General features: G+C 37.3%; 1 protein-coding gene across 1 annotated transcript; it reads left to right on the forward strand.

The window, feature by feature from the left end:
- The first annotated feature begins 32824 nt into the window (after positions 1-32824).
- LOC135153714 (uncharacterized) lies at positions 32825-34192 on the forward strand. Its single transcript, XM_064097819.1, has one exon. The coding sequence runs from the start codon at positions 32825-32827 to the stop codon at positions 34190-34192; it is 1368 nt and encodes a 455-aa protein (XP_063953889.1).
- Positions 34193-72089: the final 37897 nt, after the last annotated feature.

Here is a 72089-nt window from a genome sequence, read left to right on the forward strand (position 1 = left end):
GAGTTATATCAATTTTTAGTGAATGGCGGCCATCTTGGATGCCAACTTAAAAATAACCACTTTCCCGGATGCGGATTTTGGTAGATTTTTAGTATGTTATTCCTGAGGTCAAATAGTACAAAATACCGTTGAAAAATTATTTGTTGCAATTTGTTCCGGGTCAAACCATATATTGACCCGTCTAATGCTTATGTAACGTTATAAAGGTGTCAAAAAACGATGATTAAATACTGAAACATATATTTCCAATACTTGTAGGGTTTCACAAGCTAAATAATTGTTAAAAGATGCATTTTCATAATCTGGAAAAGACTTGCTTCCCTTGTTTAGGGTACTTTTCGAAACCCCATGGTCGTGCCTGGTATCCACTCATCAATGGAAGTGGTCCCCCTGAATTCGTATCTAACCCCCCCCCCCCCATTCCTGGGGAAAGTAAAACATAATACCCTTTACATCGTGTGCTAGAGGCGTATCGTTTGTGTAGAAGGAGTGAACAAAAGAAACAAAAGAAACCCGCATGCAAACGTATTGCATACGCTGTGTACATATGAGAAATTGGTTCGGCTAGAGAGTTGATCTGACCTATGGAACAAACTGCCAGTCATCCACCAATAATCCACATTAAATGCAATATCGATTCGATGGACTGTAATGATCTATATCTAAGCCTTAATTTAGTAAGTTTTTCCTCACTCAATATGTACTCGATTTGTTTGAAAAAACACTTTCTTATCCATGTCATATTCTATTTTAGGTCCTGCATTTCGAATATCTCCAGCCATCAGTCGTAATACATGCATGTATGGCGCGCGGGTGTCGCGGGAAAGAATTCGCATCTGTAGGGCATGTAACCCCCCTGTAGCACAAATCTTAGCATTGATTGTAGAGCAGTTTTCTACGTTTGATTCTATTGACTATAATGTACAATCAATCTTAAAAATCAAGTGTATGATTGAGCGTCAACTTTTGTGTTAGGCGACCCTAATATTAGCGTCCGTGATGATTGCGAAAGGTGGCAATTAATTAATCATCACCGCGGGCGGCGGAGCAGAGGATATATCCTTTGTTCATAGGGTGCATCAATAATTGTCCCCCACCGCAAAATATTATCTTCTGATCCGCCGCCCATGATCATTACTATTATTGCTACCATAATCATCAATTTTGTCGTAATAAAATATTCTGTTGATCAATAATCACGATTATTATTACCATCATTATCTCAACATTATAATTATTATCATCACCATTCTTGTCATTGCCATCATCGTTGGGATTACAATAATTATAATCATCACCATCATTACCTTTATTTTCGATATCATCATCACGATCATGTCTTCTTTTTTTATTCACACACCATTATGTTTATAAATAAAAAAAAAAAAATGCTATCGTCATCATCATTACCACCACTTTCATCCTCATCCTCCTTATCTCGCTTCATTATCACACCATCATTATTACCATCACCATTAAAATCATCCTCGATCATCATTCCATTTTCACGAACGCTGACAAATTGTAGTAGTTCCGTGATTGGACAATGTGTTTGGGAGGATTCATTGGGGTCAAGAAAGCACAATTAGAGATCATCAGAGATCATTGCGTAACTTCAGTTGAAACGGATTCTTCCTATTGTTAGTTGTTAATTGTAATTTTCAAACCTTCTTTGTTCGCAAAACGTGCGAGACGGTGTAATTAATCGAACCCATTCAAGTCGCTCCAGGGCGTTCACGTCAAAGCTTCAAAGGGATGTTAAGAGTTATCTTTCCAAAAACGAAGTAGCTCAAGTGCATTGGGGTCTTAAAAACAATAAAACAAAGTCTTGACCTATACAAACTAGAACCAGCTCATGTCATCATGGAGGCTGATGTATGCCTCTCCCAAGTAATTAAAGTATCTAAATGGTGTATATCTATCTTGGATACCACTTACATGGCGCAGTAACATTTCCCTTATGGCGACCGTACGGCGAGTCGAAAACAGCCGTTTAACTCTTACTATGCCATGCCCAATACCCCTCTAGTGCCAGGGATATTCGAGGGAATCCTAAATTGACCGAAACGTAAGCAGAGACCGATTTTAAAACGGTCATAACTCTTTACCCGAACGTTGTATAATGAAACCTTCTACATAAGAAATGATGCATGGTTCATGGACTTTATGATCATATTATGACCTTTCATATTTGCAATCGGAAAAATTGAGAAAAGATGAAATATTTTACATCGTTTTTTTCAATAAGTAAAACCTAGAAAATTATGATTTCATGAACATTTCAAAGAGTAAATAACCTGAGTAATTGAAGAGATACCAACAAATTAAGAAGATAAAATGAAAGTTCAATGTTTACCCTTTCAAATGACGTATCTATTGATGAAATTGAACAAACAGAAATATGAAAAATAATGCTCTCTTTAATGAAATACTATTTTGCTATTCAAGTTATTTCCTCTGAAATGTGAGAGGGTTTATACACACGAAATTGAAACCGCCCTTTCCAAAAAAGGGCATTGTCGTCGATCAAGTGACCAATCACAGCACAGCTGCGATCCCCACGCAAACACACACAATAATACAGACATGTATCTTTACAGTGCAGCCAACCGTACCCTTACATTCATGTAATCTTCAAAACAAGACCCTGTAATTTTTCAGAATGCGCGGTATTCCGAAACAACCGCTATGGGGGAAACAAAATTATTAGCGCAGTGTGAATTTTATGTCATTTCAATTCTTGTCAATATTGTCGTAATGAAAAACATGTTTTAGAAAAATCGTAACCTGGATACGATTTGTGGTGTGCGATACACACAACTATATACTGTTTTGGATAATGTAGGCGATTTATATCCAGTGTCGGCAAAAAACATTTGCGACCCACTCAACTATCGTTCTAAAGCATGAATCAGTGTAAAGTTTAGTCATATTTTGTCAGGGTCGATTCGTCGTACATACTATACGGGCTTTCGTACTGTAACAAAGTTATTGCCAGTCAGAAGGAGACAAAATATAGAAAACTAAAGATGATATATTGAAAGTGCATGACATTCACAGAATTTTGTAAATAAAAGATCATGAAAAGTGCGTTTACTCGCTTGATTCGCTCACTCCCTTTTTCTCTTTTTTTTCCTTCCTTACACACATCATACTTTTGATTTCGCCCTTGCCACATTGACAATATACATTTTGCTAATGATCAAAATAATATTTAGGTTTATTTCCGTAAATTTGATGTTTTTTCCACCGAACTTGGTACGTAATTTGGTGTCGTTAGATTTAGAAAACCGGCTTACAACCCTGTATGCGACGAAAAGGAGCAAAGGAGGAACATGAATAATCATTTTTTTGTCGTAGAAGCTTTCAGATTTCATCATGAGAATACTTTATATATATAATGTGACTCCCACGTTGATACAAACTGTCAAATGTGCATGCTTCATTTTTGTAGGCACTAGCGCCTCTCCATCACACTCTTTCCCCTTCTGCAGATCTGAACCTGACAGTTAAAAACAAAACGCATACTTTCTTTCTTGAGTATTATACTTCTTCCAGCAATAAAACAAAGGTCATCATTGAAATAAAATAAAAATCTTGCTTACTTTTGCACTGGCATAGTTGACAAACGTATTTTCCTTAGGTGACATCAGATCATGTCGACAATATTGAACGATTCATATTTTTGCGAGAAGTTTGAAGATGATATTAATAAGCGTAACAATATCAATCATTCTTTTTTATAATGGTATGGGCTATAAAAACACAAACGAACATGAACCATTATTTACCTGATCTTAAGTTTATGAAGAGAGAGTTTTGGCTGCAGGAGAAATGCAATTGATATGATTACAATAATTTTTATGACATAATATATAAATATAATATTCATGACTGTTTTCACAAAATATTACTAAACTTTGACATTCAACAACTTTGTTATTTGTTATCCGATTTTGATGAAATTTTCGGTGTTTTGCTTTCAGTGAATTCTGCTTTGTATATAAAACTATAAATACTTTCAGTCCGGACCATCCCTTTTATACTAAGAAGAAGGTGAAAGAGAAGAATAATGATAATAATAATTATAATAACAATAACAATAATGATAATAATGATTATGATAATAGTAATACTAATAATGATAATATTAATAACAATAATAGATGAATAAATAAATAATGAGTGTGTAATTTTTCAGAATGCGCGGTATTCCGAAACAACCGCTATGGGGGAAACAAAATTATTAGCGCAGTGTGAATTTTATGTCATTTCAATTCTTGTCAATATTGTCGTAATGAAAAACATGTTTTAGAGTAACCTGGATACGATTTGTGGTGTGCGATACACACAACTATATACTGTTTTGGATAATGTAGGCGATTTATATCCAGTGTCGGCAAAAAACATTTGCGACCCACTCAACTATCGTTCTAAAGCATGAATCAGTGTAAAGTTTAGTCATATTTTGTCAGGGTCGATTCGTCGTACATACTATACGGGCTTTCGTACTGTAACAAAGTTATTGCCAGTCAGAAGGAGACAAAATATAGAAAACTAAAGATGATATATTGAAATATAGATAAAGAGGGATCGGACAGATTCAATACTAACAGGTTTGGGGTGTAAAATCCCACAAAATAATATGGGCGTTCTTGGCAAAGTACACAGAACTAAGAAAAAATGTTTATTTTTCGTGAATCAAGAAGAGGAAATGCAGATCAGTTGCAAACTAAAAATTCAATACAAATTTTCAAAAAGAAAATAGGCCTATTTGTTCTGTAATGTGAGGTCAGGTGGAAATGTTTATGTTGATTTTTAGCCCTTTTTGTGGTGACCAAGGTTGAATACAAAATTAAATGTATTTATTACAAAACATAATTCTAGCATAATATTCATACGTTATCATTATTACGTAACTAACTGATCTCACATCTCTCTCTCTCTATCTCTCATTCCATCTATATCCATCTCTCGTAATCTCTGGACTCTCTCTCCTTTCTTTTTCATATCGTGTTTTTTTTTCACTTTTATTTTACTTTTATATCTTTGCATAGATTTTGTGCTTTAATGATAAACGATAATTATAATGAAAGTAACAAAACTACTACTACTACTACCACTACTACTATGAAACTACAATTACTTTTTACAGCAGTACAAAAACTGGGTGTCCTGGTCGGTCAAATGAATCGCTTAAAATATTATGAACGTTGATATTTGTGAACACTCATTTTAAAACTTTCTAAAAAATGTTAATGTTGAGCCGTTTTGAAGTAATAGACCCCCCCCCCGGCTTCCAGGGTAACCAAAATTAAGATAAATATAATGAATAATTACGCAATTAGAATTTTGTGATTACAGTCATTATAAGACTGGTATTTTGACAATTTACACACTGTAATCTGGGCCAACTATGCATCTCGTACATGCCAAGGAATGGACAATACATGCCGGATATTCTTTTTCGTGTGGATAATATAATGCAATATAAATATGAAAATATAATGGCAATTTTAGACAAGAAAAGGGCCCCATTGCATATTATGTCTTTGAATAATTATTTTCAAACTTTAGGCTTCATTCATTCCACAAGCGAGCAAAGTAGCCACCTGTCTGATAACGACTGCATTTTTATTGTTCATGCCACCAAGTCATGAACAATAGATGCCCAGACTCCCTTTCATGAGGAATGTCTAATCCGCACTCCTTCCTGACCTATTATCGAGGAGAGCAATTTAGCACAGGATGTTAATAGAAATCGGGCCACGCGTGCGTCTTTTGATTTGACAATTGAATACTTTCAAAGGTTCCGATACGCACAATAGCTTTTCTCTCCGTTGAGATCAAGATTAAGATTCCTCTGTCTCTTTCCCCAACACCTTCCATTGACTTATTGCCATTAAAGTACATAATTTTTATTCAAATATTTGTTTCGACTTTAAGACATTTAGCATCGACAATATACGTCAAATTTCCTGTAATCTAAATGATGATGATGATGATGATGATAGGGATGATGGTAAAGATGGCATGGATAATGTCGAGAATGAGAACAAGAAATCACGGGGAAAACAGTACACCTCCACCACCACGACCACCAGCACAAACACTGGCATCGTTACTTCCACTTATCAAAAGCATAAAAAAAAACAAATAGTTTAAAATAATTTAATTATCTTGTAGCTGGAGCCTATTTTGCATATTTAGAAATAAAGGATAAAGATAAGATTTAAGATTGAAGAAATGTACATGTATAGGCTATATATTGACAAATCAAAAATACAGGAAATTGAAAAATAAAAGAGGGAACATAAATAACGAAGCAATATACCCATTATCTTTTTGCTGGCAAAAAGGGAGAAACAAAAGAAAGCGGAACATCGGAAGAAATTATGCATTGATTGATATAAATTATTTCTCGCTAATAAAACAAATAAGGAAGAATAAAAAAAACGCATTACGGAAAATGCATGACATTCACAGAATTTTGTTAATAAAAGATCATGAAAAGTGCGTTTACTCGCTTGATTCGCTCACTCACATTTTTCTTTTTTTTTTAATCTTCCTTATACCCATCATATTTTTTTATTTCACCCTTTTCACATTGACAACATATATTTTGTTGATGCTCAAAATGATATTAAGGTTTCTTTCCGTAACCGATGCAAATTTGATGTTTATTTTTCCACCAAACTTGGTACGTAATTTGGTGTTGTTATCAAATTTGCTTGATCCATTTTTTTTCATTTAGTAGTATATGATATCAGATTTGACATAAGAGCTCAGCGTGTAGGGGAATTTACCCATCATCTTGTTGCTGGCATAAAGGGAGAAACAAAAGAAAGCGGATCATCGGAAGAAATGATACATTGATTAATATAAAATATATCTCGCTAATAAAACAAATGAGGAAGAATGGAAAAAAACGCATTGCGGAAAGTGCATGACATTCACAGAATTTTGTAAATAAAAGATCATGAAAAGTGCGTTTACTCGCTTGATTCGCTCACTCCCTTTTTCTCTTTTTTTTCCTTCCTTACACACATCATACTTTTGATTTCGCCCTTGCCACATTGACAATATACATTTTGCTAATGATCAAAATAATATTTAGGTTTATTTCCGTAAATTTGATGTTTTTTCCACCGAACTTGGTACGTAATTTGGTGTCGTTAGATTTAGAAAACCGGCTTACAACCCTGTATGCGACGAAAAGGAGCAAAGGAGGAACATGAATAATCATTTTTTTGTCGTAGAAGCTTTCAGATTTCATCATGAGAATACTTTATATATATAATGTGACTCCCACGTTGATACAAACTGTCAAATGTGCATGCTTCATTTTTGTAGGCACTAGCGCCTCTCCATCACACTCTTTCCCCTTCTGCAGATCTGAACCTGACAGTTAAAAACAAAACGCATACTTTCTTTCTTGAGTATTATACTTCTTCCAGCAATAAAACAAAGGTCATCATTGAAATAAAATAAAAATCTTGCTTACTTTTGCACTGGCATAGTTGACAAACGTATTTTCCTTAGGTGACATCAGATCATGTCGACAATATTGAACGATTCATATTTTTGCGAGAAGTTTGAAGATGATATTAATAAGCGTAACAATATCAATCATTCTTTTTTATAATGGTATGGGCTATAAAAACACAAACGAACATGAACCATTATTTACCTGATCTTAAGTTTATGAAGAGAGAGTTTTGGCTGCAGGAGAAATGCAATTGATATGATTACAATAATTTTTATGACATAATATATAAATATAATATTCATGACTGTTTTCACAAAATATTACTAAACTTTGACATTCAACAACTTTGTTATTTGTTATCCGATTTTGATGAAATTTTCGGTGTTTTGCTTTCAGTGAATTCTGCTTTGTATATAAAACTATAAATACTTTCAGTCCGGACCATCCCTTTTATACTAAGAAGAAGGTGAAAGAGAAGAATAATGATAATAATAATTATAATAACAATAACAATAATGATAATAATGATTATGATAATAGTAATACTAATAATGATAATATTAATAACAATAATAGATGAATAAATAAATAATGAGTGTGATGATTGCAGTGCGCAGACGAGAGTTGGAAATGACAGGCTTCTTTAATCATATATTTATAACGAGAACAATTTTGTGACAATGCTAAAAACAATGTATAAGACCTTTCCCCCGCACCCCCCCCCCCCCCACAAAAAAAATCTCCCCCAAACCGTGCACATTTGCAGGCAGAAAAAAGCCTTGACACAAGAATACTACCATACTGGCCTGCAAAAGACCCGATCGATAGCTCATGAATATTCATGTAACAATAGCGAATGGGCGAGTAGTGTTGGGTGAGGAACATCGTACCGCTCGGTCATTGGTCAATTCCGAGCTGAATGTCTTCGCACATTCGCCTTTGCTCTGCCCATAGAAGTACGTGTATTGCTACACACAACCGTTATATCACACGTGTCAATAGGGGAAATCTTGATTCAGATCGCAGCAATATCCGAAATCAACTCTTGAAAATAATGATGCAAAAATACAATTTTACTCAAAAAATGTCTATGTAAACCACTATTTTTTATATGATAAAATGAATTGTGAATTCCTGGCCAGTATAACAACATAAAAAACAGAAAATATGGTGTTGATTTTCTGGCTGTAAAATTGGTTTAAAAAAAAAAGTTCTCCGGGCACGTATACGTGCCAATGGCATTAGAGGGCTAAGGGCACGTATAGCTGCCAACGGCATTTAAAGAGTTAAACGTGTTTGTACCAGCTACGCATAGTTTGTTTGAACATAAATGAATAAAAAGGCTGTTTTAGACTCTCCGTACGTAGATGAAAGGACAGAAAGCGCAATGTGAGGAAGAACCACCGGAGAAAGATGCAACATTCAAAATTAGGTATGCCATTACTTGCATTGATATTGTCATAGATCTCGCCCATGAGTCCACTCCGCAGAGAACGAATAGCAAAGGAGATTGAGAACTAAACATGACTGGGATTGGGTGAGGATTTTAACAAGTTGTATGCATAAATTATACGAATGCTAGTACCCATGAGCACTGGCGGATCAAGGGGGTGAATTATCGGATAGTCTAATAGCACTTGGTCTACTTATTAGTTCGTCCAACTTCACGTGGTCTAAACCCATTTCGTCTACAACCAGTTCGTCTAATATCCAATTCGTCTAATTCCCACTTGGTCTAATTTTCATTTCTTCTAATTTTCATATGGTCTAATGACCGTTTGGTCTAATTTCTACTTGGTCTAATATCAAATTGGTCTAATGACCACTTGGTCTAATAGCCAAATGGTCTAATGACCACTTGGGCTAATCATCACTTGGTCATAATTTTCATTTGGTCTAATTCACACTTGGTCTATTAAATGTCCATTTATTCTTATATAACACCATTCATTATTATTTATTTGATCTAGAATTAACAAATATGGTAATGGATAAATAAATGAAAATCACCGTATTTTCAGAATTTGGTGATGTAAATATACGTCACTCTACGTATTCCAATATCGAGGGGCGCACGTGTGAAAAAATTCACCAGAAAATTGAAAACAATTAAGTCACCAAACTATACAAATTAGACCAAGTGGTATGTAGACGAAACGAATTTTGAGACTATCTGGAAATTAAACAAACTGGAAATAAGACCAAGTGGCATGTAGACGAAATGAATGTTGAGACTATCTGGAAATTAAACAAACTGGAAATTAGACAAACTGGAAATTAGCAGAAGTGGAAATTTAACCAACTAAATAATGGACCAAGTGAGGATTAGACCAACTGCACATTAGACCAACTGCAATATAGACCAAATGAATAATGGACCAAGTGACGATTAGCCATACTGGGCATTAGACCAATTGGCTATTAGACCAAGTGGTCATTAGAGCAAAAGAGAATTGGACTAAGTGGGTTTAGCCTGAATGTTGTTAGCCCATCTGATGATTAGACCAAGTGATAACAGAATAAATAGACCAACCGTCAGTAAACTATCCAGGGGGGGGGGGGGGTGCACAGCCGGCCCGTGCCCCCCCCCCCCTTCTGAGAAGCAAAATAAAAATTGTAATGTAAAAATGCAAGTCAATGTTCATATTTAATCACTAATTTCAGATCAATACTTTTGATCAAGTCATTTCATGATATTAAGAAAAGTTATTACAAATATTGAATAATGAACATGGCTTATCCAAGTTTCCATCATTCTCATAATTTTGCGTTCCTAATACCCCAGTCGTATTTGCTCTACGGCGGGCGTACGGACAGTCGAAAACAGCTGTTTTATCCATTTTTATTCAGACCACGTATCTGTAGCTATTACAAAAAAAATGTTAAAATTGCTGTTTTCGACTCTCCGTACGGCCGCCGCACAGTGGGCCAGGAAAGAGCAAAAGTGCGCCAAAACTGGTTTTGGGTCATGAAACAAATTTTTTTTTTCATGTTCTAAGCAAAGATAAGAACCTGTAGAATGTCTCCGTACAATATTTCTCAATGAAATTGATTATTAGTTGCCCATTTTATTTAATATTACCGGAAAATGACCCTTTAATAATAATAATATAGGGTATTTATATTGCGCACATATCCACCTTGTTAGGTGCTCAAGGCGCTCCTATATTACCCGGCTAAGCTAGGCGTTCATAGCGCACACAGCTTTTTAAGGAATTACTTCCTACCGGTACCCATTTACCTCACCTGGGTTGAGTGCAGCACACTGTGGATCAGTTTCTTGCTGAAGGAAATTACGCCATGCCTGGGATTCGAACCCACGACCCTCTGTTTCAAAGTCCGAAGACTAATCCACTGGGCCACAACGCTCCACAACGCTCCACAACGCTCCGCTCCTTTACGGCTACCGCATGTGTAATTGACACGTTTTTAGAACTTTCATTGTTTTAACAAAACGGATTGCTTAATTTATCTATAATTCACGGTACTTTTTGATGAATGATTGTTTTAGGTGATCGGAAATTTTCAAAATAAAATGATAACCCCTTCAGAGGAAATTTTTGACGAAACCATTTGACAATGGGGGGAGGGTTTTAGCAATTTTTTTTTCATGAGCATTTCTTTTACAAATTGCTGCCGATTGCTGCGCTGTAAATACCATGACGGTCTTTGTTATAGTTCATGCTTTACACTGATACCAAATTTAGCTGCATATACGTGCATTTTCTGGAGATATAACCAATTTCCAACCACATGTTCGCCGTATTTATCACAAAAATTGTTCCAAGTTAGTGTCCCATTATGCGCGTGCCGAACGTTGCGGGTGACATTAGACAAACTCCCCGTCGCGTGCTGGGAGATAGAAAGAGAGAGAGAGGGGGGGATGTCTTGCTCAAGTGTAAGGCTCTTGTGACTGGTATCTGCCTAAAATATTTTCGTTAAGCCTACGTAAAGACAAGCTTTCATTTCCACTTCCAATAATAATAATACATGTAACACAACTTCATTTTGATGTCAACCTGTTCCATCCCGTGTTCCATATCTGATATGCTATCATCCTGAGAAGATTAATTCTTAAGGTAAGATTCCCGGATAAGATTATTAATTTTTTTTTCGTTAATAAACCAAGTAGGGGCTACTGTATATCGCTATAACACACATGACTAGGGATGTGATAGGTCTCACGCAGTTTTCTGCCAAAATATGAGAATGTGTATAGGAAAGAGATGGGATATATGTGGGCTCTATACATGTATAAGTTGCATTATCATTATTATAATATTTATCCCCCAAAAGGGTTTGTAACTTCACATACACTCATGAATTCGTTTATCTCTTGGCTCATTCTAAATTTGGTATAAGTTATTGTTAGTATCGATCAAGAAGGAAGTGTATATTATCATTTCAAGGATTGTTTGGTTTGTGACTCTCATTGACTTTATATACATGTATTCCACAGACTAATAGTAACAGGTGACATTGTGATTAGTAGCAAGTTTTTAAGAGTACAACAATCACAGCCTCTTCCCCCTGATGTTCAAAGTATGCTAAAAGATCCTCTAACCAAAGACACAATAGTTGGTAAGATGGCAGAGAGAGACTCTGATTCGGAATAACTTTGTATACGCCGTTATTGGTGAAATAGGTAGACCTTGTAGGGCCTTGTACTGATTAACCTGCAGAGGACCCGGCCTCTATTATTTATCATTGGAATATTTTTTTTAAAGATTTCACTGTCCACTTCTGGTATCAATCCATTTTAATTCATGTAGGTGTGGTTAATCATTGTACCCAGGGAATGAAAATACTCCTTTGCATTTTTTTTTTTCAATTTCACTTTGAATTTTACAATTCAGGATTCATGGTAGGGCGCCCTCTTTAAGCGATACTCAAGTCACCAATTGAATTGTTTGTATACCCCGAGCACAGACTGTTCTTGTTTGTTTGCCTGTTTGTGTGTTTGCTGTTTGATAATATGCTTAATTATTGCTGAAATTTCTCTAAAACTAGTTTCTGAAAATTTGAAACTTATTGTAGAATTAGAAACATGTAATTTCTTCTCAAATGTTAACAGCCAATCAGAAAACAGTATTTTAACGACGTCATCAATATTTGAAAATATTTTTATTGAATTCTACGGGTGAAATTACCCCTATCTACCAAATTTAATCGTACAAATGTGTGAATAATAGGTTTTGGCGCACTTTGGGTTCATTCTGGCCCACTGTGCGCCGTAGAGCAAATATGACCGAGGTAAGCTAGGGGACGTTACAGGGGTTCACCCCCCTGCTTTGATTAAATCTTTTGCTGGTATTTTTTTTTGGGTTATGAAAAGACCTAATTTGGGGGTGAAAACCTCTGTCAATTTTTTATTCAACTCGAACTCCACCTTTCAAAAATCCTGCGTACGCTACTGCAAAATGTAGAGCTATTGGTAGGTAGAGTAAAGAGAATTTTGTTTCGTGGTAAAGCTCTGCCTCAAAACTACCATGTATTGTGTATGCTTGCGCGCACATGGTATCCGATTGATATTGTTTAAGTGGGCGGGTATACATGTACAGCAAGAACGATACGGAGTTGTTACTAAACTTTTCTGAGGACTAATTCGGAGGAATCACGTACCAGTGACAATGCGGCCGTATTTGTCAGCGCTTTTTGGAATTATTATTAGGCGTGGCTTTAATCATATATGAGCGAACAGAGCTCTGCAAGCTGATTCAGTGGGTCCAGCGCAAAGGTCCAGCGCCTGTAGACGTTGTGCGCGGTCGCCGCGGCTGATCGAATACTTCGAGGGATTGCATTTTACTTCCAGGCGCGGCGCTAGTACCCGAAACACAAACTATTTCCCTTTTTACATCTTTGTCAGGAATTGACGGGAATTATATACATATTTTGGAAGCTCTCATCATCAGGTACTAAGCATGAATTAGCGATTTGCCAGAGCAAAATTTTTGCGTCCAGGTTCTTGTCCCTTTGAATATTTGTCACGCCTTCCAACCAATTCATTAGGCTGGGTTCACATAGAAGTATACTATTCGGGTATACGTGCACGTTTTCGAGGGCACGCGAATAGCTTGAATCGAACAATAGGATTTCCTAATACCGGGTCACATGAGAGGACACTATACGAAAATGCCGTATAGCTGCGTATAGTATAGTATAGTGGGAATCGTACTTGTTCGATTTTCGTGCAGCGTATACAGACGTGGCAGGTGGTGTTATGAATTTCCCTATAATATTCACTGTGTGCGTTGGTTAAATGAGGTAAGTTCAAATGAAATGATTTCTTGGTACTCATTTTATTGGAATTTCTTAGCACATGCCGTCATATTTAAGTTATCCAGCACTTCAGAGTTTATCTCATGCACATGCTTTATGATTTATGTGGGCTCTGCATTTTACGTTCTGTCTTTTTTTACCTTGAAATGACTGAAGATACAAGGTAGTACCCGAAACAAAAACTATTTCCCTTTCCATCTTTGTCAGGAATTGACGGGAATTATATACATATTTTGGAAGCTCTCATCATCAGGTACTAAGCATGAATTAGCGATTTGCCAGAGCAAAATTTTTGCGTCCAGGTTCTTGTCCCTTTGAATATTTGTCACGCCTTCCAACCAATTCATTAGGCTGGGTTCACATAGAAGTATACTATTCGGGTATACGGTGCACGTTTTCGAGGGCACGCGAATAGCTTGAATCGAACAATAGGATTTCCTAATACCGGGTCACATGAGAGGACACTATACGAAAATGCCGTATAGCTGCGTATAGTATAGTATAGTGGGAATCGTACTTGTTCGATTTTCGTGCAGCGTATACAGACGTGGCAGGTGGTGTTCTGAATTCCCCTATAATATTCACTGTGTGCGTTGGTTAAATGAGGTAAGTTCAAATGAAATGATTTCTTGGTACTCATTTTATTGGAATTTCTTAGCACATGCCGTCATATTTAAGTTATCCAGCACTTCAGAGTTTATCTCATGCACATGCTTTATGATTTATGTGGGCTCTGCATTTTACGTTCTGTCTTTTTTTACCTTGAAATGACTGAAGATACAAGGTAGTACCCGAAACAAAAACTATTTCCCTTTCCATCTTTGTCAGGACTTGACGGGAATTATATACATATTTTGGAAGCTCTCATCATCAGGTACTAAGCATGAATTAGCGATTTGCCAGAGCAAAATTTTTGCGTCCAGGTTCTTGTCCCTTTGAATATTTGTCACGCCTTCCAACCAATTCATTAGGCTGGGTTCACATAGAAGTATACTATTCGGGTATACGGTGCACGTTTTCGAGGGCACGCGAATAGCTTGAATCGAACAATAGGATTTCCTAATACCGGGTCACATGAGAGGACACTATACGAAAATGCCGTATAGCTGCGTATAGTATAGTATAGTGGGAATCGTACTTGTTCGATTTTCGTGCAGCGTATACAGACGTGGCAGGTGGTGTTATGAATTTCCCTATAATATTCACTGTGTGCGTTGGTTAAATGAGGTAAGTTCAAATGAAATGATTTCTTGGTACTCATTTTATTGGAATTTCTTAGCACATGCCGTCATATTTAAGTTATCCAGCACTTCAGAGTTTATCTCATGCACATGCTTTATGATTTATGTGGGCTCTGCATTTTACGTTCTGTCTTTTTTTACCTTGAAATGACTGAAGATACAAGGTAGTACCCGAAACAAAAACTATTTCCCTTTCCATCTTTGTCAGGAATTGACGGGAATTATATACATATTTTGGAAGCTCTCATCATCAGGTACTAAGCATGAATTAGCGATTTGCCAGAGCAAAATTTTTGCGTCCAGGTTCTTGTCCCTTTGAATATTTGTCACGCCTTCCAACCAATTCATTAGGCTGGGTTCACATAGAAGTATACTATTCGGGTATACGGTGCACGTTTTCGAGGGCACGCGAATAGCTTGAATCGAACAATAGGATTTCCTAATACCGGGTCACATGAGAGGACACTATACGAAAATGCCGTATAGCTGCGTATAGTATAGTATAGTGGGAATCGTACTTGTTCGATTTTCGTGCAGCGTATACAGACGTGGCAGGTGGTGTTATGAATTTCCCTATAATATTCACTGTGTGCGTTGGTTAAATGAGGTAAGTTCAAATGAAATGATTTCTTGGTACTCATTTTATTGGAATTTCTTAGCACATGCCGTCATATTTAAGTTATCCAGCACTTCAGAGTTTATCTCATGCACATGCTTTATGATTTATGTGGGCTCTGCATTTTACGTTCTGTCTTTTTTGACCTTGAAATGACTGAAGATACAAGGTCAAAAAGGTCCGCAGCGAATGCTACTTGAGCTATGTTGTTGTGTATCACTGAGTCATGTTTAATTAATTACTTAATTATTCTTATAATAAGTCGATAATAATGTGGAAATAGATTTCATTCAATAAAATATTGTTTATAAAATGATTTATTTATTATTTCACTTTTGCTATGATTTCACAGAGCTGGGATGGGGGAGTAGAATCAAGCTCCCCCTAAAAATAACGTCATCAAAGCAAAAATATGAATGATTGATAAAATAAATTAGGCTGATACAGGTTTGAAATCTTAAAATATAAATTTGGAAACATAACTACAGTATTTCCAATAACATTCCTCCCCCCCCCCCCTCCCCCATAAATGAAATTTTAGTTTTTAGTGTGTAAAATCATATGGCTCAAGTAAGCCCATCTCGACGGACTGGCTGAACTAACCCCATTAAAAAAAATCATTACAAGTTGTATTAAATAGAAGTTGAATAATTTGCAGAGGTGACTTCTCTGCTTGAAGTTAGTCTAAAACAAGCTTATTTTCGAATCTTAGTAAGTTATGTAGAAAAAATATGATTTTTTTTTTCAGAAATTAACTTCAGCTAGGAAAAAAAATTGTTTTGTCATACTTATAAGTCCTGGGCCCCGTTGCATAAAACTTTTGCCAGATTTTTTTAATAGCAAAAATCAGGGAATTATTTTGGACTCAATTAGAAACTCTGTATTTTATTTCGCCAGAGTTTTTCTGTGGCCAAAAAAAAAGTAGGACACGCGTGCTACTATTATGTGACCCGCCATGCCCGTATAGCGTATAGCGAATAGCGAATAGAGAATACCGTATACTTCTATGTGAACCCAGCCTTACGGCACACTTCGTCATTCATTATACTAGTAGTTGCACCCTCAAGTTCTCACGGCAAACGATAGAGGTAAGGAACTCCTCTACACGCGCCAATAAATTCCTCTTGGCTTGCCAGCCCAATGCCCGCGAACAATAGAGGTGCCAAAACGCGGCTGCACGGGCTCGTTATGTCACTCCGCGATGGTCAGAGGAGTGCTATATTGATATGCAAATTCAACCTCATTAATTTCATGGCGTGCAAGCCCGTGCGTGAAAAGTAATGAGAGCGTGCACACGCGTTTGCACACCCCTCCCGGATATTGACGTCTCGCCTAAATAAAAGAAGACAAAAAAATCTATATATAGATAATGACCAATTTAAAAAAAAAAGTATTAGGTGGACACTTGCAACTATTAGTTTTCAAGTCTTGTGAAATTTTTAAAACCAAATTTGTGATGACTAGGTACCTGGTTTGGGAGTGGAGCATAATTTTGTACCCTTGCATCTAGCCAGAACACCACAGCTCCCCCGAGGAAGCCTTCACTAGGCCGAGCACCACAAGCCTTCACTAGACAGATCACCACAACTCCCCGAGAAAGCCTTCACTATGCAGACCACCACAACTCTCCCGAGGAAGCCTTCACTAGGCAGAGCACCACTTCTTCATCGAGGAAGTCTTCACTAGGCAGAACACCACAACTCCCCCGAGGAAGCCTTCACTAGGCAGACCACCACAAGCCTTCGCTAGGCAGAGTACCACTACTCCCCCGAAGCAGCCTTCACTAGGCAGAGAACCACAACTACCCAGTGGAAACCTTCACTAATCACTAGGCAGAAAACCACAACTCATCTGAGGAAACCCTCGCTAGGCAGAGAACCGCAACTCCTCTGAGGAAACCCTCGGTAGGCAGAGAACCACAACTACCCCGTGGAAACCCTCGCTAGGTAGAGAACCACAACTCCGAGGAGTAAACCCACGCTAGGCAGAGAACCACGACTCCTCGGAGGCAGCCTTCACTAGGCAGAGCATCGACACCCCCCCCCCCCCCCGAGGTAGCAAATCATACCTGGCTGATATTGCCATCGTCCTTGTTCACTACCGCTGCCACAGATCACGGCGCCCTATTGGGTGCTCTCCGTTCTGGCCATACTCTAACCCATGCCGTCGCATCCACTGAGTTCAGCATTCTCTAGCACATGAGCAGTGCCAATTCATCCACTGTTCCTCCACTGAGAGTAGCCAGGGATATGCTGAGGTTGTTTCTCAGCTCTCTGAGGGAGCCATCACACCTCTTGCCTCCCTAAAATTACAGACTGAGATGTTGGGCCAAGCCTGGGCATCTTTTTCGGGGCTAGGGTTTGGGCTAAAGCTGCCTCATATCCTGCCTGGTACTCCTGTTCATCACAAGCCGAGCCTCCCAAATTTTTGGGGCTTAACTTACGACTTGCACTCTATTTTATGGGCCCTTACCTGAAGTTTTGGCTAGTTCTGTTGGAAGGTATTGGACTTTCATCTCCCAAGGTTTCAACCTGTGGTACCTGGACCTGCTTATGGCCCCCATCCAACTACCAGGCTTTAACTCACATGATTTGGGCCTTCCTGCATTTCTGAGAAATAACAGCCACCAGCTCGACTCTCGGGCACAGATCAGAGCCGGCTTTTTACTCCCAAGCGTTACTACCTCCCTACTTTGTTCTATAGTTGGGTTTTGTGTAGCAAACAGAAAAATCAAAAACTTCTCTCTCTGCTTGGCTAGGGAGTTATACCTCAGTCACATTTTCCCAACGGCGGCCATACTGCCAGTCAAATAAAGAGGTTTTATTCATTTTTGTCTCACCTGCATTGCAGAATGAGACTATAGGCGCCGCTTTTCCGACGGCGGCGGCGGCGGCGTAAACACCAAATCTTAACCGAAGGATACGTTTTTGAAATGACAGCATAACTTAGAAAGTATATAGACTTAGTTCATGAAACTTGGCCATAAGGTTAATCAAGTATTACTAAACATCCTGCCTGAGTTTCATGTCACATGACTAAGGTCAAAGGTCATTTAGGGTCAATGAATTTAGACCATGTTGGGGGAATCAACATCAAAATCTTAACCTAAGGTTAAAGTTTTGAAATGTCATCACAACTTAGAAAATATATAGACCTAATTCATGAAACTTGAACATAAGGTTAATCAAGTATTACTGAACATCCTGCATGAGTTTCACGTCACATGATCAAGGTCAAAGGTCATTTAGGGTCAATGAACTTTGGCCAAATTGGGGGTATCTGTGAATTACCATCATAACTTTGAAAGTATATTGGTCTAGTTCATAAAACTTGGACATAAGAGTAATCAGGTATCACTTAACATCCTGTGCGCATTTCAGGTCACATGACCAAGGTCAAAGGTCCATGGACATTGGCCATGTTGGGGGTATTTCTTGAATTACCATTATATCTCTGTAAGTGTATTGGTCTAGTTCATAAGACGTGGACATAAGAGTCGTCAAGTATCACTGAACATCTCATGCGAGTTTCAGGTCACATGACCAAAGTCAAGGTCATTTAAGGTCTTTGAACTTTGGCCATTTTAGAGGTAATTATTAGATTGCTGTCATAACTTTCAAAGTTTATAGATATAGTGTATAAAATGTGGATATAGGAGTTATCAAGTATCACTGACAAATTTTAGGTCACATGATCAAGGATGAATATCAATGAACGTAGTATTGTATCATTATATGAATGATGTTTTTAGTGAATAATTATTATATTGTAGTTTTCAAAGTCAGCACTGCTGCTATATTGAATCGCGTGATGCAGGTGAGACTGCCAGAGGCATTCCACTTGTTATTCAATCCACCTATATGTAGCTGGTACATAAAATGTTAAAATGGCTGTTCTTGACTCACCGTACGGCCACTGTAGGGGAAGTATAACCTTATATAATGTACCAAAATAAAAACTAATTACTATTTCTTGTTAACATACAATACATGCTTATTATGCAGCTACATGTAAAACTGAGGTTTACATGTATCTTTATCAACTAAAATTGCAACACAGAATTTTACGATTTTGTGTGTGTAATTTAGTGAATTTTTTATCATTATTTTGCATTCTGGTAACCTTTTTTCTAAGCCCATTATTGTGGTAAGGAGACTAATTAACGTACAACTCCATGTTATATTTTTATTTTAAAAAATGGCTACCATATAAATCTCAACCACAGGCTTCAATGGACTACATGTATGTTGTCTTATTATTTTTATTAATTTCTTGATTTTATATTCATTTTAGTAAATCCATTATTAGGTGGTTTTTCAGGCAAGACAGATCACCAATTCATTTTATCAGAATTTTCTGTATTTATTATTTGATCTATTTTTATATTTCCAAACCGGCCATGTTATTTCCTTGACTTTCATGTCATGTCAATTTTGGGTCTGACTTCCACTTACAAAATGCTACTTGGAACCGAGCTCTGCATATTTGGTGCGCAAGACTCGTCAGTGAGCGGCGGGTTCAAATAATTTTGTGCGGTGGCAGTCACAAAATTTGTCAAGGGGGAGGGGTCGAATCGAAACCACTCTTCCAGTTTAATAAGGATTGTGTCGATTATTATGCCTTATTTGTAATAATTTAGATTTCAGTTACGGTTTTAAAATTGTCACATGTATTATTTTTCTGTATTAATAAAGGCAATTTGCATGAAATATGTATATTTCTTTCCAAGGTTTCGTCTAGCAGCAAGAAGCCTTGCAGTGTTTATCATGGCACAACTTCCAAAGGAAGGTATCTGCATGGTTGCCAATGCTCCAGGAGCAGTGGTGTACCCCAGCACATCTCGTACTTCACGTGGCTCAAGTGGGACTATTCATCAGGCCTTGAAGCTTCTTGATAGTACACTTGAGAACAGGAGCTACGTACATGTAGATCTAAAGCCAATCACAGAGTATGTACGAAACTTCATTTATAGATGACCATCATTGTTTGCCCGATGGTGTATACTTCACTTCTTATCTAGCATCTAATCTATTTCCTGAGAGAGCCTGTCTTAATGTTATATGTCAAAGAAACACAGTGCCACATACTAGTACAGGAACTATCCATTATAGGCTATAAATGTGGCTATTTTGTTAGAATTAACACGGTTATTGTAATATTTTTTTTATTTATCGTTATACACTTTTTTATTGGTGTCTACAAAGTTTGTAAGTAAAAGAATATTAAATCAAATTTTTTTTTAAGTGAGATGTAGTTGCTTTCATTTTCATGTTAATTGTCACACCGCCCCCAAAGAGTGCAATGTATTTGTTTTTATTAATGTCTATTTTGGTATAGTTAAGGTCTTCAAACCAATTTCATGCAAAAGTCAATAGTTTTCAGTGTTACTTCTTTTTTTATCATAATCAAATAATTGCCATTATTGTCAAAAACATATACGAAAACATATAATTATGTGTATTTATATATTGTACACATATATGTATATCTAGGTGTCGTGTACAGGATGAAGGTTTTTAATTTTTCCATTTATTATTGATACTGTTTTTGTTTCATCTTGTAAATCGATTTGTATTTAGATTTGAATTTACCGATTGAGGGCGTATTGTTTTTGTACAGTCATGGAAAGCGTGTCGCTTGTCCGTATAGTTGTTGAATTTATCTAATTTCGTGATACGAGCCCAATGACGTAAGTATTAATTTGTTTATTTCGAAGTTCTTTAGTTATATTATCAGATAAGCCGAGTGGCGTGCTGAAATATTGTTCTTAACTCTTACCCTGCCAGGCCCAATACCCCTCTACTGCCAGGGATATTCGATGGAACCCTAAATTGACCGAAATGTGAGCAGCGACTGATTTTAAAACGGTCATAAGTCTTTACCCGTACGTTGTATAATAAAACCTTATACACATGAAATGATGCATGGTTCATGGGCTTTATGGTCGTGTTATTATCTTTCATATTTGCGTTTGGAAAAATGGAGAAAAGATGTAATATTTTACATCGTTTTTTTTTCAATAAGTAAAACCTAGAAAATTATGATTTCATGAACATTTCAAAAAGTAAATAACCTGAGGAATTGTAGAGATGCCAAGAAATTAAGAAGATAAAATGAAAGTTCAATGTTTACCCTTTCAAATGACGTATCTTTTAATGAAATTGAACAAAAATAAATAACGAAAAATAATGCTCTTTTGAATAAAATACTATTTTGCTATTCAATTTATTTCCTCTGAAGTACGATAAAGCGACCTGTTCCAAAAAAGGGCATTGTTGCCGATCAAGTGACCAATCACAGCACAGCTGCGATCCCCACGCAAACACACACAATAATATATGATTTAGATTTAGATTTAGATTTTATTTCCGTTCAACAATTTTTTCAAAATATAATCAAAGTAACAATACATATTCAATATAATCAATAATACAGACAAATCAATGAAATTTCGTAACAAATGTTGAATATAAATTAAACAAAACTACAATTTGTTGCAGTAATATTATCAATAAAAAGAAACAAGAAATGAACGGAGGGACTTGCCAAGAAAAGCAAAAGCTTGTAGAGAAAGCAAGCCCCTAAACTTAGTTTCAATACTGATTATAAACAAACTATATATACAACTCTATACAAAAATCGAGACGGACACAGAAGACAAACTTAAAACAAGTAATCCACAAATATAAAAATAAAACGAATAAGCGACAACAAAAATAAGAGAAAGTAATTCAAATAATAATAATTACAGTGGTAACACAAAAAAGTACTTACAAAATCATAATAGGGAGGGAAAAATGGCAAAGGAAAGAAAGAGGGAGATAAGGGAGGTGCAAATAAAAAGTGCAAATGAAAAGAGGAACATGGCAGGTGCACAGGTCGTAATGTATTGTATCATGTTGTAGTGTTGTTTTTTTTTTTATAAGTAAAGTTTGACAAATTTATTGGCAGTTAAAGGTTAAGTTATTATGTAGTTTTAGTTTAGGTTATGTGTTAGCTTGACTTGTTGGTGTGGAGTACTGACAAATGAGCATCTTTTTAAGTTTGCGTTTAAAAATATTAAGGTTTGTAGATTCTTTAAAGTCGTTGGGCAGGGAATTCCAATACACAGGTCCAAAAAAGATAAAAGAGTTTTTCGCTAATATAGTACGGGTAGGGGGTAGGTGATAATAATTACGTTGTCTCGTTGGGTAATCGTGTATAGAGGAGTTTTTACAAAACATATTTGAAAAAATTGTTGGGAGATCATCTTTGTTTAGTTTATACATAAATTGGGCGAGTTGGAAAAGATATAAATCACTCACTTTAAGAATATTATTTTGGAAGAATAGTATATCTGTGTGTGATCTGAATTGGGTTTGAAAAATTATTCTAAGAGCCTTCTTCTGCAGCAACAGTATTCTTTGTAATTGTGTTTGGATCGCACAACCCCATGCCAAAATGCCATAATTAATGTATGGTAATATTAATGTATGATACAGTGTAAGTAAAGTGTGGGATGGGAGAAAATATTTGAGTTTGTTGATAATTCCGATGTTTCTTGAAATTTTTTTGCATTTATTATTGATGTGTGGTTTCCATGATAGCTTATTATCAATAGTAACCCCCAAAAATCTTGTCTCTGAAACATTTTCAAGAACAGTATTATCAAAAATTATGTTATCAGGTATTGTATTTATTCTGTTACTAAAAAGCATAAAATTCGTCTTTTGTAAGTTAAGTGATAGTTTATTCGCCTTAATCCAGTCAGTGACATGTATAAGTTCTGAGTTTACAATTCTTACAAGTTGGTTTACGTTATCATGAGAAAAGAAAATGTTCGAATCGTCAGCAAACAATACAAATGTTAGTAAATTTGAACTTTTTTTAATGTCATTAATATATGTAATAAAAAGAAGAGGACCAAGTAAACTACCCTGTGGTACTCCACATGTAATAGGAAGAGTAGAAGAAACAACGTTGTTGACTGACACAAATTGAGACCTGTCTGTTAGGTAGCTCTTGAACCACTCCAAGGCCTTCCCCCTGATACCATAAAAAGAAAGTTTATGAAGAAGTATATCGTGGTCAATGGTATCGAAGGCCTTGGAGAAGTCCAGGAAAATACCAACAGTATGACAACCTATATCTATGGAAGAAGTAATTTTATTAATAAAAGTCAAAATTGCATGCGAGGTGCTATGATTTTCGCGGAAACCAAATTGCGAGTTCGAAAAAGTATTGAATTTATTAAAGAACGTAATTGTACGAGTATGTATAAGTTTTTCGAGAATTTTAGATAACGAAGTGAGCAATGAAATAGGACGGTAATTAGAAACAAGTTGATTATCACCTTTTTTGTAAAGGGGGATGACTTTGGCTATTTTCATTAGGTTAGGTACCTTCCCTGTGTTCATAGAAACATTAAATATGTGGACCAGAGGATCGACGATAGTTAAAATAATTTTCTTAAGTAGGAAGTTAGGAATACCATCGAAACCTGGGCTCTTCTTGGTCTGTAGATTATTAACAATATTAATAATTTCTCTTGTGTTCGTAGGATTAAAAAATATAGAGTTTGGATTTGGGTTGTCAAGAAAACTGTTGAAAGATTTATGAGTTTGAGGGACTTTGCTTGCCAGATTGTTGCCAATGTTTGAAAAATATGAATTAAATTCTTGTGCTATTGAGATGTTGTCGTCGGTAGTTGTATTGTTTACTTTTATTTTTGTTATAGAAGTACTTTTTTTTGTTTTTATTTAATGCTCCATTAATGATTTCCCATGTGTTCCTCATATCGTTTTTGAACAAATTGAGTTGGGAGGTATAATATTCTCTTTTTGCAATGCGTAATAAAGTAGTGAGTGTGTTTTTGTATGAAGTATATTTAAAGCGAGATTCGTTACTTTGTTTAGTTATGTATTTATAGTAAAGGTTGTTCTTTCGGTTGATTGATCTCAAAAGTGATTTAGTAATCCAAGGGTGGAGTGGAACCTTTTTATAATTTGATTTTCTGTTGGTGGTAAAAGGAACGTGAGTATCTAGAGAAGAGTTTAATTTGGAAATGAAAAAGTTATATGCGTCATCAACGTCTGTGGATTCAAAAACAGTTGACCAGTCTGTTGTATTTAAATTATTAATTAGATTGTTTATGTTGTCATCAGTTATCTTTCGAAATGGAGTATTGAATGCTTCTTTCATGATAATTTTATTTGTAGATAATTTAGCAAAAATTGGAAAGTGATCAGTAATGTCACTAAGGATAATACCGGCTTTGGGAATTTGTTGAGTTATATTACTAAAAATATTATCAATTAAAGTGGCCGAGTTATCTGTCACTCTTGTCGGTTTAGTGATAAGCGGTAAAAAAGAATATGAAAGAAACATTTCAAGAAACTCATGTGAGGTGCTGTTTGAATTACAATCTACTAAGTTAATATTAAAGTCACCCATAAAAAAGCAATCTTTATTTTTCAAAACAGGATTTGATAAAATTTCATTAAGAGATACTAAAAAAGTATTAACATTAGATTGAGGGGGTCTATAAAAACACCAAGTACTAAGTTTTTACCTTTGGGGTTTGTGACTTCAACAAATAAGGTTTCTAGAACGTCGTTTGATATGGTCATGTTAGCTATAAGAGTATGGTCGTATTGTTGCGGTATGTAAAGAGCTACACCACCCCCAGGTCTTAGCGTTCTATTGTTAACAATCAAATCAAAATCAGGGAGTGTGAAGAGGGAACATGGATTATCAGAGAACCACGTTTCGGTTAAACCAATAAATGAAGATTTCGGAAACCGGTTTTTATCTAGAAATAGTCTAAGTTTATCAAAGTTTTTACTGGCACTTCTGATATTAAAATGGAGAAGAAAAAAACTTTCGCCAGTGTTATCTGATGTAATGTATGATTTGAAATGTTGTTCTGATAAATAATGTGATGTAGTGAGCTGTCCGAAGTGATCATTTGCATCCAAATTGTAATTAAGATCGGATGTATTATTGTCCATAAAATTATGTATGTGTGCATCATAGTTGGAGTTATCATGATTATCTAGTGTGCGAGTAACGTCATGTTGCGCCGAGAGAGACAACAAGTCATCGTTATTTAGAGAGCTGAATGGAAACCTAGAAAAATCCGTCATTAGCAGGGGAGATGGTGGTTAAACGAAACCTAAAGGAAACAATACACTGTGCGACGTGCCTGTTCCCGAGTATGTGTAGAAGAGGAGAAGAAAAAAAAATGTGTCAGTGAAAAGGCAATAAAAGGGGAGTAAAAGAAGAAAGAACTAAAATAAAGCAGGGGAATTGAAAACTAGTGTAAGATATATAATGACCTTGTGCAGTGCAAAGTTTGGAGGGGGGGGGGCTGGAAATAAAGGTGATGAAAAACAGGACAAAAATGAAAACAAAGCAAACTTGACTGATCCTTAGTGAATAACTTAAAATAGGCCAAATGTAAACAAACACGCAACAAATATCAACAAGAACGTAAGTAAGCAAAATAAGGCAAGGACAGAAAAAAAAAATCATACTGTGTCCGTCTCTCCTGAAGCGTGATGAAATCTATTAAAAATAACAAACGAGGTCATATCAAATGGAGAAAGCTAAATAGTAATTAAAAAAAAAAAAGCAAAGCAGGAAGCAGGATTTAAGCCTGTGTGATCTGTAGAATAAGAAAGATCGATCATATTCATATGAATATACATACAAAAAATCATTGCGTAAATATACGTCAGTGGTAAGTGGTTCTCAGGGAAAAAACAAGAGGCAAAATATTAAAAAAGACCCAAAACATTGCAATGATTAAAGATTGTGTTAACGATGCAAGAACTAGGTAGTTCTCAAATTCACTGCAGGGACGCTGGCGAAACTCATTAACGCACCGATTCTTCCGAAAATGCAGCCAGAGTCGCAGCGGAGAGCCCCGAGGCTCCCGCCGAAAGCCGGCGGACCGGGACAGCAGAAAATTCGAATATTTGCACCACACGAACAGACGCAAACATGTCGCCACCCAGAATTGGAGATTCCGGTGCTGTCCCGGTCCACCAACCCCCGGCAAAAGCCTCACAGCTCCCCACCGCGACCCGAACTGCACCCCAAGGAACCGGCGCGATGCAGGGAGCCTCTACTCGGTAAATTCGATAAGTCCAAAATATACCAGGGAGTTTCCCTTCGTCACTCATATTGAATTGACAAATAAAATAACAATTCACTGCATTTAACCCTTTAATGAGTCATTTCCAAACAAAAGAGAAAAGGAGGTCATAAGAAAGCCAATGATAAGGCTTCGCGCTCCAAGCACGCTTAATTCAGTAAAGTTTAATTTCTGATGTAGCCTATTGTCAAGTTTGCTGGTGCGTAATGAATACAAAAGGAGACATCTGCAAAATGTGTTATCCGTATATATCAAGGAGTAGTAAGCAAATTAGCAATGAAATGTACTTCAATTAGTCGTATTAACCTTATATAACAAATTTGCAAATTTGGTTCCTGATAAAACTTGAAATTGGATGAACATCAAGCTTAACGTCAAGCACACCTTGGGCGATAAAACAGTATAGGTGTCTTGATAGAAGTAACAAGAGGCGCGTAGCCATGAGTTTGATTTTACTGAAATTGAGTATGATTTTAGGAATATAAAACGTAGTATATAGCAAATAGCTATTTGCTACTGATCAATTCAGATATATTACAACGGGGAAGAGAAATTACAAAGCAGCATGTTCGAAGTGGGGAAAACTGTACCAATAGAACATAAATCAAATACTGATGACCAACATGAAAAGGAGATGCGTGATTCTGTTCAAAATAGATGGCAATTGATATCAATCAGAAAATAAACACTTTTTATATATTGGATCTCGTTGACACTTTGATTGGATAAACATGAAAAAGAGACAATCATATCCTGTAAGCTTCAACATTGTGATTTCTCAAATTTGGTAGGGAGACTTTTCAAGTTGTGAGAAGTAATGATACAATAAAGTAAATGACTCTATCATGTCAATGTCTTTTTGTAAACACGGTGCTAAAGCGCATGTGGTTTCTAATCGACTCATTTTAAGAAAATCATGAACGTACGAGAAAGGAAAACAATAAAACCAGTGTATATAAGTGATCAGATTGCACATATTACAAAAAGAACAAACAAAAAACAGATGCCAACATCATGTGGGATAACGATTCTACATTAAATGAATACAAATGATTGATGGCCGGTAAATCAGAGTGTGTAAGATCCTGCATGCATCCACCCTTAACTGCTTAATAAGACTAAAGTAGTGTAGCTAGATTGTTTAGAATTGGTGCATGCTAGGACTTAAAGCACACTCACACAAACATCCGTGTAAGTGATTTATACATGAATTATATTAATAAGCAACATAATCTACTTTTGATGAACGAAATTTTTGGTGCGATTCAGTTATGATTTCGATTTATAAATTTATGGTTTGCCTCAGGCTTGAACCTAAAGCTAGGTGAACACACAACATGCAAACGAACAAGGTATCTAGATGCATAAAAAACGGATCAATGTTGGGAAATATAAAAGTAGAGCCTATGGGTGAAAGGGTGCCAATTAAATAGATCGTATATAGGCGAGATAAGAATGATTTAGTACATGGTAGGCCTTCTTTAATTGAAATATCCACTAACAGCACTTAGATGTTATAGAGAGTGAAAGATAAACAAGCAGTTTCCCCTTTTTACCATTTATACGAATAATAACATTGATATCCAGATCGAGGAGATGCATATTGTCATAGTAAAATTATAACGAACATCGAGTTATTTCTTCTCGACATAATTATAGTTGAATCAAAATCAAAATGAACATCAATTTTGTAAATTTTCTCTCGTTAAGGAGTCGACATCATTGTTGCAAAAAAAAGTACTTGAGGCTTAATTGACCTGGAGGAAAATCATGAATGCGAAAACACATGAAACATGCGAAAAGATAAAATTCAATCATGCCGTCTTAAGAACGATCGAGGAAGTTATTGATAATAATTGTATAATCATGATAATAGTCCGAGATCTCAGTGACCAAGTTGTAAACATCCCACGAAAAATCAAAACCACAGGTCTTCAGATGATTCGGAGACTAAAATTAATCACTCGAGAAGGATGATATCTCATTATCGAAATGAATAGCGATAAAAAAAAGGAAAAAACGAAGGTGAAACATTAATCTCTTTATGTCTATTTATAAAAAAGAAGAAGGAACGTTGCCGTCACAGGGAGATTGAAACTAACCTTGGTTCATACAGCGGGTTAAAAAAATTAGAACACTACTCCAGCGTGACCAATGGTTGTGATGCGAGAGGTGTCGTCGGATGAAGACTCAAAATTAAAAGGGTCACCTCCACGGAGTCGCCATTTTCCTGCATAAAAACGCAATTTGGTTCCTTGGGCGTAAAGGGCCTGGACCTGTTTGGACCATTTACGTTTTTCCTGGAGGTCAGCGCTGGTAAGGTCATCGATGATGAAGAAACTCTGGTTTTTCAGAACGGAGCGAGCTCTTTTCATTACATCAACTTTATCGCGATATGACAAAAGCTTCACAAGAATGTGACGAGGTCTTCCGTTGGTTTTCCTACCGTCACGATGAGCTCGTTCAACCTTCGACGTAATACCGAAGAAAGATCGTAGTTTGTCTTCGGCTAGCGTGATACAATCTTCCTGGTGAGGTTCAGAAGCTGATGAACTATCGGATGAAGATGCGCTATCGGCGGGAAGAGATGTTGGTTGCTGATACTCGTCGATCCCAACCAGACGAATATTATTTCTCCTGGAGAATCGTTCCGATTTGTTAGTAGCGGCTCCGTTCTTTGCCACTTCTTCTTCCAAGTTCTTGATCCTGGTCTCTAGATGATTTTGTTTGACATGAAGGTCATTGACCCTTTGTCGCTCGAACTCCAGGGAATCCCCTAGAAGTGACTCAACAGCTTCAATTTTCTTAGCAAGCCGATCAACAGCCCTTTCAAGCATAGCTTCGAATTTCTTTGTTAGGAATAAATCCAATTTAGATTGTTCGAAGTCTTGATCTTGGAATGTGCGGTCAGGCGTAGAGGTGTTAGTTCCGTTAACAGGTGTAATCACGGGTGTGTTGGCAGGGCTGCTTACCTGGCTTGGCTCCCCAGGTCTCTGGCTGGGGGTAAGCTGATCCGGTAGAGCTTTGTACATGTTGTGCGAGAACGGGTTTGGCCTTTTCGTTGGTACAGATCCAGTGGTTTTTGTAGGCTTTCCCTTCTGAGATTTTCTTAGGTCGTAAGACATCTTATCCAATATAAGATTAGGAACGTTATGTAGTTGTCCTTGGTTGGTAATCCTGCATATAACTGCAATTTAGACCTCAAAACAATGTGAAAATCAGGAGAGACGGATAATTTGCTGTTCTTGTTACGAGAGCGCCATCAAGTCGCTTTTAGAGCAATGTTTTACACATAGCAATGTTTTCCCGGCTTCCAGCCAGGAGCCCCGCTTTTACCAGAGGGATATATTAGAGCCATGTATCTTCAAAGTGTGGCCAACCGTACCCTTTCATTCGTGTAGTCTTCAAAATAAGACTCTGTAATTTTTTTTATTCGTAGTGTAACAAACAAAGTTATTGCCAGTCAGAAGGAGACAAAATATAAAAGAACTTAAGATGATATATTGAAATAAAGATAAAGAGGGATCGGACAGTTTCAATACTTACAAGTTTGGGGTATAAAATCCCACAAAATAATATGGGCGTTCTTGGCAAAGTGCACATAAGTAAGAAAAAAAAGTTTATTTTTCGTGAATCAAAGAAGAGGGAATGCAAATCAGTTACAAACAAAAAAATCAATACAAATTTTCAAAAAGAAAATAAGCGTATTTGTTCTGTATTACTGGTCTGACCAAAGTAGCCACCTGTTAACATTCTACGTGACTACATTCTTTTGGTCATGCCACCAAGTCATGAACAATAGATGCCCAGACTCTCTTTCATGAGGAATCTCTAATCCGCGCTCCCTTCTGACCTATTATCTAGGAGAGTAATTTAGCACAGGATGTTCATAGAAATCGGGGCTCACGCGCGTCTTTTGATTTGACATTTGAATACTTTCAAAGGTTCCGGTATTGATTTCTTATGGGTGACCCAGGTAAAGAGAAAATAATTTGCCCCCCTACAGAAAAATCCTGCATCCGCCCAGGGCCTCCCCAGCTCGTAGCACTATCCGTGGTAAAAGAAATTTATTTGTTCAGATAACATAGTGTACAATAATATGCGTGGTATAAAGAAATGTAATATTCAACCCGTTATCATCGTTATCATTTTCATTTCTACTCTCTAAAGTCGTTTTAAAATCCCTTTGATAGTGACGTCAATGATGCAGCAACTAACAGGTCGGTCTGATCGGTTTTGTTAATGTATCCCTTTTTTTCTTTTCCTCAAAACATCTTGAGACGAATAAAGCGGTATTATCGGCCGTTTTAATTATCAAATGTATTTGTTTTGCTTCTTCCTATTTGATTCGAGGAGAATATTGAACGATTCATATTTTTGTGAGAAGTTTGAATATGATATTGATAAGCATAACAATGGAAATCATTCTTTTTTATGGTTTGGGCTATAAAAACACAAACGAATATGAACCGTTATTTACCTGATCTTAAGTTTATGAAGAGAGAGTTTGGCTGCAGAAGGAATGCAATTGATATGATTACAACAATTATTTTTTTATAATAATCATAATGATGATGATGATGATTCTGATGGCAATAACATTAATAATAAGAAGGTAATGGAGAATAATAATGATAATAATAGCAATAACAATAATGATAATAATGATTACGATAATAGTAATACTAATAATGATAATAATAATAATAATAAATGAATAAATAAATAATGAGTGTGATGATTGCAGTGCGATGAGAGTTGGAAATGACAGCCTTCTTTACTCATATATTTATAACGAGAACAATTTTGTGAGAATGCTAAAAAAACAAAGTATAAGACCTTTCCCCCACCCCCCCCCCTACCCCAAAAAAATCTCCCCCAAACCGTGCACATTTGCAGGCAGAAAAAATCCATGACACAAGAATACTACCATACCGGCCTGCAGAAGAGCCGATCGATAGCTCATGAATATTCATAAAACAATAGCGAATGGGCGAGTAGCGTTGGGTGAGAGACATCGTACCGCTCTGTCATTGGTCAATTCTGAGCTGAATGCCTTCGCACACTCGCCTTTGCTCTGCCCGTAGAAGTACGTGTATTGCTACACACAATCTTTATATCACACGTGTCTATAGGGGAAATTTTGATTCAGATCGCGGCAATATCCGAAATCAACTCTTCAAAATAATGATGCAAAAATGCCATTTTACTCAAAAAATGTCTATGTAAACCACTATTCATTATATAACAAAATCAATTGTGAATTCCTTGCCAATATAACAACATAAAAAACACAGAATATAGTGTTGATTTTCTGGCTGTAAAATTGGTTAAACAAAAAAAAGTTAGTTGGGCAACTATAGCTGCCAGTGGCACTAGAGGGCTATGGGCAACTATAGCTGCCAATGGCTCTTAAAGAGTTAAGTAATGAAATTAGTGTGTCAAAGTAATGTAGGCCGAGTGAATTTGTTCAAATGAAAACGCCGTATATACGTGTACATGCATGCATTACGTAATAGAAAGCGTACGTGGCGGTAGTTGTGTATGAAAGGCAAGCAACTTGAATTTGGCGCCTTCGGGCACGTGGTGTATGCATTGTCATAGCCATGTAAACATAAAGAAGTAAACAGAAATGCATTTAAAGTCGTAGTTGATTTCTTTTATTATGAAAACTGTTTTACAAAAGGGTGAATTTAGGGTGCATTAATCAATACATGACATTTACAGTATGCTAAAACTTGGTATGACCTTGAAACATGTCAAGGTCATTCTTGGTTATTGAATAATTTAAGTTGTAATGCAAGTCAACGTTATTTGCCTGTTTGGAAATCTGTAGACATTATTTATGTGTCATGACATGTTGTCAATTCAGCTTATACAAGTATTGTTTATTATGTTATTAAATTGCAGATTGAGCCAGTCTCATTGTGCACACATCAACACACTATAGACTCGGTCTGATTCTTGGGTTTGTTTGGTTTCGACGTATCACACGCCACATCTACAGTTCAATGTCAGCTTAAGTGTCTTGAGTATCATCCTCCTTTAAGTACGTCACTGCAATGGAAGGCAGCATAGATGAAGAAGTCACCTTTAAGGTCAATAGTAAGCCGGATGATTGTGTAAAGATGGACAGTGTCAACATGCACAGTGACTTTATGAACAGAGATGACATCAGGCCCGAAGACTCTGTGAGTCAGAGGGGTAGTAGCAGTACCACGTCAGCTAGTTGGAGGCTTCGAGCTAGGGCTAGGAGAGCTGCCTTACAAGCGGAAGTTATGGCTCTGCAAGAGCAACAAGAGCTTGAGCTTGAGGAAATCAAGTTAAAACAAAGGAAAGCTGAACTTCTTCTTAAAATGAAATTGAAGGTAGCAGAGGCAGAAGAAGCTGTTTATAAAGGTACAGAGTCAGATGTCAAGGTCAAAGGAAAGACTGATCCTTTAGAACAGGACAAGACTGAAGAATCTTGTAAGCTTGAACCTTCCAGGGACAATTCGACGATGCCGGCCAAGACAAAACTGACACCAACTTGTGACAATTCTTCAACCAGTGAAAGTGATAAGATGATGGGTAAGATGCATTCTGACATTTTCCATCACTTACAGCAAGGACAGAAACAACATCAGAAGCTGTTGGAAGCTATCACCATTTCCACTGCCAACATTGTGTCCTTTGATGGTAACCCTTTGAATTTTTATGAATTCATGCGGTCGTTTGACAGCGTCATTGGTAGTTCTTCATTGGACAATAACACCAAGCTACTTAAGTTATATCATCTTTGTAGTGGAGCTGCCAAAGACATCATCCATTGTTGTCTAATGATGCATCCAGATGATGGATACTTACATGCAAGGACGCTACTGACTGATCGATTTGGAAATGCCTTCAAGATCTGTGATGCCTGGATCAAGAAGATCACAGAAGGACCTGTCATACAAAATGATCCAAAACAGCTGAGCGATTTCGCTGATCAGCTTAAGACCTGCGGTGAAACCTTGATGGCAATAGGAATGCTCCGAGAATTAAGCTGTAGGAGTGAATTGGTAAAGATCATTGAACGTTTGCCATTTCACCTGAAGAGCCGCTGGGTACGTCATGTGAAATCAATCAGAGATGTTGGAAGACAGCCTACTATCCAAGATGCAGTTGACTTTATTACTGATGCAGCGGATGAGCTCAATGATCCTGTATTTGGTGCCCTTCTTACTGGAGGACAAAAGAGCGGAAGTACTGACAAAGTAAGAACCATGTCAGGTAGAGGTCAGGTGAGCGTATTTACCACTTCGGCCAATTCATCAACTCAGAACTGCATCATGTATAATGCAAGCCATGATCTTTTTGGCTGCCAGGAGTTCAAAAACATGAATCCAGGGGAGCGTTTCATCAATATTTTCATCCGACAAGTTGTCAGATCTGACATCTTTCCATGATTTTGATTGGCTGAGAGGCACTGTTCCTATGGTAACTGTCGGATAAAATGGGACTTGTCGGATAAAACGTCCGACAAGTCCTTTCATGAAACGCCCCCTGATGACCGCTTTGATTTTGCCTTCAAGAACAGATTATGTTTCAATTGCCTCTTACCTGGCCATATTTCGTCTAGATGCAACATCAACAGAACCTGCACTGTTAGAGGATGCGATCAAAGACATACAAAGTTTCTCCATACTAGGAGAAGGATGACATCTCCACAGCGCCCTACACTTCTCAGTGCAAGTGACGCGTCTACTCAAACTGACAGCGATGTATCATCCCATGCCAGCTGTAGCGCCATGGGGGCCGGAGTTAGCAGAATCGCTCTTCCGATAGTACCGGTCACTGTTAGTGTCCCAGGTGAAGTAGCAGGAACTATTGAGACCTTTGCTTTGCTGGATTCTGGTTCCACAAACTCATTTTGTCTACAGGAAATAGCAGAGAAGATCCAGACAAAGGGACGAAAGAAGATCGTATCAGTATCTACACTAGAAGCTCCTAACCACACCATGGAATGCAAAGAAGTGAAGCTGAGTGTAAAAGGGTCTTCTGGTACATCAAGCAAGAAGATAGAAGCCGAGTTCCTTGCACGTCCAAGCCTGAATATCAGTGCAGTGAACATGGCCACTGAAGAAGATATATCCAGATATCAACATCTTTTTGGTATTGATCTCCAAGTGACAACAGGAAAGGAGGTATCTTTACTTATCGGACAGGATATGCCCGAAGCTCTGATGCCACTGGATATCAGAGCAGGTGCTCCAGGTGAAGTCTATGCCATCAGGACAGCACTTGGGTGGACGTTAAATGGACCACTAGGAAATGAAAGTAATCTACTGATTTATCAAGCTTCATCTAACTTCGTTTTTGCTGCAGGAAACATACCGCTGGGAGTCGAACCACGTCAAACTTGTAAGCTAGAAAGAGTTGACAGAGATGATAATTGCCAACTTCCATCTCACACCCTAACTCAGGATCTGCAAAATAATCCTCAAGTGACAAGCAGACAAGACTCCCTGAAGACTGGACTGGATAAAAATGATTGTCTACATGCTAACTACAGGAAGGAGATGAAGTCTTTGCTGGAAGAATCATATGCTAAAGAGGTTCTTTATGCAGCTCCTGAGAAAGATGAAGGAATGGTAGGGCTTTTCTACAAGATCACAGGCATCGTCAGCGGCAGGCCTCCAACAAGAGAATCACCAAAGGTCTATCATGATGAAGATGCGAATTCGAATCTCTTACTTCTGTTAGACAGGAAGCTACAGCTTTTTCCAGAAGTAACAGTCAGACCAGATGTCTCGAAGATGACTCAGAGTTAAATATAACCTTTAGCAGACACCTTTAAATACTAGTCAAGAGAATACTTACCTCATGTGTAAATTCGAAACGTTGAAACCTTCGCATCGCAATCTACAAATTAGTCGCCTTGTGCTTGATGCCAATGGAAACTCTTCACTTATGTTATGACTGCTTGGAAGGTTTCTCCAGACTCTCCAGGCAAGAAAGGCGTCAACCGCGGCAAATCTAAACTAAAACTAGCATAATTATATTTTACCTATTTCAGGGTTGAACATTATTCTGAAAATACATTATTGATTATGCTGATGTAGAACTTAAAGTCAGGACCTATTTATCAAAAGAAAGAGAAACTTGTGAAATATATGCAATTTATGATAATTGAATCAACAATTGTCTTTGCAAGGATAGGATCAATTTAGATAATCTTGTGCAGTGATCTTTGAACTTATCGCGATATGAGCATTTTGAAGTCATTAATAATCGTCAAAATATGAAATCATATGGATTCTGTTTCGTGAAAGCATTACTATATGTCTATTAAAATTTAATATCATGATGTCGACAGTGATAACATAAAGTGTCAAACTGATTTATATCATCACGGGAAGTTTAATAGCGTGATTGGTAATCTTGTGAGCTGGATTTAACAAGTGACTTTAACGCGGTCAGCGTATCAACAGTAGTATTACCAGTACTGATCTCTGATAACTGAAAACTGATCTGAGACAAGAACTAAGAAGCTAATATGAATAATTTACAAGAAATGGACTTGAACTTATAAACTGATTACGAAGACTGTGTATCAACACATGTGGACTGATTTCTCAGAATATTCGTGTTTATTCATGCATTTGTAAAATTTTGCATGTTGTCATATTCAAGAAATTTGCTCAGTTGACGTGAAAGATGTGACAAATTTTATATGGGTTATGTACATTTAGAAAATTGATAATTTCCAGTGTGAATTGCAATTTTTTTTTCTTTTGCAGGTGTTTCTGCATTTATTGAAAATTCAATATATAAAACACAGTAATCATAATGAATATAAAGAAATACAAAAATAAATGAAATAATTACAAATTGCGACGATTACATAATAGAAGAATAATTTACATAGATATACATGTAAGCAATAATATATAAAATAAAATGCAGTGGCTAGCTATCATAAGCAAAATGCTTGAGAGAATAGCAGTGAAAACATGTATACATTTGTATTTTTGTCAGGTCGCCATACTTAAGTTGAATATGGCGAAAGAAGAAATTACCATAAAAAAGGATTGTTATAGAAATTCAAGAGTATTTTGAATTAGTGACAAAGAAAAACAAGATATCAAGGTAGGCAAGATTTATACAGATTAAATTTTTTTTTATAATAGAAAAAACAATTTTTGAGTTATTATATAATGAGATGTTATACAAATGACAATTTAGAAACATCAATGTTGTCGTTATGATTTTGATGAATGAAAGATATGCAAATTTATTATGAGCAGAACTTCAGAAATGTATTGAATGTAATATGCAGCTCTTGTCAAGGCATTTGTAGAGCAGTTTGTCTTTTGTATTGTGTAAAAAAAAATGTCAAGAGTTAAACTCTTCATGAGAAGTTCAAGTCGGAGTTTACATTTGTATTATGCAAAAAAAAAAATGAATGTGTTGAGAACAGCCAGTTGTTATGATTGCATGTTTAGCATAGTAATTTTCTCAGTGTCACAAATGTCCTCTTTTCAAGGAAGACGTCGTTTTGATTAGACATTTGCAGTGTCATTCCTGGTATATGGAATTATGGTTAGGAATCAGTTTCCTTTTTGTGTCAAATGTTTACCAAAACGATGCTTCTTCAGGCAAGGAAAGTTGGAGGCTCTGAACTTGGTGTTGTTGTCATGGTGACGTTAAGAAGAATGTGTGATATACAGTCATTGCAGTGTACTAAATGCTATTTGGATTTGGTACTTTTCATCTGTCCTTATGAATGCCAAAAAAATTATTGGCTAGTGAATGCAGTTGGTTAAAAAGGTACTCTTCATTGTGAAAACATAAAATGTTTGAGATAGGTTAAGGCCTAGTTAATCAGCTGAAGTTGTGAAATTTGGTTTTTGATGAAAGAATATTTCAAAGGTAAAAGTTGTTAATTGCAAATAAAACAGTTGTTAATATGGGAATTCATGATGAATATTTTTTGATGTATTTAATTTCCTAAAGGAATGATTTGTTAAATGTTCAGAAAGGCTTCTCATTTGTTGGCTCATGTATCCATATGTGACCTGATGAGGTTTTAATTCACTAGGTCAAAGAGGTCAGTAGGTGTGTAATACATTCTTGATGTGGCAATTGTGCAGTTTGACTGTGTAGTCGAGAATACATCTAGGTGTTTTTTTTCTCCTCCCAGTAACATATGCAGAAAAAAAGACATAATGGGTGATTTTGACAATTCATAGATAAGTCGATATAGGTACATTTTTCAAATCACGTTTGTTTTTTGTAACAAGGTGTAGTACATATACTTTGAAAATCTGAAGGGGTGATTATTGAACCGAGATACATTTTTAGATTTTTAATGAATGACTATCAGTCCAAGAAAATTAGATTAAAAAAATGATTTTCATCTCAATACAACTATGAATGCTTTGAAACTGCTCTTGTTGAAATACAAAATCAGGAGTGTCCTGTGGCCTTGTGGGCAGAGTATTTGTCTCGCCTGAACTAAGTTCAGTACTAGAAACCTACAGCAGTTATCACTTATGTTGGTGTGTTAAAAAAATGTTTATTTCTTTTAACTTGCTCTCCTTTCATTATTTCTGCACCAAATATGTTCATACTTGGTGCATATGCTACTGGGGTTATACTACATGTGAGCCCATGAGGATGATAGGGTTAAAGGTCATCTAGGGGTCAAAGATCAAATGGTATGAGGTCATCTATCCATTTTTCATTCAACTTCTCTCATTTCTTTATTTCTGCATCAATTGTGTTTGTACTTGGTAGAAATAATAATTTGGTAATACCACACATCCTCATGATAATATAAGGTCAAATGTCATCTAGTGGTCAAAATATCAAAGTGCTTCTTTTATTTAATGCAAAATCAGGTGAAACTTGTGGTTTGTGAACCACCTTGTTAGCTGATAAGACTGCTTTTAAAAATGTTGATATATTTTATGACATTTTAGTAGCAAACACCATTTATCATGGATCAATACATGGCTGTATAAGTGTGATTAATAAAATGTAAAATGAAAATAAACCTTGGAATTAAATTATTTGAGTGAGGGGGAATAATGAGGAAATAATGGTTGTAAGAAAATTTGAGTTTCTTAGGTATAAAAAAATTACATTTAGAAAAATTAGGCTCTTTGAAAGGTAAATGGCCTTTGCCTCTCCCCCTGACAGCGGTTCTCAAAAGTTGGTGAACCCCACCAGAAAATAAACACATTTAAAGTGTTTAAGTTCTGTCATATTTAAAATATTTAATTGTGAAGTCAGGTGAAAACTATATTTTAGTCAATAAAGTAGTTCCTGTTGGCTCACCAAACATTGTAGTGTTGTTGCCTACATTCAACACTCAGCATGAAAGAGTGCATTTTGTGGTGGGTTTCACTAAGTTTTGAGCACGAATCATTGTACAGGGTGTTTCTACAAAAAGGTAACCAAAGTTCTAAATAATAATATGTTTCTTTCTGTAAAGTGCAGCTTATGTAATTGCATATACTCTACTGCGCTTGATGCTTTGTATTATATTATTACCCCGGCTTTAGCTGAGCCGCCGTATAGGCGCTAAAGCATTCAAGGAATAAATCCTATCGGATACCCATTCACCTCACCTGGGTCGAGTGCAGCACAATGTGGGTAAATTTCTTGCAGAAAGTAAACATGCTATGGCTGGGATTCTAATCCACGTCTCTCTGGTTGAAAGACGAGAGTCGTAACTTCTAGACCCCAACCCCCCCCCCCCCCCATATCAAGAATACATGATTCTGTTCCTGTCTCTTCTGAATATCTGAGTAACTCATCAACTTTGATTTGAAACCTTCCTTGCATCACAATTGTCATGAGTCAGAGTTATGGTCCTTTCAAGGCGAAGGGTAGGGGAAGGCAGTGTCAGTTGAGCAATTTTTTGCTTTTTCCATGTTAGAACTTATATGATTCGTAAAAATGAGTACCTTGCCATACAAATTGAATTCTTGGGGAAACATTTTTTACCTATATATAACATTATAACCCCACTCTGAAAGTCACGGCCACCTTTGAAAAAAAATGTCAAATGGCTTAACTTGCCCCACCTATGTGGTAAGTTGAGCCACAAAAACCATGTACAAAAGGTATGGGACAAGAACCAGCATGACATTTTTTTTTATTTAAAGTCTTTTTCACTCGCTAATTCTCTATAAATACTAACATCCTCCGAAAGTGAACAACTGCATTGTGAATTTGGTCCTTTCTGCCTGCATATCAATAGCTTTTCAAGTTTTTTTAATTACCAAATAAATTACCATGACTCAAGTTACCCCAGTCCAAACTTATGTGATATTTTCACATCCGCACATTTCATATGCATCCATCATTTAAGACTATGACAAGAATGAGGATCCATACCTGGACTGACAATATTGTTCTTTTGTCTTTATTATGTTTAAGATGCGTGTGGGTAAAAAGCATTTATCTATTTCACACCTTTTTTTTAAATACTTTTCTGACTAAAATTTGTATTTTTCCCTCTGACAAATTATTTTTTGTTTCAATGTTGAAAACAATGTGGTGGGGTTTGTTAAGGGTTATGCAATGGGTCATCAATACATGACACAACCACAATGTCTGACTTATTAATTAATAGCCTTGTGGTGGTGGCTCAACTCCTTCCCCTACATAACCTTTTTTTTTAAGTTTTAAAGGGTTTAATGTACATGCACGAAACCCACTTTTTTTGAAAGGTTTTGGTTTCATCAAAGTTTTTCCCTTCAAATTTCATGAAATGTTGTCGCTTCTGCTAACTTTTTTGCGAGTGAATGTCACATAAATGGTGTCTAGTTGGAATCTTGGTTGAGTACATCTTGGTGACTTGCAGGCACATGTTTGGCACAAGACAGATGTTCTTTGCCACTTTCTCGCAATGGTTAGAAGAGCAATGCGAGACATGCAGTGTCGACAGAGAAGGTACTGTGAAAATGTTGAAGGTGTTGGCGCAAAAGGTAGTGATGAATGTTTTCAACAGAGATTGAAGTTTGCAGTTAATATGTAAATGGCAGTCACAAAAAGTTAGCATAGGGGATAGCATTTCACTGGAATTTGAACGGGAAACCGAAACTGTACAACAAAGTTGGTTTCGTGCATGTACATAACAACTCCCAAACTTGGAAAAAGTAGGTTTTGTACCCTTCGCCTTTGAAGGACCATAACTCTATGACCAGTGACAATTGTGATGCAAACAAGGTGTTAAATCAAAGTTGATGAGTTACCCAATTATGTAGAATAGAAATCATAATAATTCATGTATTTCTGATTTGGCTGACCTTTGAACTTTGGTTAACATATCTTTTTTTTAAGAAACACCCTGCATATATACACTTTCTGTTGTGTATCTGTGATTATGTACTTTATGAATGAATAAATCAAATAAAGCTAACCTAGAAAGGTCAAAAATTGAAATTTACATGCAAAACTCTCTTACAGCAGTTATTCATTGCTGCCTTGCTTTTTATTTCAACTATACCTCAGTTACAGATGCACTGAGGGGGCCTGCATTTTATTATCCAAGTCAGAGGTCATGTGATAAGCTTTAAAAGATAATTTGATGTCATCTGTTGAAATTTACGGTTCTAGGACAACTACCCCCTGGACAATCACCCCCCGGACAACTACCCCCGGACAATTACCCCCCGGACAATTACCCCCCGAGGACAATTACCCCCGGACAATTACCCCCCGAGGAAACTACCCCCCGAGGACAACTACCCCCGGACAACTACCCCCCGGACAATTACCCCCCGGACAGCTACCCCCCGGATAACTACCCCCCGGACAATTACCCCCCGGACAACTACCCCCCGGATAATTACCTTCATAAAATCCCCCCTTCTCTCCAGCATCAATGTTAGAATTAAGCGGGACCCATTGTAAGTTTTGGTCGGTGGCACAGGTTTCCGAAATATTTTCTTCTTTATCTTACGTTAATAACTTTTTCTTTCTCTTTTATATTGCTCTTTCTCCTGTTCTCTCACTTTCTTCTTTTTTCTTTTTTTTTTGTTTTTGTTTAGCGGCGCCTTCTGCATCATGAAAATGGGGGGGGGGGGGGCTTGCACCCGAAACCTCCCGTTTGGCTATGCATATATACATCAGAAAATTTGTAGACTGGCCCTCATTCTAAGTTTTCATAGAACAATTGAACACGATTAGTCATAATAATCACAAATGCTGAATATCTCTGATTCCAACTGATCTGATTTTTTTAAATATTTATTTGGGGTTTAATTTCAGGTAAAAAATCAGGCAAATAGATAAAACGTCAAAAAGACACCTTTATAGGAAGAAATATTGAAAGTCGATAACGCAACTATCAACACTAACACTGTCAATTAGACCTATAAATCTGTTATTTTAAAACAGTTCAACTAACAAGAAGCTAAGAATTATGAAACAATTGGTGCACATTCCAGATTAAGATGTGGCTTTATATCTTAATACAGTAAGCTAAAAAAATTTATGCAAAGATAATACACACAAGAATACCTTGTAAATTACAAGGTGTTTTTGTGTGTATTATTCTTGGGTGAAAGTAATTAAACATTAAAGTAGGTAATTAAGTACCAAATTTACTAAATAGTAAACAATATGACATAATCAAATACAGTGTTTTTTTTTTTACAAATTGGCAATCATGATAGTATACAATTCGTTTAAGGTGCATTTTAAGGACGGTTTGTAAGAATTTATAAAGAAGTATGCCTATGCAAATCAAATAAAGCGACCGAGCACCGTGAGCTGAAAATATTAATATTTAGACCATAAAACGGACATTTTACAGAGCACTTGAAAAATCAATTTGTAAATGTAAAAATAATGAAAGCTCGATATCCGAGATGAAATATGTTTTGTATATTGACTTCGAAACTTGATATTTTAAGCTCCATATCAGCCTATATTGAGCAAGATATTAATCTCATTGAAAAAGCAATGCGAGCGCGAAGCGCGAGCGGAAAATACTTGATATTCCGGTATGAAAATGGTGAATTTGAGCACTATCTAAAGCATTGAGTATGGTTATTGTGAAGTGGATGTGGAAAGCACTTAATAAATTATGCGAGTGTGAAGCGCGAGCTGATATCTTCATTATTATTTTGACCTAGGACCTGGACATTCTAGGTCTAAGGACATTTTGTCATCATATGAAAATGATTACAACTTTCTTATTCCTCTTCCTGAGCGCGATATGAAACATATGAAACTCTGATATTGTCGATATTCTTTTCTGAAAAGGGACAATTTAGTCATTAAGAATTCATGAAAATTTTATTATCATTTTTATTAATGTAATAAGCCTAAATGAGTGAGTAAAATGTGTTGACACTGAAGCCTGAAAACTGGATATTTTTAGCACTTTTGTAATCATGAATAGGATTTGTGAGTTGATATATTTTTAACAAAAATGCGAGCGCAAATCGTGAGACGAAATTTTTGTTAATCTGTCATAAAAGGGGGTTTTTAAGTAGTTTGTTATATAATTTGGCAAATCAAATAATGCGAGCGCATAGCGCAAGCTGCAAGTTATATTCACACCATAAAACAGACATTAAACAGAGCACTTAAAAATCAGTTTGTTAATAAAACAAAATTATGAATAATGTCCGAGCTGAAATATGCTTTGTAATATCGACTTAAAAACTTGACATTTTAAGCTACATATCAGCCTATTTAGCAAGATGTGTATCTCACCGAACAGGCTATGCGAGCGCGAAGCGCGAGCGAAAAAATTATTATAGTGACATGAAATATATTTTTAAATCATTTTCTAAGTCATCCCCTGACCTTTTTTTTTTCACTCGTCTCCCCCCTCTTATTTTTTCTTTATTTCCCCCTTTTTTCTTCATTTTTTTGCTCTGCCGATAGAGGGGGGGGGGGGGGGGGGTGGGGGCCGGCCCCTCGGCCCCCCTGGATCCGCCTATGGATGGAGCTCAATTTTACAGCTTTCTTACGGCGTACATTTGATTCCAAGATACTCGAGAATGCCTTGAGTACTTCTTACGTCAAACGTACGGCCGACGTAGGACTCTGTGCACCCCTATGTATAGGGAATAATTGTCCTGGGGGTAGTTGTCCGGGGGGGTAGTTGTCCGGGGGGTAATTATCCGGGGGTAGTTGTCCGGGGGGTAGTTGTCCGGGGGGTAATTGTCCAGGGGGGTAATTGTCCGGGGGGGTAATTGTCCGGGGGGTAATTGTCCTCGGGGGGTAGTTGTCCTCGGTGGGTAATTGTCCGGGGGGTTATTGTCCGGGGGGTAATCGTCATTGGGGGGTAATTGTCCGGGGGGTAGTTGTCCGGGGGGTGATTGTCCAGGGGGTAGTTGTCCTGATACCGAAATTTACATATAAGACATTGAAAGTTCAATATTTCTACACATTCTACTGCAATATGTCACCTAAACTTGTAAGAATATTTAGAGTACAAAAAGAGTGCAAAGGTGACTTAAGGATCACAGAGTTGCATCTTTCATTATTTCTGGCTTTATAAGTTTGCCTTAAAAGACGTTACTAACTCTTATTTTTCATATAAACTCTGTTCTCGTGTTTATTTCTTCAAGTAATAAGCTCATTATGACAATACACTGTCAAAATCATTTAAAGCCTTCAGCTTGACTGATACCAACAGGCCTACATACATTATGAGATTTAGCTTTTTTTTTTATATGTACATACTTTTATTGAACTAATGGAACATCACGATATTACCAAGAAAGTTTATCATTTAGTTTAAAAACACATGAATTATGTGATAATTGCATGTTTGACTTTCATGTTATTTTGACTATTGCAGGAAAAACAATGACAATTTGCATATATGTTTATTTTATGGGCTAACAATTATTGAACGTCTTCAAAGTAGATCTTCATTAAATATTTCACAGAATGTACTCATGTGTAGTTTAGGCAAGAAAAAAATTGTGTCATCTGTGAACATCATGAAATTTAATTTTCCTAGATATGAATACTATATCATCTGTGTATATTAGAAATAGAAGAGGACCTACATGTAAGATTAATTCTCAGGTCTCCCAAGCCAAGGAATATAAGTCCATGTTAATAACCATTGTATACTTTTTGCCCTTCCAGGTAATATTACTCAATTTTTATCTGTTCTTCTCGTGTTAAGTTTATGGAATGTTTGGTAATCCAGTCATCAGACAATTGCTTATCCAATAAATAAAATAGCTGTTTTATTCAGCATTTAGGTACTTGTTTAATGAATTCAATGAGAGCAGAAATGAATGAATGTTTTGGTCTTAATTGATATTGAGAGCAAATTAAATATACACTGAAAGAATCAATTGGTCGCTCATCCCCAAAAGCTTGTCAAGTAACTTGTCATGACTGGTATGACAAATTTTTATCACTCATGACGATTCTTTGAAATGTAATTACGATTTAATATCATGTAATGACGAAAAAAATTCACGAGTGACAAATTGCGAGGGGTATTACAAATATACATTTGTTCAACAATGAATCACTACGAATTTGCGTTGTACGTGAAGTGGAACAGAACAAATCTACTTTAACTCTACGAACCTTATGTCAAACGTTACGAATTCAGAAAACATTGATCGCCCAACTCATGACGAACTTTGAACGGGTTTCTTTATTTAAAAATAATTTGTCATGCAAAATTACCGCGCTCATAAAAATGACTCACAGATCGTACGCACTACACGTATGCGTACATGGTGCGCGTCATATGGTGTGCGTGCATGCGCGGCTGTGCATGCCGTATACCGCCGTACTACCTAGCTATTATTACAAAGATAGCGGAAGGCAACCTGTTTAAAAACCCCAAATAAATATTTAAAAAAATCAGATCAGTTGGAATCAGAGATATTCAGCATTTGTGATTATTATGACTAATCGTGTTCAATTGTTCTATGAAAACTTAGAATGAGGGCCAGTCTACAAATTTTCTGATGTATATATGCATAGCCAAACGGGAGGTTTCGGGTGCAAGCCCCCCCCCCCCCCCCCCCCATTTTCATGATGCAGAAGGCGCCGCTAAACAAAAAAAAAAAAAAAAGAAAAAAGAAGAAAGTGAGAGAACAGGAGAAAGAGCAATATAAAAGAGAAAGAAAAAGTTATTAACGTAAGATAAAGAAGAAAATATTTCGGAAACCTGTGCCACCGACTAAAACTTACAATGGGTCCCGCTTAATTATAACATTGATGCTGGAGAGAAGGGGGGATTTTATGAAGGTAATTGTCCGGGGGGTAGTTGTCCGGGGGTAGTTGTCCGGGGGGTAATTGTCCGGGGGGTAGTTATCCGGGGGGTAGCTGTCCGGGGGGTAATTGTCCGGGGGGTAGTTGTCCTCGGGGGGTAGTTGTCCTCGGGGGGTAGTTGTCCTCGGGGGGTAATTGTCCGGGGGGTAATTATCCTCGGGGGGTAATTGTCCGGGGGGTAGTTGTCCAGGGGGTGATTGTCCAGGGGGTAGTTGTCCTAGAACCGTAAATTTCAACAGATGACATCAAATTATCTTTTAAAGCTTATCACATGACCTCTGACTTGGATAATAAAATGCAGGCCCCCTCAGTGCATCTGTAACTGAGGTATAGTTGAAATAAAAAGCAAGGCAGCAATGAATAACTGCTGTAAGAGAGTTTTGCATGTAAATTTCAATTTTTGACCTTTCTAAGTTAGCTTTATTTGATTTATTCATTCATAAAGTACATAATCACAGATACACAACAGAAAGTGTATATATGCAGGGTGTTTCTTAAAAAAAGATATGTTAACCAAAGTTCAAAGGTCAGCCAAATAAGAAATACATGAATTATTATGATTTCTATTCTACATAATTGGGTAACTCATCAACTTTGATTTAACACCTTGTTTGCATCACAATTGTCACTGGTCATAGAGTTATGGTACTTCAAAGGCGAAGGGTACAAAACCTACTTTTTCCAAGTTTGGGAGTTGTTATGTACATGCACGAAACCAACTTTGTTGTACAGTTTCGGTTTCCCGTTCAAATTCCAGTGAAATGCTATCCCCTGTGCTAACTTTTTGTGACTGCTATTTACATATTAACTGCAAACTTCAATCTCTGTTGAAAACATTCATCACTACCTTTTGCGCCAACACCTTCAACATTTTCACAGTACCTTCTCTGTCGACACTGCATGTCTCGCATTGCTCTTCTAACCATTGCGAGAAAGTGGCAAAGAACATCTGTCTTGTGCCAAACATGTGCCTGCAAGTCACCAAGATGTACTCAACCAAGATTCCAACTAGACACCATTTATGTGACATTCACTCGCAAAAAAGTTAGCAGAAGCGACAACATTTCATGAAATTTGAAGGGAAAAACTTTGATGAAACCAAAACCTTTCAAAAAAAGTGGGTTTCGTGCATGTACATTAAACCCTTTAAAACTTAAAAAAAAAGGTTATGTAGGGGAAGGAGTTGAGCCACCACCACAAGGCTATTAATTAATAAGTCAGACATTGTGGTTGTGTCATGTATTGATGACCCATTGCATAACCCTTAACAAACCCCACCACATTGTTTTCAACATTGAAACAAAAAATAATTTGTCAGAGGGAAAAATACAAATTTCAGTCAGAAAAGTAAAAAAAAAAAGGTGTGAAATAGATAAATGCTTTTTACCCACACGCATCTTAAACATAATGGCCCGAATTCACAAAGGTCGACTAAAGTTATACCGGGGTTAAATTTAGTCGGGGGTTAGCTAATACCGGGGTATAAATTTAGTCCACCGCGCTATTCACAAACGGTGGACTAACTAATCCATGGACTAACTTTAGCACCCGGTGCTAAATTTAACCCACGGCTGAGTTATACCCCGGGTATAACTTTAGTCCATGGATTAAATCATGAACTGAAGCTAGCATACTATTATAACACTGCACTGAGCATGCTCAGTGTAATAAAGCAGTACTGAGCATGCTCAGTGCCGTATTTGAGAGTTTAGTCTGCTAGGGCCATATGAAACGTTGCCATATTGCATGACATGAGTTTGGAATCAGAAGTCAACCCCAAAATCATGTATCAGCAGCATTAAATTGAATTTCTTAGCAATGAGGTGTTGACAACGAACATTGTCATTACTTATTTGTTAATATTGATCAACTTAGGTTCGGACTAGCGCTGCCTGCGTGCGAGCTAGCTCGACTGCGCCTGCAGCATCCGTATCGAGAAGTTCAAACTCCGTCAATGTACGGTACCGTATACGGTAGGTGCGCTGCAACGTGAAGATTAAACCTTTTAGACGGCTGCAGCAGCTTTTTCGAGGGGGTTTTACACATTTTTTTTTCAATTTCTTATTTCTCAATTGGTTAGTGGAGGCAACGGAGTCCAGCGGAACAATGACAGAGACCAAAGGTTTTTTTTAGTTTTGCCTTTTTGGTCTAATGTATGAAGTCCAGATCGATCGCCATCGTATTACAGTGCAGTTCAGTGCGTGGATCTAGGCCTATAATAGCGTGCCGTAACTTCGTTTTAGGCCTGAGGAAGTTTGTAGATCTAACTAGGGCCTACGGAAAAATTAACGTTACACGCCAATTACATCTAGATCAAGTTCACATTTGTTTGAATAACCAATCTGATTGTATAATCCTACCTACCTTATCGAAGTCCGGTGGAACTTTGCCCGGAGCTAGCTTTGATAGAAAATGGATATCTGGAATTGAATCTTTGCCTTTGGTTTTGTCCCGGCCGGGTTGGGGTTGGGCCAGCGTCGCGTGGGGCCAAGCGACATGACCTTGATCTGATCTCGCGTCCACAAGCGTGCCTCTTATCCTTTCCCTCAGACTTCCCCATTTTAAGTAATATTTTCAATTCATTCTTGTCTTTTTATATGGTGTATCTCGATAAATTGATTTTAAAAAAAAATTAAGCGAGCAAAATTGTTTTTAAATTGACATTAAAATCCAAGTTTGTGTTAGATTTCCAAATAATATAAAAAAAAATATTCTATTTCACCCTCATTCCTTTTTCTTGGTCGTGAATTTATTTATTTTGGGGGGTCAAGGGCCCCAAGCCCCCCCTATCCTGTAAGTCAGTTCTACCAACATCTCTCAAAGGAGCTGAGATACTCATTGGTAGCTCCTCCACACTCACTGGTCACTCTTGCAATCGCATTATTCCCAACTTTAACCTATACTCCAGTTTGCTTTGGAGGGGGGGGGGGGGTCAAGCTATTCACCGTGCTTGCAGTATTTTTTTTCCTTAAAGGAAACACAATTTCCTTATTAGAAAAATAAAGACTTATCAATCCTGGATAAGTGTAAAGGGTATTCCACCCAATCATAATAATATATTTGAAATTGGGGAAATATCAGTGGCGTACATATGAAGCCAAACATTTTGAGGGGGGCTAAATATGGCGTATCAGGTAAAATAAAAACTTGCGAGCAAGGAAAAATATTCAAAATTTTAATATCAAATATACAATTTTGTGATAGATTTGACATAATATTCAGAAAATTATGTGTTTCACCTTTCTTTTTTTTTCTTGGTAATTATTATTTTATTATTATTTTTTTTTTTTGGGGGGGTCCCCCTCTATACTTTCAAACTGAAGGGACTAAATTTCCTAAAATGAAATAACTTTTAAACAAAGATTTATGCTATATAACACCACTGGCCATTCCCTCAGTGACACATGTAGCTACCTTTACTCCTTTCATTTCTCATTTGCTTCCATCACATGTACATTATTGTGCATCTTAACGTGCCAAATACTTTTCTCTCAATTAAGTTCTATTATAAATAATTTTGCATTATACTTTATAACAAGTTTATTGAAGTATATCCTCCTGCACAAGCAAGCAATCATTTGACTTTCTTTATATGCAACCTTATCCAACATACCATTACCACCACCCCTGTCTTACACATAACCTTAATCTCTCCTTAGCACAATTTTTATCTGAAAGTAAATAAAATAAGTCTTTCTTATATGAGTTTATTTTTTCCCTCTTGCAAGAATGATGAACCATGCAGCATATGGACAGAATTGATAAAAAGAATTTCATTTTTGTTTTCTCCTGACACAATTACTTGAAAACAATATAAAAGGACAAGTCCACCCCCACAAATTTGATTTCAATAAAAAGAGAAAAACACAACAAGTCAAGCGTAACACTGAAAATTTCATCAAAATCTGATGTAAAGATATTAAAGGATAATGAAACCCTTGAAACCAGCTGAATCCATATCAAAGAGAAAAATCAAAGAAACATATTGTTGAAAGTTTGAGGAAGATTGAATGAATAATAAGAAAGTTATGAGCATTCGAATATTGAGATCACTAGTGCCATGTAGATCCTCCCAACGGCAATGCGACCAAGATCTGTGATATCACACACGTACAACTCCCTCATTACTTTAGTACTTATTTCACTTATATTCTCACTTTTATAGAGTCTATCACAAGGTGGGGTGTTTTCTTTATGAGATGACAAGTACAGAGGTTTCACAACATTATATCATTGATGAATCGTTTGTCATATGATTAGAATGAGCAAAAAGAGATGTTTTGGGGTATATTTTCAGTGTCCAAATGGGAGAGTTGTACGTGTGTGACATCACAGATCTTGGTCGCATTGCCAATGGGAGGATCTCCATAGCATTAGTGATCTCGACATTCAAATGCTCATAACTCTTTTATTGCTAGTCCTATTTTACTCAAAGTTTTGTTGATCTTATTCTTTGATTTTGCTGCTTTCACAAAAGCTAACTTGCTCCAGGAGTTTCATTCTCCTTTAAGTTATGACATTTTTCTAAGTTTTGTTTTACACACTTATATGTACATCCCAGTCGGCATGCAAACTATTTCTTTTTATTCTACTAGATGAAATAATCAAATTTTCTCTTCATTGTCAAGTGAAACCAAGATTAGTCCCCCCCCCCCGAACATGTGGACATCATCGACTGTCTCATTTGCATGTCATTGATCTGTGCATATAACTGTGTTGTGAAAAATAAGCCAAACTTAAAAATGTCATACGTTCCTATTTTATAACCGACAAGGATTTTGATGAAATTTTCAGCATCATGCTCGGTTGATTTTTTTTTCGATAAATTCAAATCAATTTTTTTTTCTGGGGAGGACTTGACCTTTAAAATCAAAACTTAAATGTACATGTGTACTAGAGAGAGCAGTTTATTTAGTGCATTACTTTTTAAGGTAGATTGAAATTCTTTACATAATGATACGAATGATATGTTTACGTTTTCAGAAACTCTGAATGAAAATAGATAAACAACGGATTAAATAAAGTTTAATGAAGATTTTAAACTCTACAGCTAAAGCATGGATATCACAAGTAATTTGTCAAATATCTTTCTGAAAGAAATTAAAAGATGATTCTATAAAATAGTAATATCAAACAAATGATAATATCTTGCAATGTATTTATAGTGCTTACTACAGAAATGTATCTTAGGGCCTATGAAAGTAGATGAAAAAAAGGATATTCAGCAAAAATGATATTTTATAATTTAAATTTGATAAATTAAGAAGATGCATATGCTAAGGAAAAATGAATGTTTAATTAACAAAGAGGTTTTGAAATTGAAATCATGAGACTTAAAGATTGATTGTTGATTAAAACAAAATTGGTATAAAATAGACTTGAATCATAAGAAAGACCAAGTCTATCTAATGCCAACTTAATTAAGCATGAAAAAAATGTTGCTTATACCTCTCATGTCCCTGCTTATACATTAGCCCATCATATGTGTCATTTATATCCTGGAATTCACGTCCCAAACCTTTTGTCAAACAAGAAAAATGTTGTGAACTTGGGTTTTTAAAAAGCAAGATGGTCATTTGATCACTAATGATAAATCGGAATGCATTAATACATCCTATCAACCAAGCACTAGCGTACCTACAGGGGGGGGGGGGCACTCTGCCCCCCCCCCCCCTGACGAGCCACAACCCATGCAAAGGACGTATACCTGCCCCCCTGACGAGCTTGAACACCTTTTTTTTTTGCTTGTCAATTTTTTTTCTGGTATGAAATCCTTTATTTGTGATTGAAGACCCTTTTTTTTTACTTGTAAATTTTTTTGCCAAACAGTTTTGCCCTCCCTGTGGAAAATCCTAGGTACGCCACTGCAACCAAGCTACCATTTTTTATCACAAGTGTCCACCTTCATGCACAGATAATCCAATGGAATGCTTATACCCATAGCACACCGTCCTTTCATATTGACAACAGAATGCAGGCAGGAATTCATCAAGAGGGGAGCAAAGGATACCTGCAATAAGGACCAAAACAAAATGAATATTTAAAAATTTGCTCTTCGGTATTCTTTCTGGAAATATATCTTCATTGATCAAGCAATTAATACCTCCTTTACCTGAATAAGCAAAATATTTCTCCTGCAATAGGAAAGTTAGCAGATTATCTATATTTTTTCTTCAGTGAAATCTTTAAAATTGTCTTATTTCACATATTAAGAGTATAAAATTACAAGAAAATTTGACCAACAACAAGATTGAAACTTGATAAAAGACAGTATGTAGTAGGGGCCAATATATTTTTTCTTCATTATCACATACCTCTAGTAGGTGTTGAATACAGAGAATATCACATTGAAAACTGAGTGAGTATACCAACCTATACATTTACAGAAGACCTGTTCTTCCTGCTAAGTACAGGGCATGTTCCCCATCAGGACTCCTGATGCAGACATGGCCTGGATTGGCCCCAATCAATAGCACCTATGACTCTTGGAAACCTGTAGCAATCATCAAATTGTAGCTGGGTGGTTTGAATTTCTCGTCATCGGAAACTTCATTGACTGTTACTCCTTGCTATTGCCTCAGAAAAATATTTGATGATTCTGCACACGGATGACTGTGATATAGTTGCTTCGTCTGCTTGCATCTTCTAAAAGGTACCTTTAATTATCGAATGATAAGTGATGTTATGTAATTGGTTTATTGATATGAAAGCCAATTGATACTTTACCATTTACGTTTGCAAACATTGTGCTTATGTTATGACCTGATGTTTATGATGCACTGGAACTGCTTAAAGAGATTTTTTTCAATTCATAAAAAAAAAACTATACTGCAATAACAATCCATGCAAAATGGAGAATATCTCTGTTAAGCTGAAATGACATACCAATATTTCTTTTTGGGTGGTTATAAATCATCCTTCATGATAATTTCCCACTTGAATATGACATATTTGTGTTAAAAAATGTTGCTACATTGTAAAAAATGAGAGAAAAATAAAATCCCCACCTATTTCCAACCCAAAGGGTTACATGTTTCATTCCGACAAAAACCTTTTTGTGAAATACCCCTAACACTCCCCCTCCCCTGTAAGGGGTTACTAGTACTCCCGGCTGAAAGCAGAAACAAAAATCATACAATTTGGATGATTAATAATGAATATTAGGTTTAGCATTAATTATTTCTGTGAAACATGTGCATGTTTTCATAAATATGCAAGAAATAGCCTGATGATGTCACATCCACACATTTTCCACACATGAATGTACAAGGGTTCCATGATATTTGCTCTGGCGACAATTACTCAATGGAAAATCTGCATGCTAAGCAAAACATAAAACTTAATTTTCATGACTAGATACTTTCAATCCTTGATCCTTACATTATTCTGAACTCACAATAACTATCGTAAATATATAATCAGCAGTCAACCCCATTTTTACATTCCTGAAGGAAAAAAATTAATGATTATAATTTCAGATCACTAGAGAACAAGTGGGGATATGAATATTGCATATGAGTTACACAGAACTGTTTCCCCAAAGTTATGTAAAACTTTAAAACTGAATCAATTCATAATTCTCCATCCAATATTGATGGTTTTTGCTAGTCGAATTGTTCTTTATCAAAATCTCATCATTTTTGGCCTGGAAAATCACTTTCATAGAACATAATTTGACCCCCCCCCCATTACCCTCTGCTTTATAGTTCGCACATGAAAACTCACCAATGACATAAAACAAAGTCCTGTCAAAACCTGTAACATGACAGGCAATGTGTTGTTCTCTCTCCCGGTTCTCTCTGATGGTACCCCACTCTGAGAGGTTCATCCTCGTAGTATTTAAATGGATTCTTCTTGTCTCTTAGTCAATGCTGTGGTCTTTCTATGTGTTGCTGAATCTGCATAGAAGTTGAAAGATTGTGTTGAAGAGTCACCATGAATGGGCAATGTACTCTTTGAATTTCATTTAATTTAAGTGTTTAAAATAAGGAACAGAATGTGAAAGATTATAAAGAAATCCTTAAAAAAGATAGGATAAAAATTATAATTGACATGAGTAGCTTTTCTATTTACCTACTTGTAAAAGTGAAGAAAAAAAAACTGCCAATTGTTGCTGATCATCATCATTGATCAAACCACGCACGTCTTAGAGATGCTTCTATGAAAACTGATTAACTGAATCACTTTCAATTGGCTTTAATAATGAAGGCAAGGCACTAATTTTATGGAACTTTGTTTACACAAATAGAGGTTATTGCTTGCGAGTGACTTTCGAATAACATATATTTTCATGAATCTTCATCAAAGTCTCATTAAACCTTTTTTTCTACCCCCCCCCCCCCGGCATTCATCAGACTGACGATGCTTTCTTTCTCTCTTTCAAATAAATATTCAACAAAATGTCAGGATTAATTGGAGATCAACAAGCCTAGTAACCAGTAGACAAATAACACACAAGCAAGGTCCCCCCTTCTTCTTTTTTGTCAATTACTATGACAAGAATGAAAAAGTAACATACATGTCACATGATACATTTACAATTACATGATGAATTCAAATCCCGGAAATAATATTTTATTAAAAAAGGCCATTTTAATGAATTTTTTTTTTCAAATAAGAATCGGTAAGGCATACCTTACTCTCTTGCAAGACGGCACAGCAGTTCAAAATTGCGAGCCATGTTTGCTTTGTCTTGATTGAGCACAATCTGCCGAGTATGTATGGTCTGTTGCTGATATGGAAGAAAAAAATAAAGAAAAAAATATTTATTCATCAATCATACTGCAATGTCAAGGCATATCAAAGAAAAAAATAATAAAGCAGCTACAAATGTAGATTGATAAAATCCGCTGTTTCAGAGGAGTCTTTCAACATTTTCTGATTTTTTTTTTGATGGGACGGGATGCTGCGGAGCCACATGAAATCTCAGGGGAGCATATCCCTGACAGAAATAAACCTATTTATCGGTCTACTACAAATGTAGAGGACTGAAGATCAAATGCACTTGTCTGTGGTCTCATGTGAATATAACATAGGGACTCCATGTGAAAAAAAAAATACTTGAAACAAAGAGGGTGGGGTAGAGAAAATAACCCCAAAAAGAGAGAATTTTCAAAGTTAGACCTCGGTTAGGGCCTAACGTTAGAATGGGTGTCTGAAGCCACACTGAAAAGTGTCAGCATAAGACAGGCTGATTTAGGGGAAAATATGGGACATATTTTTCGGGAAGTTCAGGCTACTAGAAAAATGTGATCTGAATTGATTATTAACTTGTGTTTGGCATGTATGGAAAGAGAAAATTCAGGGGCTTCTTTTAACAGTAAGGACAAGTTTATATGATCATTTTAAATAAGGATTTAGAGATAAATTGCAAACCCTTATTTTTGTGTGTGTTGAGATTGCCATTTCCCCATGCGTTTTCTATGGGAAAATTAATTTTCTGTTTTGCACAATTTTTTCACTTTGTCGCAATTTTTCATTGTGATCTGGTTTCCAAATCTTTATAAAAATCATACCATCAGAAAGAGCATAAAAAATCCTATTGGAATCTTTATGGACAAGTTTTTGGCATTAATAATGAATTTATAACAGCTCTTGGAAGCTAAAAATTTGGATTTGTGTGTGTCCACTTCTTAACTACACAGTCTTATGGCAGAGAAATGCTGAAAATTGACCTACTTTCATTCTTCTTTTTTGCAGCCAATAATCGGATTTTTTTCAAAAATGTTACATTTCTGTCAGTCTGAAGGTCATTTCTCTTCAAATTCACAAAGAAAATGTGATATTTTCTTGAAATAAGAAAAATAATATTTTTCTCCAGGCACCCTACTAGTAAGTTAGATCTACTCAAATAATCAATTAGGCCTAGGATTTTGTTTTGACGACACCGTAAATCTATAAGTGATCGCAAATGCAATGCCGAAGGTCAGTAAAACTTAGTTTTAGTAAAAGTAAAATCAGCTCATTTATAGCTGTGAGTGTTGGAGTAAACAGCGGTGAGTGGAACCCAACCTTTTTAAAATATTTTTTCAAAAAGTAATTTAATCAGGGCTTAGCCTTAAGTTACAGTTGACCCTTATTAAAATATTTTTTACTCCAACGATGTTGCAGGACTAACTCTAACATGGCTACCAGGTAAGCTTCATAGCTTGACCATCTATCCAAGCCAAGACAAAGCCAGCCCAGAGTAGAATGTCTAAGTTAGACCGGCTCTGTAACTTATTTGTATTGCTGCTCTCCTGGACTTAATTGCCTTGCCCTTGGCCTTGCTTCGGGTTCGGTCTCATACAAAATTAGATGCACAGTAGCTGTGTTGGCAGGGCCAGGAGGAGTGGCAGGGGTATCGTAGACAACAAAAATTCCAAGAAAATCACACGAAATCGAAAATCACTGCCTGACATAACTAGCAAATAGTATCAACCTTTCAATCACGCCTACCTGGCCTGTGTAGTGTACGCTAATTGCGTCTCGCACTGCACTGCTCATAGATATGAACGCACACAAAAGTACATGTCTGGGACTGAGCAGCTTAGAGACGCGACGATAACAATGATTCAGATACCATTTCAAGTTTTCGAGTATACTTTTTGGAAATTTAAAGCTATCAATAATAGCTACAGATGGAACTGAAGGCTCCGTCATGATTTAAGCTCCAAAAAAATATGTAATTTACTTACAATCTCGGTCGAAGTCGTGAAATATGAAGCTTTAGATAAGCCGATCACACCGAATCTCGTCTCTGTCCAAAAAACTTTTTTCTTGCAGCAAACTTTTCTGCAAACGCAATGCTGCTCTCTGATTGGTTAAAACAGTGGACTAACTTTAATCCACCGATTTAGTCCACCCCAAAGAGCTGACTAAATCGTGACGTCAAATGACGCGTTTTATACCCCGGTATAACTTTAGTCGACCTTTGTGAATCGCAAAAGTTAGCACCTAGGTGCTAACTTTAGTCCATGGATTAAAATGACGTCAAATGACGCGTTTTATACCCCGGGTATAACTTTAGTCGACCTTTGTGAATTCGGGCCAATAAAGACAAAAGAACAATATTGTCAGTCCAGGTATGGATCCTCATTCTTGTCATAGTCTTAAATGATGGATGCATATGAAATGTGCGGATGTGAAAATATCACATAAGTTTGGACTGGGGTAACTTGAGTCATGGTAATTCATTTGGTAATTAAAAAAACTTGAAAAGCTATTGATATGCAGGCAGAAAGGACCAAATTCACAATGCAGTTGTTCACTTTCGGAGGATGTTAGTATTTATAGAGAATTAGCGAGTGAAAAAGACTTTAAATAAAAAAAAATGTCATGCTGGTTCTTGTCCCATACCTTTTGTACATGGTTTTTGTGGCTCAACTTACCACATAGGTGGGGCAAGTTAAGCCATTTGACATTTTTTTTCAAAGGTGGCCGTGACTTTCAGAGTGGGGGTATAATGTTATATATAGGTAAAACATGTTTCCCCAAGAATTCAATTTGTATGGCAAGGTACTCATTTTTACGAATCATATAAGTTCTAACATGGAAAAAGCAAAAAATTGCTCAACTTACACTGCCTTCCCCTACCCTTCGCCTTGAAAGGACCATAACTCTGACTCATGACAATTGTGATGCAAGGAAGGTTTCAAATCAAAGTTGATGAGTTACTCAGATATTCAGAATAGACAGGAACAGAACCATGTATTCTTGATATGGGGGGAGGGTTGGGGTTGGGGTCTAGAAGTTACGACTCTCGTCTTTCAACCAGAGAGACGTGGATTAGAATCCCAGCCATAGCATGTTTACCTTCTGCAAGAAATTTACCCACATTGTGCTGCACTCGACCCAGGTGAGGTGAATGGGTATCCGATAGGATTTATTCCTTGAATGCTTTAGCGCCTATACGGCGGCTCAGCTAAAGCCGGGGTAATAATATAATACAAAGCATCAAGCGCAGTAGAGTATATGCAATTACATAAGCTGCACTTTACAGAAAGAAACATATTATTATTTAGAACTTTGGTTACCTTTTTGTAGAAACACCCTGTACAATGATTCGTGCTCAAAACTTAGTGAAACCCACCACAAAATGCACTCTTTCATGCTGAGTGTTGAATGTAGGCAACAACACTACAATGTTTGGTGAGCCAACAGAAACTACTTTATTGACTAAAATATAGTTTTCACCTGACTTCACAATTAAATATTTTAAATATGACAGAACTTAAACACTTTAAATGTGTTTATTTTCTGGTGGGGTTCACCAACTTTTGAGAACCGCTGTCAGGGGGAGAGGCAAAGGCCATTTACCTTTCAAAGAGCCTAATTTTTCTAAATGTAAATTTTTTATACCTAAGAAACTCAAGTTTTCTTACAACCATTATTTCCTCATTATTCCCCCTCACTCAAATAATTTTATTCCAAGGTTTATTTTCATTTTACATTTTATTAATCACACTTATACAGCCATGTATTGATCCATGATAAATGGTGTTTGCTACTAAAAATGTCATAAAATATATCAACATTTTTAAAAGCAGTCTTATCAGCTAACAAGGTGGTTTACAAACCACAAGTTTTACCTGATTTTGCATTCAATAAAAGAAGCACTTTGATATTTTGACCACTAGATGACCTTTGACCTTATATTATCATAAGGATGTGTGGTATTACCAAATTATTATTTCTACCAAGTACAAACACAATTGATGCAGAAATAAAGAAATTGAAAAAAAATGACCTGCCCCAGCTACGTAATAACATAGACAAGAAGATTGAGGAGCTTAATGAGAAACTAACCCTTGGTGAAATTCATGATCGGAAACTTAATTTGTTGGTGTATGGAATGGCCCCCCCAACTGACGAAAACATATATGACACAGTTCATCAAACAATTTGCTTCTTCATGAACATTTCAAAGCAGGAAGCTATGCAGATACCTCTTGTAAATGCCCACCGTCTGCCCTCAACCCCCCGAGGAGATCGTAATTCTAACCGCCAACCCCCTGCGATTATCATCAGATTCGGCCGCATGATGGACAGAGACCGGCTTCTTCAGGCCTACGAACAACGACCGCGCCGGCAGCCGGACCCCCCTGGCAGCAGAGCATCGGACCCTCCGTCGCCTTTCAGTCGGGTCTCCATCCGTACGGATTTGCCTCCCAGCATGAAAAGAGAAAGAGGAAGATTGGCAGCAATTGCATACAACATTCGTAAGAACAATAACCTGGCAACCAGATTCAAAGTCACTGGAACCAAGATTTTGCTACAAACACGCAAACCTGTAAGGAATGGAGGCACGCCTGTTAAGGTCTTAAAAGGGACTTGGGCTTAACGTGTAACTCGCCGGGTAAGTTCGCGAAAAAGTGTTCTATTGCAAATATAATGTACGCGCGCGCACTGAATGGGGAATTTGTGCGAGAAAATCAATTCAGTACCGTGCACGGTACCATCAATTTTCCACAAAATACGTGAGTATTATTGAAAGAATCGTACTATATCAGTTATGTAATGTTAGGGAGTAATTATATAACTGCAGGCGTGAATTTATACAATCTAATGCACTTCATTTGATATTTGTATGTAATAACATCGCCAACAAATATTGCGGTTATTGCTTTGAATACTCTTGCCTGGCTTGGCTGCTCTATCTGTCTCTGGCGGTGTGACGCTGACAGTGCATGCGGAGAGTTCCGGCGAATGACTAACCTGAATTTCGTTTAGGTTTATACGGTTTCCAAATAGGCGGAATTAAACGGGTCATATTGCCATGGCTGTGTTACGGTGTTTGGGTTGCAAGTTCTCACTTCTGTTATTCGATAATATATCTTCTTATAGCAGTGTAATTAATTGACTGTCTGTGTAGGCTCTGGCTCTAGACCAAAAGTTTTGGTCTCTGTAATAAAAATATTGGTTGTTCCTCTGAACTCCGTTGTGGCTCCACTCACCAAATACAGAGACCGAAGTTCTAATTCAATCTGTACAGGGACTCAATGGCCATATGTTTATTTATTAAGTTGAATAAACCAGGGAAGTGGGAGTTGCATGGCAGCCGTAGTAAGCAGTAGCGTACCGTACCGTGACCCGGAGGGGGACAAAGCATGGGGGGGGGGGGGGCACTGCATTGTCCGTGAACAATGCTGTGCCCCCCCCAATGCTTTGTCTCCTCCGGGTCACAGTACGCTACTGGTAGTAAGTCACTGTTTTTCCCTCCTTTTAATATTTTAAAGGTTGTTTTTTTATCCTATATTAATGGGGAAAAACCAGTGATGGGGCTGGGATAATTAAGCTGGATTTGCTGGCTTACCTTCAGCTTAACAATATGGGTTTGGAGCTCATGAACCTACCAATTTCCATACTTAAATTTGGAATCTTCAACTAGATTCTGGAACAATTATGGTTGACCTGAGGGAGGGGGGCAGTGGTTGATACACAGCAAAAACTGTGGTGTTAACCGGTGTACATAGAGGAACACGCCAGTCATTTTACACCGGTGTTGAATTGACAGTGTTACATGTAGGTGTTATTACAACACTTTTGGTTGTTACACTTACACTAGCTGGTGCATTCAATCTCTAGTGTGTAATTTTAGCACTTCAGGGTGTGGTCCTCTATAGACACTTACTATTATCAGTTTTAACACCACAGTTTTTACAGTGTAGCCAGTTGAAAATAAAAAAGTAATAGTGATATGGTACACCCGTGATACATGACAATTCAGGCTTATTAGGTGTAGGCAGATGTACAGAGCCCGCCAGGTGACATGAAGGAGAAAAAATTCTCCGTGCATTATTTCGTTCTCTTGAAATACTATTTCGTTCCCTCGAAAAACTATTTCGTTCCAACGCAATACTATTTCGTTCCCACGCAATACTATTTCGTTCCCACGCAATATTATTTCGTTCCAACAAAATATTTCTTTTCCACGAAATATTATTTCGATCCCACGCAATATTATCCCCCCCCCCCTCCAATCTGCACGGGCCGTGTATAACACGTGCAGCATAGCATCATGTTTTGGTATGGTATGCGCTGATGTCTGAGGATGATGATGATGGGGGTGATGATAATGCTGGGGGTGATGCTGATGGGGGTGATGATGATGGGGGTGATGATGATGATGGGGGTGATGCTGATGGGGGTGATGATGATGATGGGATGGATGATAATGGGGTGATGATGATGGGGGTGATGATAATGGGGATGATGATGGGGGTGATGACGATGGGGGTGATGATGATGGGGGTGATGATGATGCTTGGGGTGATAATGATGGGGGTGTTGATGATGGGGGTGATGATGATGGAGGTGATGATAATGGGGGTGATGCTGATGGGGGTGATGATGATGATGGGGGTGATGATGATGATGGGGGAGATGATGATGGGGGTAATGATGATGGGGTGATGCTGATGGGGGTGATGATGATGGGATAGATGATAATGGGGTGATGATGATGGGGGTGATGATAATGGGGATGATGGGGGTGATGATGGGGGTGATGCTGATGGGGATGATGATGATGGGGGTGATGATGGGGGTAATGATGATCGGGTGATGATGATGGGGGTGATGATAATGGGGTGATGATGATGGGGGTGATGATAATGGGGATGATGATGGGGGTGATGATGGGGGTGATGATGATGATGGGGGTGTTGATGATGGGGGTGATGATGATGGGGGTGATGATGATGGGGGTGATGATGATGGGGATGATGATGATGGGGGTGATGTTGGGGGTTGTTACACCCACAAATGTAATAATCGCCCACAAATGTAATAACGCCCACAAATGTAATAACACTTTACCCACAAATGTAATAACGCCCACAAATGTAATAACACTTTACCCACAAATGTAATAATTTCGCCCACAAATGTAATAATGCACTTTACCCACAAATGTAATAATTTTTGATCGCCCACAAATGTAATAATGACTTTACCCACAAATGTAATAAATTTGAAGGGATTTTTGGCGAATCCGTTCTAAACTAAAATCCTGTAGTAATGCGTTTATAGCGATTGACCTATTGTAATAGGTCCATGATATAGCACAAAAGTGCAAAGTCTTTTTTTCCAGACCCGGTTAATTAAAAAATTATAATATAAGTCCAAAGTCTTTTTTCCAGACCCGGTTGTTAAAATAATTATAATATAAGTCCAGTCTTTTTTCCAGACCCGGTTGATTCAAAAATTATAATATTCGTCCAAAGTCTTTTTTCCAGACCCGGTTGTTTAAAAAAAATTAATATTTGTCCAAAGTCTTTTTTCCAGACCCAGTTGATTAAAAAATTATAATATAAGTCCAAACTAAAATGGAAATGAGAATCGAGCTTAGTCTTTTCTCCAGACCCAGTTAATCAAAACTGGTGGAATTAATGTCTTTGTTGTTGTTTTAACTTATACGGCGCTTATTGTGAATATATGCGCTAAGAGTAAATTGAGAATCAAGCGTAGTGTTTTCTCCAGACCCAGTTACTTAAAACTAAAAACTAAAACCCTTTACCCACAAATGTAATAATTTCACCCCACAAATGTAATAATGCACTTTACCCACATATGTAATAACTTTTGATCTCCCACAAATGTAATAATGACTTTACCCACATATGTTACAAAATTTGAGGGGATTTTTGGCAAATCTGTTCTAAAATAAAACCCTATAGTAATGCGTTCATATAGTGCAAAGTCACAGGCTTTTTTCTCTAGACCCGGTTATATAAAACATTTAAACAATCTTCCAAATAAAGATCCCAAAATTAATTCTTCCTATTGTTGAATAACATAAAAGTTTAGCGTAGTCTTTGCTCCAGACCCAAATATTTCAAATAGCAAATAATAAATAATAATAAAAAAAAACAAAGACCCCACGATTTTATTAATGTTGAACAAAATGTAAATATAGCATAGTCTTTCCTCCAGACCCAGTTATAAAAAAATCATTCAAAAACAAAAGAACAACAACAACAACCAAAAACAGACCCCGCAATCTTTTCAACATTGAATAGCGTGTGTGTATTTGAGTTTTGTCAGACGTGTATCAATCAGATATGATTATTTACGTCTGGGACCGACCTTTAACGTCACCATCCGAAACACGTGACCAGGGCTCGAACCTCGAACCTCTGCATCAATTTGTAACTTCCCCACATAGCTTGGATTACAGGCACACGCCACAACACCCAGTTAGTATCGAAATATGGTGTAGTCTTTGTTCCAGCCCCGGTTATTTCACAATTGCATATCATAAAGAACACTATTAACAAAGACCCCACTATCTCATTGATGTTGAATAACTTGAAAATATAAAGTAGTTTTTTTTCAAGACCCAGTTATTTAAAATTAAAAATCATAGAAAAGATATATAATAATAATAAAACAAAGGCCCCACAGTCTTACTGATGTTGAATAACATGGAAATATAGCGTAGTCTTTCCTCCAGACCCACTTATTTCAAAATTACAAATCATTTTTTAAAGAGTCAACAAGAAACAAAGACCCCCACTATCTTATTAATGTTAAATAACATGGGAATATAGCGTAGTCTTTCATCCAGACCCAGATCTTTCAAATAACAAATGAATAATAATAATAATAAATTAATAATAATAATAAAAAACAACGACCCACGATCCTATTCATGTTGAATAATATGGAAATATAGCGTGGTCTTTTCTCAAGACCCAGTAATAAAAATCATTAAAAAACACAACAACAACAACAACAAAACAAAGTCCCTGCAATCTTATCAACATTGGATAGCATGGAAATATGGTGTAGTCTTTGCTCCAGACCAAGTTATTTCAAAATAGGAAATTATAAGAAACAATAAAAACAAACAAACAGTATCAGTAAAGACCCCACAATATCATTGATGTAGAAAAACATTGTTGTTGTTATCTTGGATTTTAAGGCGCGTATCATATGAATATTTACGCCTATGATTAATTTGTTGTCTTTGTGGTATGCGTTATCACATGATTTTTATAGTTTGGCTTAAGGACGTTCCACAGTTATGTTTGTGCGCATTATGATCTGCGCATAGTTTACACTCTGCGCGCTGACGTCACAATGGATGAACAGGTGATTAATTAGCTGCGGGTATGAGCTGATTTTTCTCATCTTCTGCACTTTAACTGCAGATCCGATGTGTTATTTCATGAAGCTATAAAGTGGAATTATTCCATGGACCATTCAAAAAAACATTCTCTACAATTTCAAAATACTTTACTCTGCAGTGCTGCCAAGAATCACGAATATTACCCCGAGTTTTAATAAATGGTAGAGTGGTTTTGATTTTTTCTTCACATAGATACAAAGCATTCGGCGCATTTTTGGTGTTTTAAAAAGCACATTTGCTCTAATAAAAATGCTGATAGTTTAAAAACAAGCACATGAACCCCTATTTTTTAGTGTTTGTACCGCTTAGGTATACCTTCCTCTACAACTCTGCAAATTTTGGTGAAAATGACATGGATTTTTAATAAAGTGCAGCATTTATTGTACGTTTGTAGTTTGTAACTGAAATTTCACATTTTTTAGATTGGGATTTTGTTATCTTTTATGCAATTTTTAAGAAATGGCAGTGCTGTTAAACTTAAAATTGCAAACAAATAGCACTATAAATATATTCTCCATTCTAACGATACAATTATTAACTCTCTTGCGAAATTTGATGACCTTTTCATGTATTTTGACTGAGTAATAGAGGTTTAAACTCATTGTAGTAATCTTGGGTGGTCTAAAAATGCCAAATTCTTTTGAATGCGCAATTTTAAAGAACATCAATTTGGGTGAACTTTGAAGCTCTATAGCAAAAAATCAAGCACATGGACCTATGTTAATTTTTGCATATTTCGAATATTAAGGTTCTAAAGTATCTATGTGCAAAGTTTGGTGAAAATGACATGGATTTCACTTTAACTGTGGAACGTCCTTAATTTGTATTTTTAAGAGAACTAGGTGTGGGGTAAAGACAACACTCTAAACCCAAGCATTTTAACTGGGTTTAATTTTGAAGATTGGTCTTAGCCTAGATTTTTTTCAATGATTGTTTATCTTTTAAATAAGCGGGTCTAGAAGAAAGACTAATCATAATACTCGGGTTATTCCACAGGAATAAGAATATGACAAAGTTTTATGATTCTAAGATTGTTTAAATCATTTTTTAAATGACTGGGTCTGGAATGAAGACAACGCTCTAAACATGTGCTTTTTTACATGGTCTTAATTTGGAGGATTGATGGTTCTTAGATTCGTTGTTGGGGGTTGGGTTTTTTATTGCTTTTTTATTCTTGAAATAACTGTGTCTGGAGGAAATTCTACAATCGATCTTCATGTTATTCCACAGTAATTAGATTATTGGGTATTCGTTTTAGAATATTTGTAAAATCTATTCTATTTATTCAAATAATAACCAAGTCTTGAGAAAAGATGATTGCTTTACCCATGCATTATTACAATGTTTTGTAGGGGTCTTAGTATTATCTAAAAAAAAATGGGTGTGGGGTAAAGACATTTTTTTCTGGGTGTAATTTTTGAAAATTGGTCTTAGATTTAAAGTATTTTTAAACTTCATTTTTTAAATAACTGGGTCTGGAGGAAAGAGTACGTTCCGAATCTCGTCTTATTCCACAAGAATAAAAATATGATAGGGTCTTACGTTAGAAGATTTTTTTGGGTAATATTTTCAATGATTAGGTCTGGAATAAAGACAACGTTCTTAACCTCTTTTTAAAACAGGTTCTTAGGTTGAAGGATTGCTTGGTCTTAGATTTGTAGTTTTTTATTATTACTATTTGCGATATTTTGAAAAAAAAATAACTGGGTCTGGCTGAAAGACTACTCTATATGTCCATGTTATCCATCATTAACAAGATTATGGAGTCTTTATACTGTTTTTGTTGTTGAATTGTTATTTATAATTCTGGAATAACAGGGCTTAGAGAAAAGACTAAGCTCAATTTTCATTTTTATTCCACTGGAATATCATTATGGTATCTTAGTTTGGACTTATATTATGATTTTTGAAATAACCGGGTCTGGAAAAAAGATTTTGGACTTAAAGTATAATTTTTTAAACAACCGGGTCTGGAAAAAAGACTTTGGACTTATATTATAATTTTTTAAATAACCAGGTCTGGAAAAAAAGACTTTGGACTTACATTATAATTTTTTAATTAACTTGGTCTGGAAAAAAGACTGCACTTTTTTGCTATTATGGACCTATTACAATAGGTCCATCGCTATATGAACGCATTACTACAGGATTTTAGTTTAGAACGGATTCGCCAAAAATCCCTTCAAATTTATTACATTTGTGGGTAAAGTCATTATTACATTTGTGGGCGATCAAAAATTATAACATTTGTGGGTAAAGTGTATTATTACATTTGTGGGTGAAATTATTACATTTGTGGGTAAAGTGTTATTACATTTGTGGGCGTTATTACATTTGTGGGTAAAGTGTTATTACATTTGTGGGCGTTATTACATTTGTGGGTGCAACAGGGGTGATGATAATGGGGATGATGAAGATGATGGGGGTGATGATGATGATGGGGGTGATGATGATGGGGGTGATGATGGGGGTGATGATGATGATGGGATGGATGATAATGGGGTGATGATGATGGGGGTGATGATAATGGGGATGATGGGGGTGATGATGATGATGGGGGTGTTGATGATGGGGGTGATGATGATGGGGGTGATGATGATGGGGGTGATGATGATGGGGATGATGATGATTGGGGTGATGTTGGGGGTGATGATAATGGGGATGATGAAGATGATGGGGGTGATGATGATGATGGGGGTGATGATGGGGGTGATGATGATGATGGGATGGATGATGATGGGGGTAATGATCGATGATCGGGTGATGATGATGGGGGTGATGATGATGATGGGATGGATGATAATGGGGTGACGATGATGGGGATGATGATGGGGGTGATGATGGGGGTGATGATGATGATGGGGGTGTTGATGATGGGGGTGATGATGATGGGGGTGATGATGATGGGGGTGATGATGATGGGGATGATGATGATGGGGGTGATGTTGGGGGTGATGATAATGGGGATGATGAAGATGATGGGGGTGATGATGATGATGGGGGTGATGATGATGGGGGTGATGATGGGAGTGATGATGATGATTGGGGTGATGATGATGATGGGGGTGATGCTGATGGGGGTGATGATGGGATGGATGATGATGGGAGTGATGATGATGGGAATGATGATAGGGGTGATGATGATGATGGGGGTGATGATGATTGGAGGTAATGATGATGGGGTGATGCTGATGGGGGTGATGATGATGATGGGATGGATGATAATGGGGTGATGATGATGGGGGTGATGATAATGGGGATGATGATGGGGGTGATGACGATGGGGGTGATGATGATGGGGGTGATGATGATGCTTGGGGTGATAATGATGGGGGTGTTGATGATGGGGGTGATGATGATGGAGGTGATGGTAATGGGGGTGATGCTGATGGGGGTGATGATGATGATAATGGGGGTGATGATGATGATGGGGGTGATGCTGATGGGGTTGATGATGGGATGGATGATGATGGGGGTGATGATGATGATGGGGGTGTTGATGATGGGGGTGATGATGATGGGGGTGATGATGATGGGGGTAAGGATGATGGGGATGATGATGATGGGGGTGATGATGGTGGGGATGATGATGATGGGGTGATGATGATGGGGGTGATGTTGGGGGTGATGATGAAGATGATGGGGGTGATGATGATGATGGGGGTGATGATGATGGGGGTGATGATGGGAGTGATGATGATGATGGGGGTGATGATGGGGGTGATGATGATGATGGGGGTGATGATGATGGGGTTGATGATGGGATGGATGATGATGGGGGTGATGATGATGATGGGGGTGTTGATGATGGGGGTGATGATGATGGGGGTGATGATGATGGGGGTAATGATGATGGGGATGATGATGATGGGGGTGATGATGGTGGGGATGATGATGATGGGGTGATGATGATGGGGGTGATGTTGGGGGTGATGATGAAGATGATGGGGGTGATGATGATGATGGGGGTGATGATGATGGGGGTGATGATGGGAGTGATGATGATGATGGGGGTGATGATGGGGGTGATGATGATGATGGGGGTGATGATGATGGGGTTGATGATGGGATGGATGATGATGGGGGTGATGATGATGATGGGGGTGTTGATGATGGGGGTGATGATGATGGGGGTGATGATGATGGGGGTAATGATGATGGGGGTGATGATGATGGGGGTGATGATGGTGGGGATGATGATGATGGGGGTGATGATGATGGGGGTGATGTTGGGGGTGATGATGATGGGGGTGATGTTGGGGGTGATGATAATGGGGATGATGAAGATGATGGGGGTGATGATGATGATGGGGGTGATGATGATGGGGGTGATGATGGGGGTGATGATGATGATGGGATGGATGATGATGGGGGTAATGATCGATGATCGGGTGATGATGATGGGGGTGATGATGATGATGGGATGGATGATAATGGGGTGATGATGATGGGGGTGATGATAATGGGGATGATGATGGGGGTGATGATGGGGGTGATGATGATGATGGGGGTGTTGATGATGGGGGTGATGATGATGGGGGTGATGATGATGGGGGTGATGTTGGGGGTGATGATAATGGGGATGATGAAGATGATGGGGGTGATGATGATGATGGGGGTAATGCTGATGGGGGTGATGATGGGATGGATGATGATGGGAGTGATGATGATGGGAATGATGATAGGGGTGATGATGATTGGAGGTAATGATGATGGGGTGATGCTGATGGGGGTGATGATGATGATGGGATGGATGATAATGGGGTGATGATGATGGGGGTGATGATAATGGGGATGATGATGGGGGTGATGACGATGGGGGTGATGATGATGGGGGTGATGATGATGCTTGGGGTGATAATGATGGGGGTGTTGATGATGGGGGTGATGATGATGGAGGTAATGATAATGGGGGTGATGCTGATGGGGGTGATGATGATGATGATGAGGGTGATGATGATGATGGGGGTGATGCTGATGGGGTTGATGATGGGATGGATGATGATGGGGGTGATGATGATGATGGGGGTGTTGATGATGGGGGTGATGATGATGGGGGTGATGATGATGGGGGTAATGATGATGGGGGTGATGATGATGGGGGTGATGATGGTGGGGATGATGATGATGGGGTGATGATGATGGGGGTGATGTTGGGGGTGATGATGATGGGGATGATGAAGATGATGGGGGTGATGACGATGGGGGTGATGATGGGAGTGATGATGATGATGGGGGTGATGATGGGGGTGATGATGATGATGGGGGTGATGATGATGGGGTTGATGATGGGATGGATGATGATGGGGGTGATGATGATGATGGGGGTGTTGATGATGGGGGTGATGATGATGGGGGTGATGATGATGGGGGTAATGATGATGGGGGTGATGATGATGGGGGTGATGATGGTGGGGATGATGATGATGGGGGTGATGATGATGGGGGTGATGTTGGGGGTGATGATGATGGGGATGATGAAGATGATGGGGGTGATGATGATGATGGGGGTGATGATGATGGGGGTGATGATGGGAGTGATGATGATGATAGGGGTGATGATGGGGGTGATGATGATGATGGGGGTGATGATGATGGGGGTGATGATTGGGGTGATGATGATGGGGGTGATGATGATGGGAGTGATGATGATGGGAATGATGATAGGGGTGATGATGATGATGATGATAGGGGTGATGATCCCCATCATCGTCCCCATCATCACCACCATCATCATCACCCCCATCATCATCATCACCCCAATCATCATCATACACCCCCATCATCATCACCCCCATCAACATCAGCCTCAGACATCAGCGCATACCATACCAAAGCTTGTTGCTATGCTGCACGTGTTATATACGGGCGGTGCGGATCGGAAAGAGATGGGGGATAATATTGCGTGGGAACGAAATGATATTTTGTGGGAACGAAAGAGTATTTCGTAGGAACGAAATAATATTGCTTGGGAACAAAATAATAGTGCACAGAGAATTTTGCAGGTCAAAGGTCACAGCTCATTAAATATGCAAGTTTTTTTCCATGCAATAACTCAAAAAATATCTAATGAATTTTAAAAGTATTTGGTGTGAAGGTAGATTACACAAAAATACAGGCTAAATTTGAATTCAGAGTCCGCTGTTGAAAGGTCACATCTCATTTAATATACGAGTTTGTTTCCGCATGATAACTTATGGAATATTCAACAGATTTTAGAAAAATTTGGGTGTGTAGGTAGATGACACCAAAATACAGGCTAAGTTCAAATTCAAAGGTCAAAGGTCACAGCTCATTATATATGCAAGTTGGTTCAAAGGTCTCAATTTGTTCATTGGTTGATACACAGCAAAAACTGTGGTGTTAACCGGTGTACATAGAGGAACACACTAGTCATTTTACCCCGGTGTTAAATTGACAGTATTTGGTGTTATTACAACATTTTTGGTTGTTACATTTAAAGTGGTGTTAAATTCAATCTCTAGTGTGTAATTTTAGCACTTGTGTGTGGTCCTCTATAGACACCTACTGGTGTCAGGTTTAACACCACAGTTTTTACAGTGTAGCAAGTTGAAATTACAAAATTAATAGTGAGATGGTGCACCCGTGATACATGACAATTCTGGGTTTTTATGCCTCCGCTGACGAAGTCCGTAGGGGGCATTATGCTTTGCCCTTGTCCGTCCATCTGTCCGTCCCCCCACTCGGTTTCCAAGCAATAACTCAAAAAATATTTAATGGATTTCAAAACTGTTTGGTGTGTAGGTAGATGACACTAAAATACAGGCTAAGTTCGAATTCGGAGTCTGCAGGTCAAAGGTCGCAGCTCATTAAATATGCAAGTTGGTTTTCAGCTCATTAAATATGCAAGTTGGAGTCGGCATGTAGGTCAAAGGTCACATCTCATTAAATATGCGAGTTGGTTTCCGCGCAAAAACTCGAAAAATATTTAATGGATTTTAAAAATGTTTGGTGTATAGGCAGATGACACCAAAATACAGGCTAAGTTTGAATTCGGAGTCCGCAGGTCAAAGGTCACAGCTCGTTAAAGGTAAATGCTAGTATTGGTAACGATATCAAAATGAGTTAGTACAGAATCCAATGAAATGACCACCAAAGTGTCTATTTGTATAAATAAAACGCACGTGCCAAAGGATTCTGGAAGAAATTGTGTAATTGCTGAGAAATCAGCAAATAAGCACAGGATTCGGGTAGAGCGTCGGGCCCGACGCTCAAAGCAATAATTATACACTGTTCCACGTGCGCTTATCTGTGTTGGGGAAGTTCAGTCTGAACACTTTTCAGCGTAGATTTCAAGATTTCACAAAGTTCAGTTTATGTAACTGTACCAAATCTAGATCCTCGATGATATGCTGACAATTAAGCCTGGTTTTACCGACTTTCTCATGAAATCAGTGTTTACTGCAACTACTGTTATTTTTCTCTTTAAGTATGCGAGTTGGTTTCCGCGCAAAAACTCGAAAAATATTTAATGGATTAAATTTTTTTTGGTATGTAGGTAGATGACACCAAAATACAGGCAAAGTTTGAATTCAAGGACCGCTGTTCAAAGGTCACATCTCATTAAATATACAAATTTGTTTCATCATAACTTTGAAAGTTTATGGATCTGACTTATGAAACTTGGACATAAGAGTAATCAGGTATCACTGAACATCCTGTGCAAGTTTTAGGTCACATGTTCAAGGTCAAAGGTCATGTAAGGTCAATGAACTTTGGCCATGTTGGGGGTATTTGTTGAATTACCATTATATCTCTGTAAGTGTATTGGTCTAGTTCATAAAACGTGGACGTAAGAGTAACCAAGTATCACTGAACATCGTGTGCGAGTTATAGTAGTTTTCAAAGTCAGCACTGCTGCTATATATGCAGGTAAGACCGCCAGAGGATTTCCACTTGTTACTCTAATCTCGATATGCTCTCCAAATCATGAAGCAATGTAAGTA

This window comes from Lytechinus pictus, chromosome 3, assembly GCF_037042905.1.
Source record: "Lytechinus pictus isolate F3 Inbred chromosome 3, Lp3.0, whole genome shotgun sequence".
Taxonomy (NCBI): domain Eukaryota; kingdom Metazoa; phylum Echinodermata; class Echinoidea; order Temnopleuroida; family Toxopneustidae; genus Lytechinus; species Lytechinus pictus.

Bases quoted from the DNA above. Each gene is read 5' to 3' on its own strand.
- LOC135153714 (XM_064097819.1), top strand. From the start codon at position 32,825: ATGGAAGGCAGCATAGATGAAGAAGTCACCTTTAAGGTCAATAGTAAG.